Source organism: Hibiscus syriacus, unplaced genomic scaffold, assembly GCF_006381635.1.
Source record: "Hibiscus syriacus cultivar Baekdansim isolate YM2019G1 unplaced genomic scaffold, ASM638163v2 tig00005465_pilon, whole genome shotgun sequence".
Classification (NCBI taxonomy): Eukaryota; Viridiplantae; Streptophyta; class Magnoliopsida; order Malvales; family Malvaceae; genus Hibiscus; species Hibiscus syriacus.
This window is the reverse complement of record NW_024062059.1, coordinates 620,749-691,468: the sequence shown is the minus strand read 5'-3', so window position 1 is coordinate 691,468 and position 70,720 is coordinate 620,749. Positions and strand designations below refer to the sequence as shown.

General features: G+C 34.4%; 8 protein-coding genes across 12 annotated transcripts in view; 3 read left to right on the top strand and 5 right to left on the bottom strand.

The window, feature by feature from the left end:
* The window catches only part of LOC120199767 (importin subunit beta-1-like), a 3,712-nt gene extending 725 nt beyond the window's left edge, over positions 1 to 2,987 (top strand). The window contains exons 2-3 of the mRNA XM_039200783.1: positions 1 to 2,405; positions 2,501 to 2,987. The exon at positions 1 to 2,405 is cut by the window's left edge and continues 10 nt beyond it. Coding sequence (XP_039056714.1) covers positions 1 to 2,405; positions 2,501 to 2,699 — 2,604 coding nt within the window. The 3' untranslated portion in view covers positions 2,700 to 2,987. The remainder of the gene's footprint in view (positions 2,406 to 2,500) is intronic.
* A 3,542-nt stretch (positions 2,988 to 6,529) lies between these two features.
* On the bottom strand, positions 6,530 to 9,492 carry LOC120199681 (protein phosphatase 2C 57-like). The gene is made up of 9 exons (XM_039200699.1): positions 9,485 to 9,492; positions 8,612 to 8,740; positions 8,389 to 8,494; positions 8,094 to 8,204; positions 7,765 to 7,844; positions 7,534 to 7,657; positions 7,364 to 7,396; positions 7,211 to 7,257; positions 6,530 to 6,724 (listed from the first exon to the last, which is right to left on the bottom strand). The coding sequence occupies exons 1-9, from the start codon at positions 9,490 to 9,492 to the stop codon at positions 6,601 to 6,603; spliced, it is 762 nt and encodes a 253-aa protein (XP_039056630.1). The 3' UTR covers positions 6,530 to 6,600.
* LOC120199771 (protein PLASTID TRANSCRIPTIONALLY ACTIVE 7-like) lies at positions 9,398 to 11,315 on the bottom strand. The gene is made up of 4 exons (XM_039200787.1): positions 11,223 to 11,315; positions 11,061 to 11,111; positions 10,740 to 10,799; positions 9,398 to 9,883 (listed from the first exon to the last, which is right to left on the bottom strand). The coding sequence occupies exons 1-4, from the start codon at positions 11,286 to 11,288 to the stop codon at positions 9,551 to 9,553; spliced, it is 510 nt and encodes a 169-aa protein (XP_039056718.1). The 5' UTR covers positions 11,289 to 11,315; the 3' UTR covers positions 9,398 to 9,550.
* A 1,305-nt stretch (positions 11,316 to 12,620) lies between these two features.
* LOC120199768 (RNA-binding KH domain-containing protein RCF3-like) lies at positions 12,621 to 17,275 on the bottom strand. Its single transcript, XM_039200784.1, has 8 exons — positions 16,541 to 17,275; positions 14,531 to 15,001; positions 14,016 to 14,264; positions 13,589 to 13,816; positions 13,418 to 13,497; positions 13,180 to 13,288; positions 12,952 to 13,078; positions 12,621 to 12,863 (listed from the first exon to the last, which is right to left on the bottom strand). The coding sequence occupies exons 1-8, from the start codon at positions 17,273 to 17,275 to the stop codon at positions 12,844 to 12,846; spliced, it is 2,019 nt and encodes a 672-aa protein (XP_039056715.1). The 3' UTR covers positions 12,621 to 12,843.
* A 2,124-nt stretch (positions 17,276 to 19,399) lies between these two features.
* On the top strand, positions 19,400 to 26,936 carry LOC120199770 (putative aminoacrylate hydrolase RutD). Its single transcript, XM_039200786.1, has 11 exons — positions 19,400 to 19,554; positions 19,656 to 19,854; positions 20,115 to 20,197; positions 20,369 to 20,469; positions 21,108 to 21,203; positions 21,631 to 21,684; positions 22,239 to 22,387; positions 25,807 to 25,924; positions 26,239 to 26,326; positions 26,481 to 26,665; positions 26,882 to 26,936. The coding sequence occupies exons 2-10, from the start codon at positions 19,748 to 19,750 to the stop codon at positions 26,645 to 26,647; spliced, it is 963 nt and encodes a 320-aa protein (XP_039056717.1). The 5' UTR covers positions 19,400 to 19,554; positions 19,656 to 19,747; the 3' UTR covers positions 26,648 to 26,665; positions 26,882 to 26,936.
* Positions 26,937 to 36,796: 9,860 nt separating this feature from the next.
* On the bottom strand, positions 36,797 to 38,625 carry LOC120199769 (protein ABIL2-like). The gene is made up of 9 exons (XM_039200785.1): positions 38,518 to 38,625; positions 38,275 to 38,357; positions 38,010 to 38,160; positions 37,821 to 37,920; positions 37,654 to 37,746; positions 37,497 to 37,563; positions 37,317 to 37,420; positions 37,120 to 37,238; positions 36,797 to 36,962 (listed from the first exon to the last, which is right to left on the bottom strand). The coding sequence occupies exons 1-9, from the start codon at positions 38,608 to 38,610 to the stop codon at positions 36,804 to 36,806; spliced, it is 969 nt and encodes a 322-aa protein (XP_039056716.1). The 5' UTR covers positions 38,611 to 38,625; the 3' UTR covers positions 36,797 to 36,803.
* Positions 38,626 to 43,954: 5,329 nt separating this feature from the next.
* LOC120199766 (protein IQ-DOMAIN 1-like) lies at positions 43,955 to 47,529 on the bottom strand. 4 transcript variants are annotated; one of them, XM_039200779.1, is made up of 5 exons: positions 47,327 to 47,529; positions 46,972 to 47,070; positions 45,351 to 45,644; positions 44,790 to 45,155; positions 43,955 to 44,713 (listed from the first exon to the last, which is right to left on the bottom strand). In XM_039200779.1, exons 2-5 carry the CDS (start codon positions 47,050 to 47,052, stop codon positions 44,105 to 44,107), a joined length of 1,350 nt encoding a protein of 449 aa, XP_039056710.1. In that variant the 5' UTR covers positions 47,053 to 47,070; positions 47,327 to 47,529; the 3' UTR covers positions 43,955 to 44,104. The 4 variants fall into 4 exon arrangements, with proteins under 4 accessions (XP_039056710.1, XP_039056709.1, XP_039056711.1 ...); XM_039200778.1 differs by having other exon boundaries at positions 46,972 to 47,073; positions 47,327 to 47,523; XM_039200780.1 differs by having other exon boundaries at positions 43,955 to 44,710; positions 46,972 to 47,073; positions 47,327 to 47,523.
* Positions 47,530 to 69,963: 22,434 nt separating this feature from the next.
* LOC120199764 (protein DEFECTIVE IN MERISTEM SILENCING 3-like) overlaps positions 69,964 to 70,720 on the top strand; it is a 4,836-nt gene continuing 4,079 nt past the window's right edge. For both annotated transcript variants that reach the window (XM_039200777.1, XM_039200776.1), the window contains exons 1-2: positions 69,964 to 70,060; positions 70,698 to 70,720. The exon at positions 70,698 to 70,720 is cut by the window's right edge and continues 121 nt beyond it. In XM_039200777.1, coding sequence (XP_039056708.1) covers positions 70,040 to 70,060; positions 70,698 to 70,720 — 44 coding nt within the window. In that variant the 5' untranslated portion in view covers positions 69,964 to 70,039. The remainder of the gene's footprint in view (positions 70,061 to 70,697) is intronic.

Sequence of the window (70,720 nt, the reverse complement as noted above, 5' to 3'; positions counted from 1 at the left end):
GCTACGGGGATTACACAGGTGCTTTTGAGTGCACAGTCAATAGACGGAGCTGTACGGAATAGTGCAGAAGAAAGTTTGAAACAGTTTCAGGAACAGAATCTTACTGTTTTCTTGGTGTCGCTTTCTGGAGAGTTAGCAAATGAGGAGAAGCCTGTTGAAACACGTAAATTAGCTGGCTTGATACTTAAGAATGCATTGGATGCGAAGGAACAACATAGGAAGTTTGAGCTTGTTCAAAGATGGTTATCGTTGGACAGCAATGCAAAGAGCCAGATTAAGGCATGCTTACTGAAGACTCTAATATCTCCAGTATCTGATGCTCGTTCAACTGCATCTCAAGTCATTGCAAAGGTTGCAGGCATTGAGTTGCCACATAAACAGTGGCCTGAGTTGATTGGGTCACTTTTATCAAATATTCATCAGCTACCTGCTCATGCTAAGCAAGCCACTTTGGAGACTCTTGGGTATTTGTGTGAGGAGGTCTCCCCTGATGTCATTGATCAAGACCAAATGAATAAAACTCTTACAGCTGTAGTTCAAGGCATGAGTTCTTCAGAAGGAAGCATTGATGTGAGGCTTGCTGCTACAAGAGCACTTTACAATGCATTAGGATTTGCACAGGCAAATTTCAGCAATGACATGGAGCGTGATTATATCATGAGAGTTGTATGTGAGGCAACGCTGTCCCCAGAAGTAAAGTTAAGGCAAGCAGCTTTCGAGTGTTTGGTATCCATTTCATCAACTTACTATGAAAAACTAGCTCCATATATCCAGGATATTTTTAACATCACAGCAAAGGCTGTGAAAGAAGATGAGGAACCTGTTGCCCTTCAAGCCATCGAGTTTTGGAGTTCAATATGCGATGAGGAGATAGATATTTTGGAAGAATATGGTGGTGATTTTACTGGGGACTCTGATATTCCTTGTTTTTACTTCATCAAGCAGGCACTCCCCGCCCTTGTTCCTATGTTGTTGGAGACGCTGTTGAAGCAGGAGGAGGATCAGGATGAAGGGGCTTGGAATATTGCAATGGCCGGTGGAACATGTCTTGGTTTGGTTGCACGGACTGTGGGAGATGATATAGTTCCTCTTGTCGTGCCGTTTATTGAGGAAAATATTTCAAAACCAGATTGGAGGCCGAGGGAGGGGGCTACTTATGCCTTTGGTTCAGTCTTGGAGGGCCCTTCTCCTGAGAAGTTAATACCCCTTGTGAATGTTGCCCTTACCTTCATGCTCTGTGCATTGACAAAGGACCCCAGTAGCCACGTCAAAGACACAACAGCCTGGACTCTGGGACGTATCTTTGAATTTCTTCATGGTTCAGAGGTTGATTCTCCCATTATCAGTCAGGCAAATTGCCAACAGATAGTTACAGTTCTGCTACAGAGTATGAAGGACACTCCAAATGTAGCCGAGAAGGCCTGTGGTGCTCTCTATTTTCTTGCACAAGGTTATGATGAAATGGGTCCATCATCTCCTTTAACTCCTTTTTTCCAGGAAATTGTCCAGTCCCTTCTCACTGTCACTCACAGAGAAGAAGCTGGTCAATCCCGGTTGAGGACTGCTGCTTATGAGACATTGAATGAAGTGGTGAGATGTTCAACTGATGAGACAGCTCCATTGGTGTTGCAATTGGTTCCTGTCATCATGATGGAGCTTCATAACACCCTCGAGGGCCAGAAACTCTCATCTGATGAAAGGGAAAAGCAGAGTGACTTGCAAGGCCTTCTTTGTGGGTGTTTACAAGTTATTATTCAGAAGCTTGGTTCACAAGAACCAACCAAATATGTGTTCATGCAGCATGCAGATCAGATCATGGGACTTTTCCTTAGGGTTTTTGCTTGCAGGAGTGCTACTGTACATGAGGAAGCCATGCTTGCTATCGGTGCTCTTGCTTATGTGACAGGAGTAGATTTTGCAAAATACATGCCAGAGTTTTATAAGTACTTGGAAATGGGTCTCCAGAATTTTGAGGAGTACCAGGTCTGTGCTGTGACCGTTGGTGTTGTGGGTGACATTTCCAGGGCACTGGAGGAAAAAATTGTGCCTTACTGTGATGGCATTATGACTCAACTTCTCAAGAATTTATCAAGCAACCAGTTGCATCGCTCTGTGAAGCCTCCCATATTTTCATGTTTTGGTGACATTGCATTGGCAGTCGGAGAGTATTTTGAAAAGTACCTAATGTGGGCCATGTCTGCACTTCAAAGCGCTGCAGAGTTGTCTACCCATATAGCAGGTGATGATGAATTGGTAGAGTACACAAACTCCCTGAGAAATGGAATTCTGGAGGCATATTCTGGTATTTTCCAAGGGTTTAAAAACTCTCCCAAAACTCGGCTGTTGATTCCCTATGCACCTTACATCCTCCAGTTTTTGGATGGCATATACATGGAGAAAGACATGTGAGTTCTATTAGAAGTTACCTCATTTAAACTTTAACTAATGATTATGTCTTCCGACATGGGTTTATTAACTTATTTTGATGTTCCTTATATAGGGATGATGTGGTCATGAAAACTGCCATTGGGGTCCTTGGAGATCTAGCTGATACATTGGGAAGTCATGCTGGTTCTATGATACATCAATCCGTCTCAAGCAAAGACTTTTTGAATGAATGCTTGTCATCAGAGGACCTTATGATTAAAGAATCCGCTGAATGGGCCAAGTTGGCCATTACTCGTGCCATTTCTGTTTGATTACGTTGGCATTCAGCATGTTTATTTTCTTTTAGAAGTCCGTGCTTTCGGGTGTGTTGAGTTGAGGGTCTGGGGTTGCATGTGTCAAGTCGTTGCCATTGTCAGACAACTGAAGTTATCCGTCTTCATGTTGTCACTAACATCTGCATCAGCATCATCAATGAACTGGATGGAGAGAATATATCTTTCGGTCTTGAAGGAGTGGAGCAGGGGAGGGGATCATGGAGTGTGACTTGCTGGAATGACCGACTAGTCAGGTAGCTTGGTCACTTGTTTTTACACGGTTGTGTCAAGATGAGCATCGAGTTTTGCCTTATCATGATCTTCTCCCACTCCCAGTAAATTTAGTTTGATGGAACGGATGATTTGAGTATCCGGTTCCAAGTGGAGAAGCATTTAAAGAAATCTCCAGTGCTGCTAACCACCGTTGTCAAACTAGAAATCCTAATTTTTGAAGCCCAAGCCTGCATATCTGTGAAGCAAATGCATCAGTGGGTGGCATCTAATCTCTTCTGCTTCTTTTACATATCTTGGTTTTGGGTCGGGTCGGGGATTAACTACATTCAGCATTGCATTCATTAGAATCAACTCCAATTGTTGGTTTTAGTTGGGAGTCAAATTGTTGGATCTCATGCATTCATAGAATTTCATGGGTTTTTGCGTTTCATTTTGGGTATACTTTTTTGGTTTTCTGTTGTTATTTGAAAATGTATTTTTGGTTGTCACTGCCAAGAGAAAGTGATTACTATTTAGAATCACAGTTTTGGGAACGGAATGAACGAGGCAACTTATTTCTGTGTGCCTCAGTCATTACTGTTTTTTTTTATATAAAAGAGAGGCCTTTGGCCTTTTTGCTTTGGATATTACCACGTTTAACACTGTTACTATTCTTTTATGAGTTAAATTTGTTGGGTCAACCCGGAAAATGAGCTTTGACCCGCTGTTTAATTAAGTCTAAGGCTCAAGAGCAATGGAGCAAAGACAGGAGGCAGTGCAAGAGAGGTTTTGTGACAATCCTCTACAGGTTGAACAACATTCAATGCCTCATGGATGATTGTCCTCTGAATTTTTTTATATTTTCTGTTGAAAATTTATTTTTAGTCCGTTCATTTTTCTTTTAAAATTTTATAAATTTACTCTCTTTAACATAAAATTCTGCATCATCCTGACCAGAAGTGTCCGTAAAAGACCCTAGGAGTGTATCATTCTCTCCTAAATTATTCTTCCCTTCATAAAAGATCGTCCTGCCTAAGTTATATCACGTTTTGTTTAAAAAAACCAACTTCAACGATTGTGAAAAAAATTATTAAAAACACTAAAACAATGAATGAAATCAAAGCCATGTATATAATCCATCCATTTTCAGTAGATGAGTGCCTTTCATGGTTGTAGATTGCAATGAAAGAGGTTCAAATAAATCAGAGAGATGGAATCCAAAAAAAAAAAATGGAAAATTATACTGTAAGCATCCAAAATGAATAGTATATGCCACTTTGAGCGGTATTCTTGTACATCCTCCTCTAGTCCATACCTAAAAACATCCACCATTTTACTAGAATAATCATTTTATTTTATGTTGTGATTGCTTTGCTATTTTTTATTTATATTTAGATAATTATTAAATTTAAACATATTCGTTATCGGATGGATAGATTTATTATGGGACAACCCTTCTAATCTAATTTTTTTTTTTCATTAACAGCACTAAGATTCAAATATACTACCTTGTCTAATACCTCACCCCTCTAAACAAACTAGTTATTGATGAATTTCTATTTAAATAATTAAAAAAGTATAGATATCGAATTCATTGTGATTCCTATTCTTTTAAAATTATAGCACGAACTAATTTACTTCAGTGGTTAAAGGAATCGTTGTTGTTCTTAGGAGTCATGAGTTCGAGCACTAACGAGCATTGAATGATTGAAAGTATTTAGAATAAATATTAGTTTATAATCATCTTAACTTAATAAAAAAAAGTTATAAAGTTGTATATCGATAAAATTATATTTTAACCTTTTGATAATAAAATAAGACTTAAATTTAATCCCTTTTAAGATTATATGATTTACACAATGGTAACATTGTATTATTAATTTTTTTGTTACAGGTAACATTGTATTTTGAATCACTTAAAGTTTATAATTTAATTTCGATAACTCATGACTTCCACTGTTCGTTACACACGGCGTATACACATAAAGATAAAACATGGAAAGCATGCAGTGCTCCATGGTCGTGGTGCAAGTAGATGGAAGTCGCCAAATTCCAACTCTCTGCCAAAATGCATTCCATTTGATTTCCTCGGATCTTTAGCCCACTAACTTCCTTTCAATTGCCTTTGCATTGACACGATGATATAAACCACTACTCTCCTTGAAAGTGATTTTTTGATAGATATTTTACCCCTCCTAATATTTAAATATTTGATCTTAAATTCCGTTCGTGATGACTATTGATGAACATTTGAAATTTCTTTTAAAAAAAAAAAGTGATAAACACATATCCCAAGAAGATACATTAAACCTGAGGCTCTGAGCAATGCAGACCAAATGTACACATGCGTTTTTTCAATTTGGTGATGCAAACAATATGAAGAACAGTGTAGTTGACTTTGTGGGGTGGGGGTGGGGGTTGGGGGGATGCACCACGCTGTTGCTATTGGGTGGGACATGGAACTGGGCACCCAACCTGGGCTGGCCTTAACAACACCATAGTATTATCTCCGTATGCATGCTATGTTTTCATACCCTCAACTACCAATACAAAAGCACAGCTTCCCTTGCCCATGGTTTAACCACATATCAGCCATGGCAGCAGCTTCTTCTTCTTGGTTCAGGGCTTTTATTGTGGCGTTTTTGCTCCTCCTCATGCCTTTCTCCTTTGGTATGGTCCAAGGCTTTCAACAGGCGGGATACTCGGTTGAACAGGTATTCATCGACTTTGATTTGCACTGCAGATAATGTAGGTATGAATTCGATTATGTTGGTTTGTTTAGGAAATGGTGTTGATTTAGTATGTGTGTGTATATATATATGTGTGTGTTATGAAGGGTGGGAAGGAGATGATGGGATTCCAGATGAGTGCAGCGAGGAAGCTGTTGGTGGTAGGTGGAATGCTGGATTATGATGATCCTGGCGCTAACCCAAAGCACGACCCTAGGAAAAAACCTGGCAAGCCCTGATGATCTCTTCATATTTACTTAATAATAATCTAGTACTAGTATATAAGATCCAATTATGTTGATACTCCTACTGCTTTAGTGGTTAAGTAGTACTGGTAATTTCCTAGTTTGAGCCTCATTCCTCTTCTGATTATAAAAAATGGGTTGAATGATTTCTGAAGTCCTCTAGCTTTTGGGGAAAGAATTCAATTTAATCTACAAACCTTTTACGTTCAATTAAATTAGCTGACCCTATTCCCATATGCAATGGGGTGAGGGGAGGTAAGGTAGTAGGCTGCCCCCAACGGTTTGAGAGCAACTTCCGTGGAAGACCTCCGGCAGTCAGAAACAGTTCATAATAATGAGATGATAATCTATGGTGTTGGTGAATATCCACTTATGAAGAATGATGATTAAAGGCCACATGTGATGGTCTCGTCAAAGGAACATATTGATTGATTTCCTGAGTTTAAGATCTTAACCGAGTGCAAAAAGATTTAAAGATAGAAATGATTTTTTCCCCAAAAATTCGAAGCCCTCAAGACACATTAAGCCTAAAAAGTAAGATCCAAGTGTGTGTGTCTATATATATATATATATAGAGAGAGAGAGAGTAATAGTTACTTTCTTAATGAGTAATGGGTATATATTTAGTAATAATTAATGAAGCATATACAGTTCCCATTATACAGACCATTTCGAATTCTACGTTCATTTCTATGTACACAACTGATAAACTCAAAAAGAAACCTGAGACGACAACCATATTCCGAGTGACACGACACCAACTGTGGCTAAAGCTTGTCCGAATTCAAACAGGAAAATTTGTTGTTCAACTGGCAAATTCTGCCACTCGGTATGCCTGAGCAATGGTCAAAACCAAGGGGAAATAAAAGTTAACAGTGGCAGAGGAATGGTATGTAAATTCATAAAGCGAAGACTGATCAGATGCACTTTAAAGCTAAGACAAACTAGTAAGAGCAACAGCATTTTGTCACTCGGTATTCATTTCTGTGTAGTTCCTATTATGTTTCCCCATGCTACCTAGATTTTAATGTTGTAATAAAGGACTAAGAACAAGGGCCAAAGACTGTTCTTTCTAGTTTTTAAAATTATATACGGTTTTGATTTATAGTTGCTGCACATGTCATTCGGCTGGTGGCTCACTGGCTGCAATAAGCCATTAAAGGGCAAAGAGTTGGTAATGGTTAATTTAAAGACTAATATAATAGCTAAGCATAGGTTATGTGGTAGAGATTAATCCAAACGATGTCCAGTCAGCTCAATTTAAGCTTTAGTGCTTTACAAACATAACAGAAATCATATGCTGGTAGAAAAAGCTGCATACCCTAAATCAGCAATGATAATGCTGACATTGTCTTGTGAGCCATTATCCTGCATGGTATGACAAATTTCTATGGTTACTGGAACTTTTGCAGCAAATACATGTATACAAGTAAAATTAATTGAAAAATACAAATTACTCTCGCAATTAAATTACCAAAGCAGCTTGTGCAAGTGCATCACATGCTACCTGAATCAGGAATAAGGGGAAAGTTACAATTAAACCAAGGTAAGAATATCATCTGCAAGTTTAGTAGGCATATCTGATAAAAACTGGAAGAATGATACAGTTATTTGTGATGAAGATTGGTATAATGTATAAATCACCTGAACATCTCCATGTTCACGTAGTTGATTCCGAACAAAAGCAACTGCATCTGAACTGTAGAAGATATACCTGGAAATAAAATTTTCAGACCATTTCCTTTCTTCAACTCCCTTCTTCAGCATTCTGAGCAAATTGTCCAAACCAATATCATTATGATGTATGCATAAACGTATTCAACATAAACTATTATGAAAGAAGACTTTAAGTTGACAGCAAGGAAAGAACCGAACTCATTCTTCTTTGTCTTAAATCGAGTGTCACCAAGAGCACGGGATACAGCAATGTCACCACAAATCCTACCATTGCTAATCTACATATGGACATCACAGCAAAAAGATTTATGATCAGAGCAGTGTGAGTGAGTAAGACAAACTTGTTTGATGCACTGTAGTTCCTGACCATATTTTAATATAACTCACAATATAAGAAATCTTGTTCGTACGAAAAAGATCAGTGATACAATTACTACAAGAAAGATCAGTGATACAATTACTATTTAAAATAAAATAATCAAGAACAGAAAAAAGAAAAGAAAAATAATTAAAAAGAAAAAACACACCCATCCACCTGCTTCTCTGATTCTTTTAATTTCTTGCAAAGAGGCCTGGTTGCTCCCATAGGGTCGGTGAGAATCAGTCAAGACCTGTGCTTTTCCAGCACGAGACAGAACCTGCATCAATGTATCATCTGACAAAAGAATGAAAAAGGGATATAATCCACTCAAAGAATAAAGGTTTTTATGTCTAATTCTCGAAGTGTTACTCTCTGGAAACCCAGAAGTATTAGTGTTAAGGATCCTAATGTTAAAATAAGAACTGTAATACAAAAGCTGAAATAGGAACGGGAATGCATACCACACAAGAATCACCAACATGAGAAATGAACATCACTTCATTTCCATCTAAAATGACAGTGGCGGTTGAACCAGATTCATCGTTGCCATCTTCAATCTTTTCAAGCCTTCAACAAAATGAAACACCAGCTAATCCTTCAACCAATTATATTAAGACTACAAAATTAAACTGAAATCCATTTTCAATATTTGTAAGTTCCAAAGCATATCTCCATTTTGCTCACCAGTTTAGCAACTTTTTATCAGCAATTTCAAGAGCCTCCCCTAACGCCTTCTCAATAGAATTGAAATCTCCGTTCAACAATACTCCACCTTGCAAAGCTGTAACACACTCTTTATTCAGCTCATCTATGCTTTAACCCGATTTAAGCGTAACACTTTTTCATTTGTCATTCAATTTCGGCCATATATATATCATTTTTATTGGATAAAATTTTCATCGAAAAAATAAAGAGATATATACTATAACAATTATACTTAAATATATAAAGATCGATTATATTATTTATAAGTCAGGTTAGATATTTTTCATTATAAACACAAACTCGACTTGATTGAACCTTAATTTTCAAAAATTGTCAAGTTAAACCCACAGAGTTCGGGTCAATTTTTCGTTTCTACATTTGTACGCTTTGTTGTGTCAGGTCAACTTTAAAAAATTATCAGGTAGCGTTTTGAGGTGTTGATTTTCTCAATCAAATAATTTTTTTTTATTAATATGAAGTGATTACAAGGTAGAATATGTTCGAAAGACTCAACCATTTAAAAATGAATGCTCAAACACCTCTCCAGACAACGTGCTCGAGTCCGAAACCTTTGATAATAATAATCACTCCTTAATCAGCGAGATCATCTCATTCGCGTCACTCTTTTCGATGATAGCACTTCATGTGGTTTCATGAGCCGAACAGCTATTACTGAAACAAAAGCTAAAGTAAATAAAGGCCCATTTCGCCTCATTCAAATAACTTGCAAATACTAACCCTAAATCAAGAAGGAACAAGCATCCATTAAAACAAAAAAGAAAGAGAAATTATGAATCTGAAGCTTAGCCAGCTGATTAATACAATCATCAATAAGTCTTGAATTTAACGTACACTGTCATTCAGCCTTTAATAGTTTGTATATGCATATGTATGTAAAATGTTACCTTCTTAAAAACTTCAGGTGAATTCTTCCTTCAGATAACCTGCGGGCTTGAAAGTGTCAGATTCGGCATATGCCTCCGGGCGGTAGAACCCGGAATCATTGACACGGTTACTAAGCACATGAAGTATAGCTTTCTTTGAGCCCCCGTATTCATCCCGGTTACTCTCGACGTATTCTTTGGCCTCAGCCGCTACATCATTCACAAAATCGAAACGGTTGTCCTCGGATAGCAACAGCCTCTCGATGTCCATCGTCAACAGCTTTCCTCCATCCCTTATCTTCCTAACCTGCTCCTCCAGGAACGGAATCCGCTCCATCTTGTACTGCAACATTTCATCCTTCTTCGCCTGAACAGACACAAGGAAAACTGAACCTCCACTTCCACGTAAACATTGCAACTAAATGCCATTGAGCGCAATATTTTCACCATGACAGCACATCCATATGAAGCAAGGACCAAAGATAGGTATGGCTTGAAATTCGTTTCGACAAGTATAAACAACCTTGACTCGATCCTAAATGCCGGAAGATTTCCACAGTGTACGGGAACGTACAAATGAAACTAACATTTATTCGTAATTCATCTCCTAAATCATTACAATTTTGGTGAAATACAAGCAATGTTGAGTTAATTCACAATATATATAAAGCAACATCGAGCAGATATAACCCACAACATGCAACTCAATCAGTCTCTAAGTTGTAATGTTAGCATGAAATTCCAATATGATTATACATTTGCTACTGAGAAAAAAAGGATGAATGCTCAAACATCTTATCAATTTTTAACAGACACCAAAATTTTTCTTGCCAAAATAAATTAGGAAAAAGTACACAAGAGGTCATCGAACTACTGAACTTTCAAAATTACAAAATGGTCATCAAACTTATCGAATTGTTACATCATGTCACTGCGACGTTATAATAAATTGTAAAAGTTTGATAAATTTAATGACTATTTTCTAACATTTCGATAAAATTTAATAATCATTTTATAACACATTAAAAATTAGTTACCATTTTATAACATTTTGATGAATTTATTACACGTTATAGTAAATTGTAAAAGTTTGATAGTTATAAAATGGTAATAAATTCATCAAACTGTTATAAAATGGTAACTGAACTCGTGTGTTCTTTACCCAACAAATTATCCTATGCACAAGAAAACAAAACTTAGAGATAAAAATATATAGTATATACCAATTTTCTCCGACGCCAAACACGGCGACCACCGCCCTCACTTTGTGACCGGCAAACAACCTGGAAAGAGCTATTTATCAGGAAAATAATAATAAAAAAATATTTTCGGGTAATTAAAGAGTACAAATAAAAGAATGGCCCATCTAGCTCAGTTGGTAGAGCGCAATACTCTCATCCTTGTGGTTATGGGATCAAGTAATTCATAACGCACGTAAGTTGATCTCACATCCTACTATCTACCTACCCTTACCCCCATTATATGAAAATAGAATCAGTTAATTTTAAAGAGTACCAAATAAAATGGGTTTCGAAATATAGAACCTGTGAGCTTAAATGCGTGTCGAGTCGCCATGAATTAGTCCCTGTTCTGGCCTGGGCCAAACCAAGGGGAGAAAAATCCCAAAAAAGATGAATTAAAATTTGATATTACAAAGACGATGGAGAGAACTAAATTGGAAAACAAAATAGGGGTGAACCTTTTACCGACGTAAGTAGCAGTGAAACTGAAGAAGCAGTGAAGAAATTTGGGCTGGAAATTGCAAACGCCATGCCTTTGTTCGAGCTATGATAGTTCAGGATTAGGATGGCCCTGAGCTAAGAATATAAGGTAAGATTACGAGAGTCTGAAACGGCAAATATAGATGCCGTTTACTGCGTGTAAAATGTGTGCAAGAACCCAAAGATCCAAGGCGTTTGGGTAAAATACCACCTTAGTCACGAAACTATAGGGTTTATTATATTTTGGTCATTAGATTAAAAATCTTACAAATTAAGTTTCGGGGCTGTTATGGGGTGAAGTGTTTTGGGTTATCTGTTACGTAAAGAGTTCTTTTGGGATAAACTGCAAGTTTGGTAATTGAACTTTACTTTCTCTCTTATTTTACTCACCTTACTTTTAGTTTTTTCAATTTACTCACTGAACTTTATAGATTGATTTTTTTGGTCACTACGCCGTTAAATAATTAACAACATTATGACATGGTCATCAAAACGACATCGTTTTAGTCTAAAATTTAATTTTTTTTTCATGAATTCAAAGAAAAATCATTTTGATGTAAGTTGTCATGTCATAACGCCTTTTAATTATTTTGTGACAAAATGATAAAAAAAATTCAATTTATAAAGTTCAGTGAGTAAATTGAAAAAATTGAAAGTACAATGAGTGAAATAGGGGAGAGTAAAATTCAGTTACCAAACGTGTAATTTACACTTTCTTGGAACAAAATAATATAATTTATAACTATAAAAGATTAAATTTATTAAATTATTTAAAATTAAGATTAAATTATTATAATGTATAAATATTGAAGAATGATTATATTATTATATCAATTTATGAAAATCACATTAGCATTTTCATTATCAATTTAAATGCGGTAGCCCAAGTGATAGTAATTTGTAACATTAGGGTCTAAATGTACAATATTTTAATTCGGTGACTAAAATAAAACAGGCTCCATGGTTTGGTGACTAAAAGGTTAGTTTAGCCAAACAATTTTATAGTATAAATTAAGTTGTTTTATAAAATAATAATACAAGTGTTGAAACGTTGAGTACTGTAAACTCAAATAGTAAAAAGTTAAGGATTTTATGTAAACTTTTTCCATACACAAACTGTTGTAATGTCAAAAACATTAACATTATTAGCAGCCAAGTTCCATGTAAGACATATGACCTACGTGACCCGATATTTCCATAATATAAAAGATTCTGTTGTCAGTAAACAAATTCTAGTTTTTATTCTAAAATAATATTAGCAGTAACTTTTTTATATCACCAGATTCAATATATTAAATGATTAATCCGTGATTAATCCGAATCGAATAATACAGAAGCATTGCAATCTTTCTTAATTTCAAGGGGAAAAAATGAAGCACTGCAGGAAAAACAACAAGACAGAGTAACTCCTCATGTTACAATTTACAATGGAGCTCTCTTACACTCCCCACAGTTCTTAATTCAAGACAGACTTTAAGCAAAAGACATACCATTGTTTTATGGCTACATGACAGTGCACAACAACTCATTATAAGTTCAGAATTATACATCTGGAGAATCGGATTACATGGAAACATCGGTTTAAGATCCGAGTCATAGGAATAGTTTAAGGTCCATCTTCTTGTGCTGAATCAAAAACCAGTTGAGCCAAGTGAGACATCGGTTTACAATAACAGGGCTAAGAAACGAACAAATAAGATAATGAAAAACTTACTGCTTAGAATGAAGCCTTGAAGCAAGCTTTGGGCTCTCTCGGACTGCTCTGGAGTACCCGATATTTGAATGATCTTTTGCGCCTCATCTGGTCTATCTTCTACCAGAGTCACATTGGCACCAGACAACTATACCACAAATACATCCACCAAGAGATGAATTACTTGAGAACTAGATTGAAACAAAGTAAACATAAACGAAATAGGTAGTTGAAAGCAGTGATGGTTACCTCGCTGATCTGCGCCAGTTTGTTTTTCGATTTTGCTATCAGCTTGGGAACAGCATAATCCGGTATGACAACTTCAAGTGTACTCTTAGTAACAAGTGGTACAGCGATCCTAATAGAAAATTACAAGCAAGAGAGGCACTTTTTATTAGGATAGCCTTTAAAAATACTGGAAGGGAATTGAAAGAGCCTTCATTCTCTAAATGGAAATTTCTTAAAAAATAATGCAAAACTTAGCCACCTGCTAATTGCACTTGGTACATCTTCCCGCCGTTCAGATTCAGTCTGCTTCACTGTTTCCGCACCAGATTTCATAACTTCCTATAAAAAATAATTAACTTCTATAACCATGTTCTTAGAATGAAGCAGTGAAAGGAAAATCAAAATCAAAAGAAAGCAGCATAAGTACAACCTTTGATGTTGCTGGAGTTGGCACATTCTGATAGGCTCCAGCAGGATGGTCATTGGCAGTTTGTCCATCACGAGCTGGAGTTAGGTCTGGAGAAATATTCCCAATGGATGTTGTTGCAGTGATAGGTGGTGCTGGAGGGACCTGAGAGAATTCCCTATACAAGTAACTGCGTAACCGTGATGTGATCTCAACAAGAGCATCTCGAGCTGCCTTTATTTCCCCAACAATCTGCAGAGTAACTCAAAGTGCTATTCAGAATATACAAAGTAAATCCATCTCATCCATCATTTATTAAACTTAACAAACTCATGGCCAAGCGATAGAAAAAGTTAAGAATCGGGCGTTTGAATCTTCCGGCCTAGATTTAACTAACACTGAGAGGCTAAGATCTCTTTGGTTCACAGGAATAGGTATCTAAGTAGCAAACCTGCACAATGTCATTCAGTCCTGATACACAAGAAGGAAGTTCTTCTCCCGACAGTATCTGTATGTTTACACCGGTTAATCTTTTCATTTCAGATAATGATCCATCTCTTCCCTCTAAACATCCAATTTCACTTGATGGAACAAGCAACCTAGTAGTTACTATGTTATCTTTATCAGGAACAAGGTCAACAATCTGAGTTTGGATATGCAATAAAGCCTCTTGAGCTGGAAACAACTCATCATCAGGACCCTAAGGACAAACAAAACCAAAGATATGTTAGAAACCTTTACGAATATGTATAATTCAAAATTCAAGAGGAGATGAAGAATTCGATTTTTAAATGTCTTAGAATCTTTAAAACTTGTAAATGACAATATCTGATTCAAAAAGCTAAGAGGGACTGAATTTATCACCCAAATACAGCTGGAGAAAAGAAAAAGAGAGCAGGCTAAAGAAAAAACTATCCACCCAAATGACTACATGTTATTAAATGAAAATAGAGAGATGATAAGTACCTCCTCAGAAGAAATGGTAATTATCTGCTCATCTGACCCTACCACGGGATCAGCAACCTTGACATCCACACCAATTTCATTTTGAAGTAAATCTACTATGCCATCTGGCTCCCCAAAAACACTATCAACCTTGTCAATAGGGCAAAGTATCCGAAACACAAGATCCTCACCATACAGAGGTTGTCCACCGTTAGCCATAGGAGCAGTCCCAGCTTCAATGAAGCCAGATGGACGGGAGGAATAATTGTTGCCTCTGTAATTCATAGTAGACATCCGAGAACCAAAAGAACCATCCATAGATGATTTACGTGAAGTATTGTTTACCGGTGGAATATAATCATCATCAGGGGAAAACCACTCTGGTGAATGCATTCGTCCATGGAAATTACTGCGGTCACGATGCTGACTCTCCCTTAAGCGTGATGAAATAATTGCTATAGCATTTTTTACAGCATTTGCATCACCTACAACCTGCATAACAAACAACAATAGACAAATATCATAAAACCATTTTCAGTATCTTCCACCAGAGGGAAATTGGAAGGGAGAAAGAAGTTCAAACTGAATCTGCTTAGATAGATATTGTTAAACCAAAAAAAAACTTTCCAGAATAATCATGTTTGGTAGTCAAACCACCAATAAGAATAGCACCATCAGAAGCATTATTGTTTGCAATACATTATGGACAGTAGGAACAATTCAATATATAGGGATCTAAACTATCCAACTTTTATACCCATTTGCAGCCTCACCTGCATAGAATACCTAGATTTGAACAGCTTTATCAGCATTCAGCAATCATAGAAATATGGTTAAGTAGAAACATGGGATAAAGTGGAAGATGATAATATTATGCAGCATTCATATGAATGATTGATACTCAATAATATTTAAAAATTAATAGAACTAATGGGACAATCAAAAGAACTTGTATCCCATAAGAAATAGCACCATCAGAAGCATTATTCTTTGCAATACATTATGGACAGTGGGAACAATTCAATATATAGGGATCTAAAATATCCAACTTTTATACCCATTTGCAGCCTCACCTGCATAGAATACCTAGATTTGAACAGCTTTATCAGCATTCAGCAATCATAGAAATATGGTTAAGTAGAAACATGGGATAAAGTGGAAGATGATAATATTATGCAGCATTCATATGAATGATTGATACTCAATTATATTTAAAAATTAATAGAACTAATGGGACAATCAAAAGAACTTGTATCTGATAAGGAAGATACATTAAAAAAATAGATAAGCATTATGTATAGAACGTCATTATAAAGCCTGATAGCTTTCAAATACATGAAATATTCCATCAGTGAGCTATTATGAAAGGAAAAATTACATTGTGCATATTTTTAGTGCCCAAGAACCCAAGTATCTACAGAAACAAAAGCAGATGAAAATTAAACCATGAATGTGGCAACAACTTGAAAATTGATAACTCAGCAGATTGAAAAAAAACCCACAGGAATGCAATCAGACTACAAGGCAAAGAATTTGAAATTCCAAAATAGAAGAAGCCATTCTTATTTGAAACAACATGCCAGCTAAGAACTCCATAATGAACCTTCTGAAAACCTTAAGCATCTATAGTTTAATAACAGAGAATAGGTATTTGTTTCAGCAAAGGGCAACTTGTTTAACATGAAGATAAGATTACCAGAGCCGCAGTCTGGCAATGCCACTGCCGATGTCATATACTAGTATTAGATTCTTAATAAAAGTTTCTCTAAGGGAAAAGGCAATGAAAGGAAACCACATTAGTATCTCCCATAATCCGCGGGTAGCATTCATTCAGGTCAAGATCTTGGATTCAGCTCACCAAGACCTGAAATTCTTTAACTGGTGCATAAGCATTTAACTGCCCAATCATTCCATTAAGCCATTGCACTTAAACATATAATCAAATTTTGAAAACCCCAAAGATTAGTATTTTCAAATTACGCCTAATTTTTGTGTAATAAATGCAAGATCCAAATGCAGTTGGTCGCAGACCTGAACAATCTCCTCAGACATGGAAACGCAACGGGGCAAGTTATGGTCTCTAGGCAGAATCCTAATCTGAGTCTTTGTTTCCATTCTCATTTGCTCAATAATCTTTCCTCCTTTCCCCAATAAAGAACCCACATGCATCCTCGAAACAACCAACCTCGTCGCCACCCTGTTCCCTCCTCCTCTCACCACCGCTCCATATTCCTCCTCCTCCTCCTCTCCTCCGGCACCACCAAATCCAAACTCCGAATCACTCTCCAGAATCCTCTCATGTATAAGGAACAACGCCTCCTGAGCAGGAGAAAAAGCCGGCATTCTCCCTTCAGGGTCACGGCGACGCGTGTCAGATATTTCGATGATACGTTCCTCGTCGCCGGGAATCAGCTCGTGCACGTTGATCCACGCGCCGGTGTGCTGTCTTATGGACTTGATAATGCTACCCGACTTACCAATTACACCCCCAGCTTTCATATCGTGGCAGAGAATGCGGTAGCTAGTGGTGACCATAAGGGAAGAGTCTTGTCCTCCTCCACCCCCGCCGCCGCTACCGCCACTGCCTTTATTAGGAGGTCGACCGTTATTGCCTCCGTTGTTATTGTTGTTGGGATTGTTTCCACGGTGGCGGTGACTATTAGGGAGGTAGTGATGGTTGTTGTACCGAGGTTTCGTCCTACCCATGGTCTCCCCATCATAGTCTTGGTCATAGTAATAGTTCCTCTTGGATCTAGATCTGTCCATCTAAAAACACTACTAAACTTTCCCCCTTTTAAGGTTCTCAACTTTCAAATCAAAATGATTTCAATCTGTTCCTTTCGTCAATGTTTCCCGGACGATGGCTCAGCTCCTTGTCATGGATCGGGTCTAGGGTTTTCACTTTTCAGAGCAGTAAATCGTTGCTCTCGAGATTTGTTCGTCTCCGCGTATTGTACCTTCAGTTATCTTCTGTTTGTTTCTGGGGAAAATCTTCGAGAAAATGCAAGCGTTGATGGTACATCTAACTCGAGACGAAGAATCTGAAAACGAACACGGACCTTCTCATGTTAGCAGTCATACCGAATTTGAGCTGCAAAGTTTTTTATGCACCTTCTTCCAGTTGAGATACTTTAATTGAGGACAGGCCTCAACGGCGTCGTTTCTGATTTTATTTTTCCTTCTTTTATTTTTGTGGAAATAAACAAGGAAATGATTTACGGGACTAATTTAAACTAGTGATGATGGGAGTCAATAGCGAAACTCATTATTACGGTCACTAGGTTAGAAACTATCGCGACCCAATTATATTGAGGATAAATTACATTAATGACCACTCAAAATATGGGGTTTGTTTAATTTGATCATTTATATATTATTTGTTTCAATTAGATCAATTAATTATCTAAAATATATCAATTAAATCATTTATCTTAATCGTTTAACGGGTTGAAAAACTGGTATATGTACACATTTAGTTTTTGTTATTATAAATTCTATCAAATTGACTCTAATTTTAATCTAATTAAAATATTAATTTGATTAAAATTAAGATCAAATTAATATAATTTGTAAGTTTATTATTTTAAGATGAACAACCCTCTAAAACTCATTATTTTATATTATTATAAAATTAAATTAAAAATTTACTCCAGATTAAACTAAGCGTCCCTATTTTTTTATAAAATAATATTTTATAATAAGAATAGATGAAAAAGGGACGTGACTCGTGAGGAGATACTTGTTTTAATTAAATTTAATCTTAAATAAAATGAATTATGTTTTAAGTTCTTAAAATTTTAAATATGTATAAAATAATATTGATGCATATTAATGTGTAATGTTAACATTGTATATTAATATATAAAATTCATTTTTTTAATAAAATTAACTTTTTTATTATAAAAAAATATTTTTTTTCTTCGTAATATTTTCTTTAAATTATCATTTATTGGTAGAGTGTCCCACGTGTACGGTTTGATAACCTTTAGGACATGATTCCCGCGGTCGGTGCTTTCCAACTTTAATAGGAACGAGATGTAAGAGCTCTAATGCTGCGCTAAAGATGAGCGCCAGTTTAGCGTGGCAAGCAGTTTCACGCTAATGTAGCGTGTTACTGTAGCAACGCTACAAAATATTTTTTTTAATAATTAAATTAGATTAAAGTAGATTAAATTATATTGAAGTAGATTAAATTATAAAATAGATAAAAATATATTGAAATTAGATAAATAAATGTATTAATTTTTTGATACATAAAAATACAACAAACTTAAAAACATAATTTTTTTTAATGATTAAATTAAATTAAATTAAATTAGATTAAAGTAGATTAAAATATATTAAATTGTAAGATAAATAAAAATACATTAAAATACATATTAATTTATATTTATAAATATTTTATAAATATTTTTTATTTTGATATTTATTAGAAATGTATATGTTTTGTTTTATATATGAAAAATAATATTATAATAATTAAATATTATGAATAAATTAAAGTTGGTAGTTATATAAAGATAATGGCGGAGATGAATTATTGTTTTATTTTTAGAGTAGAGATAAAGATGTTCTAGAGTAGAGATGAGAATGGGAGAGGATCTAAATTACGACTTTGACTAATTTCGCGCCAACCAGCTCTCCAATGTGGCGACAACCAATTGCCGTCGAACACGTGCCGCCATCCGTCGCCCCAAACCCTATAAGTATCGTCGTCCTTGAGCAGCTTCTCTTTTATCTTTCTTTTATTTTTTTTGATAGAATCATTTATCTTCTTTTATATTCTGGAAAAGAATAAATCTGAATAATCTCAGTCTGAGATCGTATAAATAAAACTATAAATATAAAAAAGAATTAAATTCATATTATTTCAAAAGATTTGTATATTCTCCGCAGAGCATAAATTCTCAATTCAATTCGAAAGACGGTGCCGTATTGCGAGACAGGGAAGACGCAGAGCACCGAAGACGTAGATCTAAACAATGGGATCCGGATTTATTACCGGACTTACGGTCATGGACCTACTAAAGTTCTCTTAATCATAGGTGATTTTTTTTTCGAATTTTTTTTTTGGCTTTATTTTCGAATGTTTGTTGAATGGTTCGTTGTTCTTGGGTAGCTGATATTTTGGTGAATGAATGGCCAGGATTGGTGGGGACACACGACTCATGGGGCCCGCGAATCAAGGGATTGGCCGGAACCGATAGGCCCAACGACGATGAAGCCACGGCGATTGATATGGAATCCGACGGAGCTCACAATGAGGTCGGTGGCATCGAGGTTTGTTCCTTTGATAATCGTGGGATGGGCCGGAGCTCCGTTCCCACCAAAAAATCAGACTATACGTGAGTCATTTCCTTTGTTTTGTTTTTGTTGCATCCAATTTTTACTTTGGTCTCTGGATTTGACTTTCAGAGTCTTTTTCTCCTGTTTTATTATTTTATTCAATAAAAGAACTTCCCCTGTTTCCTCGGAAATCTGTAGTTCGTAATTTGTTAAAGTCAGTCAATTTCTTTTAGTTTAAGTATTAAGCATAGGATTTTGTAATGCGTTTGCTTACTTCCGGAAGTGAATTCTTAGAAAAAAATTCGGGATGTGAGTGCAGGACGAGAATTATGGCAAAAGATGCAATTGCCTTATTGGATCATCTGGGCTGGAAGAGATCCCATGTTTTTGGACATTCTATGGGTGTGTGAGTTCATTGGAATTTTCATTGCTCAAATTCAATAATTCAGAAAGGAAAGAAAACCTTCAACCTTTTAAGTTTGTATTAATGCCAGTTGTTCCTCTTTACTTTATCAAGAAATTGTAATCTTTCTTTTAATCTAAAGGTTGATTGAATTTGTTATACAAAAACAGGAGCTATGATTGCTTTTAAGATGGCGGCATTGGTGCCTGATAGAGTTCTTTCTTTGGCATTACTTAATGTAACGGGTGGAGGTTTTGAATGTCTCCCAAAGGCATCTTTTTTATCTTCTATAATTCTATTAGGCCGTGGATTGTCTTCAATTTCTTTTTCATTAGTCAGCATTGATGTTTACTAAATTTAGTCCTATCAAACAACGAGTAGGCAATTGAGTTATCCCTTTCTCTTCATTTAGTCATAAACTTGATGAGTTTTATGCATACCAATCCATTGTTAGCACATCTTAAGAAAATTAAAAGGAAACTGTAAAGATTAAGAGTGAATCATGTGCTAAACTGTAGAACACAGAGGATAGATTTTGACACTACATAGCAGATCAGTTTTCAATTTTGGAAAACGAAACTGTGAAAAGAAAAAGGAAAGCCATTATTTGTAGTAAAAAAAGGTTTATCATAATCTGCTAAGCAGTTCCTCTTTGAGTTTAGAAAGACTTCTTTGATCTATCAAGTTTCTCCAGATGTCACTTCTCACCGGTATATCATCGTTTCTGAGAAAGAAGCATAACAGCTAATTCCCAGTCATCATCCAATATGATGATGTTTATACTGTTTATAAGTTATAACTAGTAATGGAATTATCTTATTGATAGAAAGTTAATCTGTTCCCATTGGCTATACTTTTGGATCTTACATCTGCAAGACCTGGTGTTTAACTTGTTTTACTCTCTTGCAGCTTGACCGGAAATCTATATTCATTGCAATTCGATTTTTAAAGGCAAAAACTCCTGAGCAAAGAGCAGCAGTGGACTTAGACACGCACTACTCAGAAGTAATTTTGTTCTTTGTTAACAATATCATTTTTTGTGAATATCAACTATGTTGCTTCAACTCTTTATCTGTCCTAATTTACCAATGTCTTACTCATATTCGGACATGGATATAGGGATCTGACATTTCCAAAAAAAAAAATTTTAACATATTTGTTTCAGATGCGTACTCAAAAAGCAGTATCCAATAATCACACCCCTATCTGTATTACATAGAATGTGAAATTGCAGATAACTGTATTTGGTTGTGAGTCATGACAGTGAGGTTTAGTTTAGCTTATGCTTCGTAACTCTCGAAACTAGTGGTCTGCAATGTCAAATTAAGAGTCTTGTGAGTTGAACAAGGTCAAATTTGATATTCAGTATATGTGTGTGTGTTTTTCACTCAAAAAAACAACTCATAGAATTTCTTGTTACTTATGATTGCAGGAATTTCTTGAGGAGGTCATTGGTTCTAACACTAGAAGAGCAATTTTGTATCAAGTAAGAAATACTAAGGCTGAGAGTTGTTACTAGCCATTGAATGACAATCATATTGATCAATCTAGAGATGATAAATTTACTCTTTGTTCGCTTAAGTCCATAACCTAGTGATAAAAATATATTTGTTTGAGTGGATGTTCTGATTTTCTTGGTGATGGATACATGATATTGTGCTATAGCATTAGCTGGGCAACATATCGAAGAGTGATATTTTTTTTCTGCAAGGTTCAACTATGTCCCGGTTGCCTTTGATTGAATACTCTGACATATGCTTCATATTAAATTATAGTTGCAAGAAACCATCATGGTTTTTTCCTATTGAAAATGCCTCTAAATATGAAATATGCTCATCATCTTTTTTCTCTAGGATGATGCCATACTTACCTGATTATCTATCAAAGTCATTAAACTTGGTTCTTTTTATCATAGTTTGTCAGGAGCAATGATGCAAGGTTTCCAGCTCATTTGATGTTTGTCCAACAATATTACTGTTTGTATAAATTCTAGATCAACCCTAAGATGCTAACGGCAAGATGCTAGCTTGTTCTTGGCAGGATTATGTAAAAGGCATAACAGCAAGTGGCATGCAATCTAACTATGGGTTTGAAGGTCAACTCAATGCATGCTGGAGACATAAAATGACCCAAGCAGAAATTGATTTAATCCGTTCGGGTGGATTTCTTGTATCAGTCATACATGGCAGGTACTACATTTTTATGACCCTGAACAGTTTTCATAATACTTGATGCTTTCAAATTCTCATAGGATGTATCAATCTATGGTTTTGCCGAATATAAATAGTTATTGTTAATTGAGTTTTTAGATTTTAGTTGCACTTCACATATACTAGAATGATTCTATCTTTTTTCCAAGGTTTAGCATATGGTGAGAGAAAGAGAATAGAATCATCTTCTTTATACTCTTATCCTCAATGAATATGGCACATTATTTGTGGGTTATATTAGTCTATTGTTAATCCTCCTAGTTCATTCAGAAATCTATTGTTGCTTCAGCTAGTTGCAACTGATATTACAATTAGATAATGCGATTTCTAGGCCTAGTAATAATTCTCTGCATAAAATGGGGTATAAGCTTTAATCTGTAGGTGCTCCCTTTTTTGTTTTTTTCGTGTAAATGGACCTTATTTTGGTAAGTTAATTTGACTCAATTGTTACATTAGTTATTCGTTTAGTTAACGGTGATGATTGATTCTGATTAGAACTGTGGGTACAATTTTAAGCCATAAAAAAAACCTTCAATTATCGAACAAAGTTCAGTGTGGGAATTTCCTGTTAAATCTCAGTGTGATTTATGATGGTTTGTCTGCTGTGAAATGAAATACAACCTATTTGTGAAACCAACCTTCTGATCTTAACGGTTCCAATTTGCAAGTTGAACTTGTAAAACCAAGTTAGCTTTACATACCTCCGTAAGTTTTTATACGATTAATATTTTAATCATATAACCGTTGAATTTATCAATATCATTATTGAAGACACTAGTTTTTATTTCATTTGTTTTATTTATTATTATTATTTTGTTTTATTATTATATTATATTATTATTAAATAATTAATTAATTTTAATACATTGCAGGCCCAAAATCCGGAGCCCAATTACAAATCAATTCGGCCCAGTTTACATGCCCAAGCCCAATCAGATACAAGCCCAACCTGGATCTAGCTAAACCCTAAACCAAATTTAAGGTTTGTATCATCTCAGTCAGCCGCTAGCTCTTTTCAGCCGTTGGATCTGGCAAGATCCAACGGCCCAGATGGTTTCAGTTAGGGTTTCTCAACCCTATCCCAGTCGCCTCTACTATTTCCAGAAGTCCTCAGCCGCCTCCGTTGATTCCAGAAGGCCACACGTCTGTTGCCGACGCTTCAGTAATGCCACGCCGCCCCCATCGAAGCCTCCAGAAACGCCTCGTCATCGCCTCACGTTGAGCTCTATGGTGAGTCACCACCATAGCTATGGTGACTCACCGAGAAACCCTTCTGTGACCGGTTCGAAGAGCGTTTCGTCGAGGCTATAAAAGCCTCGACTCACCTGCAAAATAAAAACAACGAACAGAGAGGAAGAACCGGAGATAACAGAAACGGGAGCAAGAACCCGAACATACCACAACAGCAAGCCAAACAAAACCCACATCAACAAATCAAAAAGCAAAGAGAGAATAGAGTGAGAAAACTTACCACTGAGGAAGCTACGCCGTCGTCAGAACCTCCACACGCCGCAAAAGAAATTGAAATACCGAGAGTATTTCTGTAGATCTAGGTAATTACAAGGCTTTTTAGAGAAAAAGGACACCGGATTCGTCTTTAGGACGTTCTGATCTTTATTTTGGGAATTTTGAAATTTTCCGGCCATCGACAGGGGTGGTTGCCGACGCCGGAGCACGGCTGTCGGTCGGTGGTCTCTCTCTCAGTTTTAGAGAGAGGCGAGAGAGTTAAAAATTCTCTCTCAGTTAGAGAGAGAAGAGAGAAAGAAGAAAATGAGATAATGAGATAATGTCCCATTCCCAAATGACGCCGTTTTGGGAGGGGTATATCTGTAATTTCGCGCATGGCCAAAACCTTTCCGTAGCCATCCTAGTTTGTAATCCTTGCAATTTAGTCACTGAAAGCAATTTTTAATTATTTTAATTTAGTCTTCTAAATTTATTTAATATTATTTTAGTCCTTAACTGCATATATAATTAGGATAAATAATATATTTAGTCCTCAATAATTTTAATATTTTTGTTTTAGTCCCGTATTATGAATTATGGTTAAATTACACTTTTAATGCCCATCTTTTATATATTTCGAATTAGTACTCTAGTTTTATAATTTTACATTTTAATCATTAAATTTTCATTTTTGACTATGATTTTTTAATATTTTACATTTTAATACTATATTTTTAATTCCTTTTATTTTAATCATTATTTGTAATATTATTTTATTATTATTATTATTATTATTATTATTATTATTATTATTTATTGCTTTAATTATTATTTCATTATTATTATTATTATTTATTATTTATTATATATATATATATAATAAATAATATTTGTTTATTTGTTAAAATCCTATATTTCATAAATTACTTTTAATAATCATATTTTAATATATATTTATTTTTTCAATATTAAGAAAATGAATGTCTTAAAGCACCTAGAAGTCCGTTTTCTGATATTTTTACTAAATATCTATTTTATAAATTATATATTTTAATTATTTATTTATTTTTTAATATCGAAGAAAAGAGTTGTCTTAAGGCACCTAGAAGTCCTTTTCTGATATTTCTAAATAAGTTAATATTTTATTTATTAATATTTTTTCATAATTATAATTTTGAAATAATAGGATTATAAATTAAATATATTTTGAATTTTTAAATTTCTAATAATAGAGATAATTTATAATTAAAAAGTGCCAATTTTGGGCGTTGTAGGGGTGCTAATCCTTCCCTAAACGTAATCGACCACGAATCCCTTTTTATTATTAAAAATAATGAATTTTTGGTTAAAACGCAGATCAGTTTATCTTTTAATCAATGTTTTCTTAAAAACTCTTTTAAATGATGATTTTTAGGTATTCGGCCTACCTGATCCAAAAGGCCGATGGCGACTCCCAAATTATTTTAAAAATCATTTATTCACATCACTTTTTTCGCCAAGTAAAAAATTCGTGCCCAGACGAAAACCGGTTACGACAATTATACTTATTATGCCTATAAATTTTCGAATAATTCAACATCTTTGTCATGTCGATCCAAAATAAAGTATCCATTAATATATTTAACAGCTGAAAAGTTTTCATAAAATAAATTGTTAGATATTTTCAATTTAATTAAAACTAGACATGCATAATATATGGGAATAGAAAAATGAAATTCAACAGTTGGATGGTTAAAATATCAATTGTAGAAAAACTTACGAAGGTATGTAAAACTCTGTTTTACACGAGGGTAGGTAGATCTCTCCTCATATATACAAACAAGTCTGATAGGGATTGTGGTGTTCTATATCTGAAATAAACAGCAATATCCTAATTTCTTTTGTGCATCATGATGATGATCTCTTTAGAAACACATTACAATCTGCTAATGTAACATTTTCTCAATGTGCAGGCAAGATGTCATTGCCCAAATAAATCATGCAAGGAGGCTTGCCCAGAAGCTGCAACCTGTTGCTAGAATGTTAGAGTTTCATGGGGGACATCTGGTAGCTCATGAGAGAACAGAAGAGGTAATTTTTCGTCATCAAAGTGTCATTTGATGTAGGCATCAGGGGCATTCACCCTGAGAATCTTCATACGTGAAAATGTTAACAAAAGAACATGTAGAGCTTGTAGAATTGAGTGGAGAAAGTAATATTCTGGCATGTGAATGAATGATTAGTTGATGCATGAGAGTGGAATAATAACTTACAAAGTGGGTACCTTCCATTATTAGTAGATACATAAACTGTATCTCAGTACTGATAAAATTCATTGGTTCTAATTTATTGTATTTGCCTGAGGCAAGAACCTTTACTAGACTGAATTATTCACTAATTTTCAGGTTAATCAAGCTCTTCTCGACTTGGTAAAGGCATCGGAAATGAAGATGAGCCCGCATGACTGGAACAATTTCCCCAAGAAAAGTTCCGGTGTGTGTTCTTGTCTAAATTTGAAATTTCTTTTCTCCTGCACCAGATCATCAGATTGAGTTCAATGCAGTAAATTTTAGTATTCCTCTCTAATCTACTTGTGTTTGTAATGTCTAACTTGGGCTCTTACTTTATTTGGGTTGAGGTGTAACAGAAGCGTCAAGCACAACAAGCGTAGAACGGGAAACCAACAGAATCTTGGCAAAGATTCTCGTTTACATATTATATATATTCAGTCTATTTATGATGGCATTGAAGTATGCAAGAAGTGCTTTACAGAGGCTAAAACCAACTAGAGTTGAAGCTTCTACCCAAAAATAGTCCCATTTTGTGAACTGGTAAATTCTGTGCATCTTTACCTAGGGTCTAAAACTAGTTTTAGGTTTTACTTGGTACGAAGGATGGAAATGAGCAATGATAGAAAATTGTTAATCAAATAGTCGATATTCATAACCATTTGATTAACAAATTTTCCGCCCAAAGCCTTAGTGTGGAATAAACCCAGACTCGACTTGATTTGCTCGAATCTTCTTTGTTTTTTTTTTGTTTTTGCAGGTTTCATAAATTTGTCACCACTATGACACTACCCCCCATCTACGTGGTATGTTATCATGCAAACCATATTAATATATAAGCCAAACCAACAGGTGGAAGGTGGAAGAGAAGGCTAAGTTGGTGGATGTGTGCGATGAACATGTTCTTTCCTGCCTGCCTGCCCTTTGATTCTGTGTACCATATGAAGCTGAGGAGATGAATTTCATATTAACCAACACAGTATAAGATGAATAAATGTTTTCTTACATAAAACGGATTACATTTCTTTTAACTAAAATGTAAAGAGTTGCCTCCTGCTTGATGCTTCCTTGATTTCCACTCATCAATTTAATTTTTAAGTAATCAAATTTAAAATTAAAAAAATGGAGGGATTAGAATCAAATTTATTTTTAATTTTTGAAATTCAATTTACTCAAATAAAATAAAGTTTTCAATATTAACATATGTCAGCGGTAATATTAATTGAAGTTATTTTGTTGTTAGCAAGCATATAGTTCAATGTATTTGTTTTCAAATAATATTGATTTATTTTTAGAATAAAATAAATTCACATATGATTAAAATTTAGAAGTAAGGATCAAACATGCAGTATATATTTTAACCAAAAGACAAGTTATTATAATTCAAGATATAAGAATTGATTCTAAAGATAAAAGAGTTTCTTTTGTTAAAAAAAAACACTAAAAGAAATAAAAGTCCAAGTTACACATTGTATGTATATACATATATCATACACAATTTTTAAAAAAATAATAATTAAATTTTTAAAATTAAGTGAAATTTAAATTTATAAAGAAAGGTAGAAATAAAAAAAGAAAAGAGAACGTGACTCTGGCTGTTGATGCAACTGAAATTGTTTTCCACCAGGGATGAACATAGAATTTTATGCTAGGAGAGACGAAATTACAAAATTTTAAGGACTGAATAATTTATAAAATTTTAGAGAGTGAAATTAGATTTATAAGAATTTGAAATTTTTAGGGAGCGTCGCTCGCTTGCTAAGTCCATCCCTGCTTGCCATTGTTTCATACAAATCTTGGGTAGTTCTGCGGTGCGGCGCCTAAAAAACGGCTAATATACGGCGTGACCGGTTAAACAAGTGACCGGTTAAAATTTAGACCGGTTATGTTATATTATTTAACCGGAAATATTATAAAATACAATAACATACTAGGTAGCGCTTATATAATGTAATAGGTAGCGCTTATATTTACCTATTTTATAAGTAAACCGGTATATTTATACCGATAGCATTGCAAATTTACCTATTACATTATATTATATTGAAAGTATGGACACTTTTATAAAAAGGATAGACACTTTACAATATCTTAAAACTCACTCAAAAGATAACCTTAAATTAATGTTTTCCACAGTGAAAAAAGTATGGACACTTTTATAAAAAGGATAGACACTTTACAATATAACCACTACCTATTACATTATATAAACGATACCTATTACATTATATAAGCGCTACCTATTACATCATATGTTTACCTATTATATTGAAAGTGTCCATACTTTTTATAAAAAGGATCGATACTTTTTTTAAAAGTTATGTAATTTATGTTTCAATTTTTTTAACAGTGTTTCATGTTTTCCACCTACAATATTAATTTAATAATTTCATTTACACAAAAAATTATTTGATTGTTTTGATATTTTATAAAATATTATTTAGAATTTTTAATTTAATAATAATATATATCGTAACGTAAAAAATAAATCATTAGACGCCTATAATTACTAAATTAATATCTTAAAACTCACTCAAAGGATAACCTTAAGAACACTTGAAGAAGCAAGAGAACAACTATCAAAGCAATCAAAAACGAGAAAATCCCAACATGATAACAACTGAACATATCATATCAATGTTCAAACTCAAGTTGTAGATTTTGATTTCCTTTTGCTTGGCATCATATGAGATTTGGATTTTGATTTCCTTTTGCTTGGCACCATATGAGCTTTGGATTTTGATGAGCATCGGAAGTATTTCGGACTTATGATTTGGGTGGTACTCAACTTATGATTTTAGTTGCTATTTGTTACATTTCTTGTATAACACCCAGATCATACGCCCGAAACGTTTCTGACGCTTTAAAGTTGACCAAAAAATACAATGGTCGGGATTTCCCTCGCGTTTAAACGTTAGAAAAAAAACAATGGAAATTATGAATAATCAATGATAACATGCATATTGGCTTGGGCTAATATTTATAGTGGAGCCGAAATATATATTGAAATTCAAACTCAAATTGAAATTTAAATTCAAACTCCAATTACATATGAAATGAATTTGAAATGCAGTGTTAAATTGAACATGAAAATTGCATAATTAATTCATACTGTTCAAGTAACATGCTTTATGAACCATCAAGCTAAAAGACAATATTGATTGAGTTCAAAGCTGAGTTGTGAGTTGATGGAGTTGTCACACTTGTCACATGGTTGGAATAAAGTACTCACATGCGAGATAGATTGTTTTGTTATACATAACCCATCTCAACTGAATGAAAATATACATACAATATAATCAAACATATATGGATCGATTGAAAAATTACATATTACATTATACTTTTGGGTTCGATGTTTTTGGGATCGACACTTTTTATATATGGATCGACACTTTATGGGTGCACCCTGTTTTCCATTCATTCTGGAAAACAAATATCGACACAAACTAAAATAGTGTCGACACATTATTTAGACATATTCTCTCATAAAACCGGTATACTTGTACCGGTTAGATTGAAAAATTACATATTACATTATACTTTTGGGTTCGATGTTTTTGGGATCGACACTTTTTATATATGGATCGACACTTTATGGGTGCACCCTGTTTTCCATTCATTATGGAACAAAAATATCGACACAAACTAAAATAGTGTCGACACATTATTTAGACATATTCTCTCATAAAACCGGTATACTTGTACCGGTTAGATTGAAAAATTACATATTACATTATACTTTTGGGTTCGATGTTTTTGGGATCGACACTTTTTATATATGGATCGACACTTTATGGTTGCACCCTGTTTTCCATTCATTCTGGAACAAAAATATCGACACAAACTAAAATAGTGTCGACACATTATTTAGACATATTCTCTCATAAAACCGGTATACTTGTACCGGTTAGATTGAAAAATTACATATTACATTATACTTTTGGGTTCGATGTTTTTGGGATCGACACTTTTTATATACGGATCGACACTTTATGGGTGCACCCTGTTTTCCATTCATTCTGGAACAAAAATATCGACACAAACTAAAATAGTGTCGACACATTATTTAGACATATTCTCTCATAAAACCGGTATACTTGTACCGGTTAGATTGAAAAATTACATATTACATTATATTTTTGGGTTCGATGTTTTTGGGATCGACACTTTTTATATATGGATCGACACTTTATGGTTGCACCCTGTTTTCCATTCATTCTGGAACAAAAATATCGACACAAACTAAAATAGTGTCGACACATTATTTAGACATATTCTCTCATAAAACCGGTATACTTGTACCGGTTAGATTGAAAAATTACATATTACATTATACTTTTGGGTTCGATGTTTTTGGGATCGACACTTTTTATATACGGATCGACACTTTATGGGTGCACCCTGTTTTCCATTCATTCTGGAACAAAAATATCGACACAAACTAAAATAGTGTCGACACATTATTTAGACATATTCTCTCATAAAACCGGTATACTTGTACCGGTTAGATTGAAAAATTACATATTACATTATACTTTTGGTTTTCGATATTTTTGGGATCGACAGTTTTTATATATGGATCGACACTTTATGGTTGCACCCTGTTGGCCATATTGTAAATTTGCCTTATACTTCAAAGTATCAACATGACCCTTAATGTGTATAAGAAACATGTACAACAACATACTGCTAACTTTTCTCATCTCATTCATAATTATATTCACATACAAAAATATAAATCGTATACAAAATTATAAATCTTATACAAAATTAACCCTACATTTACATCATTGCATCATTTTGTTATTCTTATGTAATATGGCAGCTTTTGATATCTCCTGTCTTCGTTCATTTTGATTGTGGCTTACGAGATCGTTTAATATTCGCGATCGATCCCAGTCTCCAACAACCTATATTCAAATTGTCAGAACGTTAAATATTGTCAACTACAGCATTCAATCTACGACTTTTAACAATTTTACCACAAACGAATTTTTCTATCCACTTACAAAATCACCAGTTGCCCCTGTAGAACCGATCGATTCCATCCACATCATCACATACATGCCGCAATCATGTCTGTTACAAGATTTGAAAACCACACATGTCAATTATGATGAATACTGCATAAATTAAGCTTTCTATTTGTGATAACATCTCATACCCATTCAATTGCTTATTCTTCTTATGCTCCACAAATTTGAAATTTTTCAAGGGATACTTTCCTAGAGATCCACAGGATTCAACCCAAATGTGTTTCTTATTATAAGAATCTAATATTTTAATCTGCATTAAAATAGAAGAAGTTATGCACCAAAAAAATTATGCATTATAATTTACATAATGTCCTTTCATACATACATACATACCAATCTCTTAGCATCCTTCACTCTCTGTTTAGTTGCTTCAGTTGTAAACATACTATCATATATTGTTGCAACACGATCTACCATATCCAACACCAACAGATACCAATGTGAATTATGGTAGTTTATTGTGATCATGATCTGCAACAAATTTCACACCCAATTTGACAAAATTCAACATTCTATATCCGAAAACATCATTTGCAATTGGTATGGTGTCTTACCTTCTCACAGTCGGTGAATTTCACATAGTTATCCAATATGACACCCCAGAATGTAGAAATACTCTCAACACTTTCTTTGTTGTTGGCATCCAACGCCTGTTGCTGTAATTACGCAACAAACATTATTAATTTACCGTCTATAACACTACTTTTCAACATTTATTAATTTAACTCACCGCTAATAGGTATGAAAGGTAGCCAATCCTCCGGAGTGACTTTTGAGAATCGTAGCATATTGTCCAGGCGAGCAAATCGATAACCTAACAAAATTAATTACACAATCAGAACATATTCAATAAGTTTTAACATTTTCTACTTTCTACTTACCACACCACCAACCCATTCCGTAGGCTTCAACGTTGCAACGTCGTATACAGTAGCGAATTGATTTCCCATTGAGATTACAGAATATCTGTATGAATCATTAGGATTAATATGTTGTCATGAAATATTTAAATATCACTCACAAAACAATATATTTCACTTACTCCGATTCTAACTCGCTATTCCATAAATAATCACAAATTGCAGCTTCGATGTCATCAATTCCGCTTGGAATATCCGCTTTTTCAACCTACAATTTTGCATACAAATTTTTGTCACAACAACATAATAAAAATCAAATTAAGTTTTCTTTTATTCAACTTACCTTCTGCTTCTTCTTCTGGGGTGCAGGACATTCCGAATCCAAATCTGCTGCTATAACACTCTCCGGTGTATAAATGACATTGACTTCATTCCTCCTCACTTCTTCCATCTCTTCTTCTTCCTCCTCCCTCTTTTCTTCTTCATATTTTTTCAGTTCATCGTATTTTTTTCTACATAGCTCTTCATCTCTTTTATTTCACCCTTCAATTGATCTCCTTCATCCAAGTATTTATCAACCACCCCCTTCACCCCCGTAAGTTCACTCCTCAATTCCACAACCTCCTTCACCACTCCCTCAAATTTTTCACCTGTCACCATCTTAATATCACCCCTTAACACCCCAACTTCTTTCACCACTTCACCCCTCAACACCTCTACTTCTTTCACCACTCCATCTATTTTTCCTTCCACTACCCCCTTATGCCTCTCAAGTGTATCTTCGACTCTCTCAAGTTTCTCTTCGACTCTTGATTGTCTTTGCATGATTTCAAATTGGATTTTTTTGATATCAGCCAATTCAGACATCAAAATGTCGAAGTTACTACGTTTTCCCTCACCGTCGTCCCACTCACCGTCATCCCCCAATACAACCATCCCTCCTTTCTTCTCCTCTGCCTCCTCTACATCCTTGCCAATAACCTTCAAAATTAAATTACAATATTAAGACATTGATTATATTCTTAATATTATTTAATTACATTTATTACCCTTTCTTGGTTCTTCGCTCTATCCAACTTCAACTTCACCATCACTCTAACCACCTCTTCCTTCCCCCATGCACGGATGCGTGCCACTCCGGTTCTTTCATAAGCCGGTATTGCCTCACAGCCCGACCAAAAATCGAACAGTGCAACCTGCATTTATAATAAAACTTATATTTTTATATAAAAACACAAAAAAGTTCTTCAACTCATTTACCTCTAAGATTGCTATGCACCCTTTGAGGTATCTCTGGCTGCCCTTTTTAAAGGTGATTATTGATTCAATCAATCTCGAATGGATATATTCAGCCCAATTGAATTCACCCTTCAAGCCTTCATCACAAATGAGCTTCATATGTTCTTTGTTCGTTGACGTATTACCCATTGGACAAAGAAAGATACCGACAAGGTATAATAGAACTCTGGCCTTCAGCTCATCCCCAACGTAAGATCCACTTTTTATTTCCTCTTCAATTTCAGCATATGTCACCTTATGCTTCAAACCATATTTGGAGGCAAGTGCTTTCCAGTCCTTACTCTGACAGACTTCTACAACACTTTTGCCTTCATTTTCTACCCCCAATACGGTTGCAGCACATGGGATCCCGAGAGGAAATGAAAAATCACCATATTTAGCAATATATTGCCTGACATCAAATTGCGCCATCAAGGATCGACACAATTCCCTCCGAATAGGTCGATCCCTTACTCCTACCAACGATCCAAAACCTATTTCTCCCAGCACATTCAACTGACCCTTCTCCTTTAGGTGTTTAATTAATAAATTCACCCTTTTAATACTGCATCTTGTCGACACTTCCTACATTTTTAACAATATATAATGTTATAGTTCTTATATATTTTGTATCAACGTATTTACAAGTTTAATGAATACCTTATTTTCATGTGCTTTCCTCCGTTCTTTGTATTCTTTACTATCATTCCTTGACTGTGTGATGTAAGGTTTCTTTTCAGCATCACTCATTGAATTCCATTTGGACCTCACATCTTTTGTCACCTAATATAAAACATAAACATTTCTTAATCAATACATTAACACTAAATACTACTCAATGTCAATGTCAATTTCATTTTACATACCGAACCGCTCTGTGTGCCATCTTCCTTCATCCTTTTGCATTCGGTCATACTGTCAACATTTAAAATTTGTAATCAATTTAAAGTTTATCGATACTTTAATCCAATTACCATTTCAACAATAATAACAAAAAGACATTGATACTTACTAGAAGTACATATATCCACCCTTGGGTTGCTTTCGAGTCTCGGCCTCAATTTCAAAGTCATCTGCTCCACCAATAATTTTCCAACCCATTGACTCCATTTTTCCTTCATATATCAGTTTAAGCAAATCAAATTATTTTGTTACATACACTTTATTCAATATACAAATATAGATAACTACTTTTGTGGTAAAACAGTCTACTTCAAAAGAATTTGAATGGCCATACCAAAATGTGTCGACACATTTTATACAACCTATAATATCATTTTCTACCTATAATATTTAATAAAAGTATCGACATTTATATTTTTCCTTGAATATCACTTTCTACCTGCAATCGTTCCCAAATGCTTCTTTACTACAAAACCCCAAACAACACATAAAAACCCTATCGCGATTACTGTAATAATAAAAAATTAAGGTTTCGACAACATACTTTTCGATTCGACTGCAGCAACAAACAAACAAACTTCGCTTTAGAAACGCCTTCTGAAATGCAGCAACAATTACGCTTCGCTTTCAAAAACTCGTCCGTTCTATCTATTTTCAGAGGAGATTTAGCTTATATTTTGATCGGATATGTTATTTATATTTAATCGATACAAATACAAAAGTGTCGATACTTTTATGTCAGGTGTCGATACTTTCGAAAGGATAATTACCTATTTCTTTGAAAGTGTCGATAATTTATTACACGTACTTACGAAAGTATCGACACTTTCAATATATCCGGTATCATTTTACCGGTTTTATCATTTTGATACCTGTTTTATCATATTTTTACATGTTATATCGTTGTGGATCGATATATTTTTTTAAAATATCGACACATTATAAGCGCTAAAACTGCTTCTCTTTTAAATTCACAAAGTGTCGATCCTTATATAAAGTATCGACACTTTCAATATATCCGGTAACGTTTTACCGGTTTTATCATTTTGTTACCGGTTTTATCATATTTTTACCTGGTATATCGTTTTAATATTTCTTCATGACTTATTCCTACTTTTATATGTATGGACACTTTTATAAAAATGACATATACTTTTTTTAAAGTTATGTAATTTATGTTTCAATTTTTTTTAATAGTGTTTCATGTTTTCCACCAACAATATTAATTTAATAATTTCATTTACACAAAAAAATTATTTGATTATTTGATATTTTATAAAATATTATTTAGAATTTAAATTTAACAATATTAACCAAAGATAATAATAAATATGTTTTCCACAGTGAAATAAGTATGGACACTTTTTTAAAAATGATATATACTTTTTTTAAAGTTATGTAATTTATGTTTCAATTTTTTTAATAGTGTTTCATGTTTTCCACCTACAAATATTAATTTAATAATTTCATTTACACACAAAATTATTTGATTGTTTTGATATTTTATAAAATATTATTTAGAATTTAAATTTAACAATATTAACCAAAGATAATAATAAATATATTTTCACAGTGAAATAAGTATGGACACTTTTATAAAAAGGATAGATACTTTACAATATAACAGGTAAAAATATGACAAAACCAGATTCATTATGACAAAACCGGTAAAATTTACTTGATATGTTAAAAGTATGGACACTTTTATAAAAAGGATAGATACTTACCGAAAACCGAAGTTTACCGGTTACCAAAATTTTTAATAGTTTTTCATATTTTCTACCTAAAACATTATTAGTTGTCAACATAATAGGTACCGCTAAACCGAATTTATTAAATACATTTTAATGTATCCGATACTACCGTATATTAACCGTATATTAACCAGCCTTTCCTGAGACAATCCCACAAATCTTTCTTATGATGAACAACCGAGCAAACTTTCCAGTATGGGAGAAAGACAAGGAAAGAGGGATATGTAAAATAAAGGAAAGAGGACTCTAATATTATGCCTAAATAAGATACCCCTGATTTGGAATATCCTTATCACATATGCTATTCCCTTGGATCTCTCCATTATTTCATTTTATTTCAATGTCGTAGTTAAGATTTAGGATAAATTATGTATTTGATATCTTATTTATTTTTATATTTTTATTTTAGTCCCTTGACTATTTAAAATGGTGCATCAAACGATATAGATCGAAACCAGGGGCGGATGCATATGGTCACTTAAGGAGTCAAATGCACACCCATTATTTTAGCTTAGATATTCAATATAGTTCAATATATTAAAAGAAGAAGAAAAAAAAAGAAATTTTGCATACCCATTATATTGAAAATAAGAGTATTAAAAGTTTTGGTCCCGCATTTTTAAGTTTTTAGATCCGATACTGATCGAAACAACACTTAAATTACATCTATTTAAGACCAGAATAATTGGCTAACACTAGAATTTTTACAATATAGCTCGTAGGCCGAAATATGATGGTAAGCCTAATACACTGTGGAATCTCTCTATAGGAAAGTGAAAGTGAAAAGAACGAAACCTCTTGGCCATCTCTTTGGCCGCCTATCATCCATGTAGCTTGCTTGTTTTTTCTCAGTATTCATCTAAATAACTATACAGCATCTCATCCTTCTTCGATTTGCGACGACTAAGCAATGCTTTCAGTAGTCTTTTGCTTTTGCTCGGGACTTGCTCGGTGTCTTTCTCGGTTTGAAATCGCATCGAGGCTGATTTTCGGGGCTCCGATGGATACTGCCAGAAACAACAAAAGCATCATTAACGTTGTATCAATCCTTTTCAGCATTGGGACACTTTTAACCATGTGTTGCAGTGCTTCATTCACATGTTAGTTTGATGTTATTCGAGTTAACGGCCAATGTGCATATGGATTAAACTGTTCTATGCTCACCCGCCATCTTGCACCAGCTGAATTCGGAGTAGTAGGCCGGCTCTTATTTGGCGATGCAGGCCTGCTCATAGACCCCAAGCGTAAAAGCGGGAATCGATGCGGTGATACCGTTCGCTTCTCTGGTTATACGTTTAAACATCATCAGTGACGATATATACAAATACAGTTCAAATAATGAAGTCAAATACGCATCCAACCTAGTTCTTTCTTCGGTGTCGTGACAGTAAAGGAAAAGGTCGAAGATCGCTGTGGAGGCTGCGGGGACGGGGACGGTGAACGTCCTTTTCTGAAACTGTCATTACTTGAATAGGTACCAGTACTTTTAATTACACAACTGAGTACCTTAGGGTTATTTATGATGCAATTTTAATCCTTACCTGATTGAAGGTGTCAGGGTTTCCCGAACTGAAGATGTCGGTGTTTCTCGAATCGATGCTTGGACAGCTTAGAGGAGTCGTTACAAGTAGGATCAAGTTAGATATGTATCTTGTCCCCACGTAAAAAGGATGATAGAAGGATAGATAGAGCAACTACCATTCCTCAACTGATGCCAGTCATCTTCGTCGTCTAGGCTGCATCCGAGGTATTTCGACTTTGTTCGGTTCGCACCGTGCATGGTCTCTCCGACTGAAAAGCACTCTAGGACATTGGAAACAACTACATATCATTATTTGTCTCTGTATTAGAGCAGGGTATATTACCTGGCAAGATGTACCGTTTGTGGTACTTCGGAGTATTAATCACCAGTGACTGCCGGGAAATCCTTTCACGATCGATACACTCTCGGCATGTCCGTAGTCTCTACAATTACCATACAGCAAATTTCAGTATACTAAGCAAGGGTCAACATCAACCAACAAGAAAGAATTTGACTGATGAACCAAGCCAACCTGTTCGATACTAGATACTCGAATCTCGGTTCCCCAAACCTCTTCAACTTGTTCATCCAAAAGATTGTTAACCTTGTATGTCACGGAACCTAAATGATCTATTGTATTCACAAGTGCTTTGAAGGTATAATCTTTCAATGTTTCTACCACTCTGCATATACATGTATCTTATACTTTTCAAACGACAACAGGAGAAAAATGAAAGTAATTGCACGGCAATATCGACGATTTAAGGTATGAATCACGAAGAATTCGAGTTACTCACATCTGCTTCTGGTCATCATTGGTGTAGGACAGTTCAAAATACTCAGCTGCTGCGTAGAGCTGTGATCTTAGATTTCTCAAATCCTGAAGCAAAGAAACCGTGTCATAAAACGAAACCGTAGAAGAAAACCATGATCGCCGTGCTCGGGAACGACTTTCGGTGTCGGAAACAGGTACTTGAAAAATGCCAATGGGAACTAAGCTACTTTGAGAAACATAGAACAAGCATTGCAATTAGTAGGACCTTGAGACTATCAGAGAACAACAAGCTCTGCTGCATATAAATCTCATCATAATTGGATGGTTTTCGAGACACGGGTATCACTGCCGGAGCCATTAAATCTGTGACCAAGATCGGACCGAGGGAGCACGCCGTGATCTGCATCAACCAAAATAATCAAATACTATGTCTCTTGAGCATTTTAAGCTCAAGGCACCCCCCCCCCCCAAGAGAGTCAAAATGAACACCACATTGAACCTAGAGAATTGTAAAATAAGAACCACCAGGAATCAATCAGCAGCAAGCATGACACTTGGAAACTAAGTTTCAACTAACAAGATACAATAAAGCAACTATTCCAACCAAAGTTAAGGAAATAAATGAAAATAATAACAATCTATAAAACCAGACAGAACTTTACCAGTGAATGATACACTTCTGCTACAACCTAGAAAACAGGTTCTTTTCCTTCCCGGTAGCTGTGTAGCTATATCATATACTTTTGTTTTAATTTTAATGGCGGGATCGCACTCCTACTCTTATGATGATTTTATTTGCTTTACTAGTTGAACTTAGAATTTAAAGAGAGCGTGCTTGGTTTGGGGGACCCCATTCGTGCTTTTCTAGGTATGAGTGTGAGTCTTTCTTTTCACCGTCTGTTGCGGAGGAACTGATGGTTTGATTTGCATGCCCCTCGTTTAACACACTATCATTACATGAAAGACGTGGCCTTGGTGACCTACATGGTTTGGTTTAAGTAGGGATGCAAATGAAATCAAATAGGTAGCGAATTATTCGATTTTGGTTTAATTAGAGTTCAGTCGATATTCGAATTGAATAAACTCGACTCGAGCTTAAATTATACTTGAGTTCTTAATGATTTGAAGTGAGTTATTTGATACATGACTCAAAGCTTGAAAGCAACTAAAAAATGTTATATTAAATTTTTAATTTTTTAAAATTAAATTATTAATATTAACATTTCTACATTTTATGTAAAAAATATAATATCAAACTTTCATATGTTTAAGGTTTAGGTTCAAACTCGAGTTCGAGCTTGAATAGGTATGAGAATATTTCGAGTTCAAGTTTTTTCGAACTCGAGTTGAGCTTCAAATTTTGATTTCGAGTTGAAATTAAAATTTTTAAACTCGTGAGCTTTTGAATAGAGTCGAATTTCAAATTTTAATTTAAATTAAAGTCATATTAATAAAACTCGAACTCGACTTGGTTTATTTACAATCCTGGTGTAAGGTTGTTCAAATTTAGTGGGCTGCATCAGAGTATTTGACCCGATCTCTTATGGACTTTCTTCAGCCCCATGGGTGTATAAACCATGAAATATTTATATAAATTTTGATAAACTAGAAAGTTATATTATACAAATTTTGACAGAATTAGTATATATTTTAAGTGTAAGTTTATTTTTTTAAATATAGATTTTAGTCAAGTTTTATTAAAAGAAAGTCGGTATAAATTTAAATTTAAAGCGAAAATTTTCGAATTGACCTGATCTGAAATGATAATATAATTTTTCTCTATATAATTACGGATAATTTCTGTAATAGTCTTCCATAATATATTTTCCTTCAATATAGATCCCTATTTGATGAGTAAAAATATAAATATTTTTTATATTTAGATTGGGTCGGATAAAAACTTTTACCTAAAAATTTGAGTCAAATTTTAAATCCAATTTAACTTCTTTAAATAAAAAAATGAGTGAAAATTTAGATTAAAAATGAGAAATTTATTGAGTCAGATTTACCCATAAATATTCCTAATTGGGTTCATACAACTATTAGTTTTAGTATATTTTCGTACTTAAATCTTCATTTTTTTCAAAATATACCTAACGTTTAGTTTTTGTTTCATTTTAGTCCTCCGTCATTAAAAACTTAATGCATTTAGTGCATAAACTATCAATTTTGATCTGTTTTAGTTCCTAAACTTTCAATTTTTTCAAAACTTAACTTTAATTTTTAACGGGTACTAAAACGAAATAAAAAATAAACTTTAGGTATAATTTTAAAAAAAAAATTAAAATTTAAATACTAAACCGAATTAAAAATAATAGTTTAGATATTAAACGCGTAATTCAACCAAAATAATATGGATAAGCAAAATCATTGCGATAATTCGTACCAAGTTTTTCGTACTTGGGTAGAAAAAATATATTTTATTCCATTAGATGAAAAATTAATAATCACACGAACTAAATTATCTCAATAGTTAAAGGAATCGTTATTGTTTTTAAAGCTAATTGGTTCGAATATCAATGACTATAATAAGGTGATTGAAAATATTTAAAACAAATATTAATTTATAACCACCTTAATTTAATAAAATAATAATAATCGATATGATTGAATTTTAAATATGTACACCAAAATATCATATATTTGCCTTGACCAACTTAAATTACATATTCCAGTGGTTTAATATAATATAATATAATATAATTTCACACGGTCCTGTGTGAAAACTTAAGCCTCTAAACTACTCCTTATTACATGGAAGAGACCGATGAAACAGTACCTTGAACTTCATTGATATATCATATACAAAAGTTAAACTGATCTCATCTCAGTTCAACGGTTTGATGATACTTTTACGCATGTAGAACACGAACTAAAATATATTTATATTTATTTATTTAATTTTAATTTTAATTTTAATTGAAGAAGCGAGTAAGAATAAACAATTAAATGAATAAAATTTCTTATTTATTCGTTAAAAAATAAAACTTGTTTATGATTATTCGTTAAAATGATAAACAAACACAAACGAACATAAAATTAATTAAATCTATATTTGAGGAGTGTTTTTCTTTTCAAATAATTTTAGAATTTATATTCTTTTAATTGATTTTCAAATAATTTTAGAATTTATATTCTTTTAATTGATTTAAGTACTTTTTATTTGGTTTTAAAATTAATTAGATTTTAATATATTAATAGATTTAAGGTTAAAATTTATTAGATTTTAATATTTCAAATAGGTTTGGAGTTTGGGTTGAATATAAACGAACATAAAAGAACGAATGTAAACGAACATAAATGAACAAACATAAACGAACGTATTACCAAACGTTCACGAACATAAATGAACGAACGATCCCTTTCTTCATATTCGTTCATTTAATTAAACATACATAAAATATTGTTCACATTCATTCATTCGTTATTCGTGTTCGTTCATTTAATCAAAGAGACATAAAATCTTGTTCACGTTCATTCATTTAATAAATAAACGAATTTTCGGACGAACGATTGCTTTGTTTACATATCTACATGTATGTATCGAACCTAGTGCTACTCAATAAATCACTTCTATCAGCAAAATGCATCCAACGAGATAGGCCATGATCTGCTCTCCTTCCTGAAAGAAATTTCCATTTGGTTCCCAAAAGGGCAAACAACGGTTGCAACAGGCAGTAGCAGAAACTTGAGTTCATCACAAACACAAAACAGTTGTATGCAAATGATGAAAGATTGTAGTACATAAACCCATGGTACTCGGATATGGATGAAATATCAATGATCAAACAGAGTAACCAGATCCGTCTTTGCCCGGAGACCCAATGAACACCGAATCCAAAGCCATTAGCTCAGGAAAGATCGGATCGAAATGGGACCGGAGACAATTCGGGGCCAAATCATCACTACCCACGATCAGACCTCTTCGAAGAAGATCCTCGGGAGCACTTTTCAAGCGATTCAAGAACCGAAAGGAGTCGGATTTTGCAAGATCTTATTAAGCTAACTGTTTGTTAGTTGAAATTATAAAATTTTAAAGATACAAAATTATATTATAAATAAAAATATTTAAAATATATAAGAATTTAAATTTTGATAAAAGAATTGCATTTACGAGAGGTTATATCTTAAATTTTGTTAAATTTCATTTTTCCATTTTTAATCTTTTAAGTTGTATATAAATTATTATGATTAATATCTAAAATATGGTAATTTATGTTTACCTATCAAAAAGTTTCAAATTTTTATAATTTAACTTGTTTCTGCGTAGTGTTTGGACCAAAAAATTTAAAATTTTGAGAAACTTAATCATTTAAAAAATTTAACATTTGTTGTTATTTTAATTTAATTAAATAAATAATATTTAAATCCTATAATTATAAAAAAAAACTTTTCAAGGGAATACATTGATTACATTCCTAGGGCTGTAAATGAGACGAGACATATCGCAAGTTACTTGAGATCGACTTAATCAAGGCTCGATAAATACTCGATCAAATAGACTCGACTCGAACTCGAGCTCGACTCAAGTTGAGCTACTTGATATTCGACTCAATAAGCTCGTGAGCAGCTCGAAAATATAATAGATTAAAATTTTATTTTTTAAACAAATTATTAATAATATTAATATTTATGTATTGATTTTTTTTAAAATACAATAAGATTTTCATGTATTTAAGATTCATGTTCAAATTTGAGTTTGAAGATTCAATCGAGTTAAGTTTAAGAATTTTTTTTTCATTTCGAGCATTTTCGAGTTACTCACGAGTTTCAGTTCAGGATTTCGAGTTTGAGTCGAACTTAAAAATTTTAAGCTCGTGAGTTTTTGAGTCGAGTCAAGCTCTATTTCAAAATTTTCGAGTCAAATCGAGCTCAGCAATACTCAATCTCGACTCGGCTCGTTTACACCCCTCACCATTCATTTAAAGACTCGATAGAGTCTCGCCACGTCATGGATGGCATGGAAACTATTGACGTGGCAATTGCGGAACTGACAGTTGGAAGGTTGTCAACTATATAGAAAACAAAGCAGAGTTACGATTGCGATTGGGGGTTATTTAAGAGGTCAAAACGACAGCGTTTGATTCCAATCGTCTTTCATGATGTGGAGCATTTTCGAGTTACTCACGAGTTTCAGTTTAGGATTTCGAGTTTGAGTCGAACTTAAAAATTTTAAGCTCGTGAGTTTTTGAATCGAGTCAAGCTCTATTTCAAAATTTTCGAGTCAAATCGAGCTCAGCAATACTCAAACTCGACTCGGCTCGTTTACACCCCTCACCCTTCATTTAAAGACTCGATAGAGTCTCGCCACGTCATGGATGGCATGGAAACTATTGACGTGGCAATTGCGGAACTGACAGTTGGAAGGTTGTCAACTATATAGAAAACAAAGCAGAGTTACGATTGCGATTGGGGGTTATTTAAGAGGTCAAAACGACAGCGTTTGATTCCAATCGTCTTTCATGATGTGAAGCATGCTCACTCGGTCACGTGAACTCTGACATTGATGATTACCGCTACCGGTGAGTTCTCATACATATAATATATTAATATATACAAGGATAAAAGTACACGATAAATCACAAAATTATAGTTAACTGATTATTTAAGCTATTGAATCTTTTAAAAATTCCAAAATCATCATTAAATTATTGAGTTATTACGAAATAATAACAAATTTATAAATTTCTAATGATAAAAGCTTGAACACGCGAAGAGTTTATGGTTTTATTATCGTCATTACACCACTAACACGGACGAGAGACTCAAAGAGAGAATAAATAGCAAGCAAAAAGAGTTCATATCACACATTATAGTGGCATGCCCGAAACACAACATAAACCAAAATCATTTCACCACCCATGACTTCCGATAGACAACCTCCAATCCTCTCCACCGCCGCCTCCACTACCACCGGCATCCGGGCTACAGCCACCGATACGTCTAGACGGTACATGAGCACTGTTACTCTTTGTACCGGGGCTCCTTGGGGGCTGGTACACCGTTGCCCCTCCACCTGAACTTGATGAATCACAACCAGGGGATTTCTTAGTTGATGGGTTCCATTGGGGTACATATGGTCCACGTTGCTGCTTCACTGGTCCTTGACTTCGCACCTTGGCTTTGGCAGATTGGGTTGGGGCCATATAGCTTGGTACATTGCTAGACCCTGATTGCACCTGCTGCTGAGTTGAGTACGAGCCTGAATCCATTGCCGTCACCACGTCCATTTCAACGGTTTTCTCAGACATGTTATCGGTAACGGTTGTGGTCGCAGTGTTGGTCGGTAGTGTCGTGTAAGAACCCTCTTGAAGGCCTAATTGACGAGCGTGATAGGGTTGCGATGACATCCAGTGCTCGAGCCAGTTCCAACCCCATTGCGCCTTCTCTCGATCATTGAGATACTGTCCAACATCCTTGCCATTGGGGTGCGGTTGCAAGGGAAGCTGCTGCTGCTGCTGCAAGAAGTGAATTATATGACCATTTAATCACTAAACAAAGTGTTTCTCAAGTGCTTACGATTAGCCATTAACCGACCTGATAGGTATAAGCATAAGCAAGGGCCCTTTCTCGTCTCATTACAGCATCATGCTTCTTTGAAGCACTTTCCATAATTTTCTCAGAGCTTTGCTGTCCACCATCCCAATGGTCATATTTCTTCAATGGGGTCTTCGGCTTTCGCTCTACTTCCGTTCGTATTTTTTCTTCATCGTCTTCATCCAATCTCTTTTGCATATGTTCATCATCAGTTAGCTGCAGCCTACGAGCTCGAACTCTTGCCTGCACCCGTACTAATGCTTGCATGCACTTCATTGTCATTTGTGCTTGCTTGCGCACATTATAGCCCCTAACCAGTGCCTGCAGCCTGACTAGTCCCTTCAAAGCACGCAATGCTCTCCGAGCCTACAAATCATCATCGGCAACGTTTAGACAACCTAGGCATGATCACCTATATCGCTCAATAATCCTTTTTAAGGTTTTTATCCTAGGAGAAAAGCTTGTGCATTCAAGTGCCGCGCGTAACTGATCCTCAAGAATGCTTATCGACGGTTTCTAAAATGCTAGTGATAAAGATGAATAGAGATGGTTTTGTTTTACCAGGTAGCCTCTGTAATAGGACTGTATGAGTGTTGCAGCTCTTTCTTCCTTAGACTGGCGTCCATAACCCGCCAACCGGACAACTTTAGCAGCAGCTTGAGCTGCTGCAACAGCAGCTTCTGCAGCAGCAGCGGTTGCCATGGCGACGGCAATGGCATGGTTCCTATCATCGTTCAGAGGAGTCGGTGTTGCAGTATCATCATTAGTGGTGTCCGGCGAACTGTCCTCCGGAAAATGTTCAAACGACACTACTTCCGGGGCCTCCTTTGGCCACTTCTCCACATTATTCTCTGTCTGAAAAATCACATCAGATTGCTCAGAGGAAACATTTCATTGACATTTGCTTGAATAATATTAACCAGTGAACAAAGAAAATTTTACAGAACTGATTCTCATTGATACGGCATGATGGAGATTTAACATTTTCAAGCACATGAAGAACAAGTCCAATGATGTGACAACTTAGGTGGCATGATAATTATGTGTCAAGGTAGCCATGTTGAGGGGACCAGTTCCCCTTGCTTGGGGTTCATGGTCCTTCAGAACAGTGAAAAGGAAGGCCATCAATTACCATTTAACGCCATCTGAAAGAAAAAGCAACCCTCCCAGGCCATTTTCTTTTTTTGATAAGTTCTTTTCACCATATTAATATAGATAGTTAAATTGAAAAATTAAATACTGACAGCAGCAGAAATGATGATAGGTATACATTGCTTCGGAGTTAAAGAGGGAATTATTTGTTACTTCTAATTTGTATGGGAATTATTTGTTACTTCTAATTTGTATTTTTTGTTTCATAAGTATCAAAATTAAAATATAATTTCTTCTTGTTTGTATTACAAGTTCATAACCTATAAATATATGTTTCATACTCGCCTATTTTCTTTGCAAATAGGTTCTTAATTAAAGATTACTAGGCTCAATAAACATACAAAGTTGCTCACACACGTGGTTGACTATTTGATATGTTCACCTATTTTCTTTGCAAATAGGTTAATAATTAAAGATTACTAGACTGGATAAACTTACAAAGTTACTCACATGTGGTTGACTATTGATATGTTCACATATTTTCTTTGCAAATAGGTTAATAATTAAAGATTACTAGACTCAATAAACTTACAAAGTTACATGTGGTTGACTATTGATATGTTCAGTTTTTTGTTTTGTATATTAAAGAATTATACTTTACGTTCGAGTCTGTACATTATACAAGTGTCCTCAAGAGAAAAGAAGTGTATTTAAAAAAATGTAGGTTGAGAGTAACTGCCTCCCAGTAATATGACCACAAATGAGTAAGATCAAAGAGAATATGTCCTTGCAATCGTGGGCACTAAAGCTAACCAAGTTCTAACAAGAAAAGGATAAGAACCCAAATAAATGCAAGCAAAATCTAGATGTTTTTGAAGTTGAATTTGGCTTCTTTTCTTTTATTCTCTCTTTCCCTTGTTAAAGACTTAAATGCTGTAATAAACTAAAACGTTAAGTAGAAAAAAAAGAAAAATGAAAGGCGTCGACATGAATGACATTGATTAATTGCTTGCAAATATGGCAATCTAAATTCAATCCCCAAAACAAACCAAAAAAAAACTCTTTAAAAAATTATTAAAAAATACGTTACCTTCTTGTCATGCAAATCCTTTGAAGATGATTTGAACACTTTCTTCACCGTCGAGAACCATCCGCTCCCTTTCTTTCCCATCGCCGGTCAAAACAGGAGCTTCTAAAGTAAACACAGAAAAAACAAACAAACAAAGCTTTTTAACTACCGAACATCACACATTCCTTGAAAACGTTAGAGCGCAACAAGAACGATAAACAAATCGACGGATAATATAATGTCATTCGCAGATCAATGAAAATGAAAACAGAGAAATGCATATATAACAGAGGGTGGTCATCATGGGTTTTCGAAAATTTAAAAAAAAATAACAGCAGAAAAGGCCGAGAAATTTCGATCTAGAAGAAGATCAAACCTGAAAGCAGAAGAGGTAGCTGATGATATGCTATGAGTTGGGTTGAATTCCAGTCATGTTTTCTCTTTATCATTTTCCATGCATTCTCAGAAGGTGAATTGCTTAGAATTCTTTTTCCTTTTTGGGTTCTTGAAGCTGAGTAAAATGAAGCGATAAATATGTGATATTATGGAAAATCAAAGAGACTGCAGAGTTTTTTTGAGAGAGAAAAATCAGCAACCGAAGAATGAAGATACCCGCGCGAATCAATCGGCCGATTGCTTTTTATCAAGTTCACGGAGAACACATATTTACAGTTGGGGTGACCTCCAATGAGATTCGGCCACGTCATCTGCTCTCTTTTCCTCGTAATTACACTCCTACCCCATCCACAATTTCCATTTCTGCCCCTTTTATTATGATTTTGTTATAAGGGAGATATTAAATCAATAATATTTAACTTAAAAAAACTATTTGAATTGCTATTGCATTAATCAATACAGTAATTTCTATTGCTATTGTTATATTTCGGGGTATTTTCGACTTGTTTAACAAAAATTGACGGATATATTTTAAATCTATCTAACGAAAAGTAAATATGACAATTGATTTTCTAATCAAGTTCATGGACGATATCGATAGTGAATTCTTGATTATCGATAATGTTCCATTTGATCTTCATGAGATTTTAGATCGAGATATAGCAGAACCACCCTATATCGGTCTTTGTGACTTTGCCTAACGTTTGTGCTTAGGCTCATTTCAATTTGAAAAAAAAATGTATGATTTGATCCAAAATTTTGGTTTAAATTTTTTCTGTTTAAAGGTTGTGTGTGAATGCTAAATTAAAAGTATCAATAAATGTGTAGATCAAATATCAGTGAACCCAAACACAAAGGGATACGTCGGTCCATCCACTGCACGAATAAATAATCTTTATTGCTAGCTTAGCTGTGAATTGTTTCCAAAAGAAACTTCATACAAAACTGAATAAAAAAATATTTCTCAATCATTAATTTATATTAAGCATTATACAAAAATTTTATAAGAATGGTTTTTTTTTCAATTTAATAACTTTTTTCGTCTCAATAATAAAACCGCTTAATATAAAAATAATTATCTAAATTGTAATTAAAACTGGCTTTTGAAGTCTAAAGAATTTTTTTATTAAAAATAAATGCTTAATGTTTTTTCCGTAATAATTTTATGTTTCTACCGCTTAAATTTAAAAAAAAATATAAACGTGAGATATGTTACCTAATGATTTTTTTAATAGTAAGTACCAAAAAATAAAAAAAACGAGGATGGAATAAAAAAAAAGGACTAGTTTTGTACTTTTGCAGTTGGGAAGGAAGGTATCCAGTCATCCTTGTGTTGTACCATCCCCATTAAGGAAATTTGATTTGAAGTTGGCTGACAGGTCACAAGTTCCTTTCTATTTTTTTTTAATTTCTTTGTGAGAAAATTCGGATTTAAGATTGTTCAAGTGTCGAATTATCTGTTCGATTGAAAAAAATCTTAAATTTGTCTTTGAATGTATTAGTTAAAACTTTTATTTAGATTCATTCATAAAACTTTCATTTAGATTACGTGTTCACTCTAAAATTTGAATTTCATACTAATCCTTTTATATGTGTAGGATGTGATATGTCACTGAACGCCAAAATTTTAGAGGACCCATAATTAAAAAAATTGCTAATAAAAAATTATTTTCTCAAAAAATTTGTTATAGTTCCTTTATTAATTTTCACGATAAGATTTAAAAAAATCTTTTAATTTTCTCTTTTATTATCTCAATAAATAAATTGTAATTATTTATTTCTAAAAAACCCACAATAAATGAATTATAATTATTTATTCCTAAAAAACTCCAATAAAATTATGATTTCTAACGAGTAAAAAAATACTTTAGGAACTTCATTTTATAATTTCGTTTTATTATAAAATATTTTAGATATTTTATTTTAAAAAGTAACACAAGATCTCCACATCTTTTGGGACAGGCATGTCGAATCTTTACATTAGTTGTCTATTTTACTGAAGGTGTCAATCCTGAATTTCGTTTGTACTCGAGGCATACTAAATGTGTCCATTTTACTGAATGTGCTCACCCTAAAAAATATTTATGCATCCACCATTGCATTAACTGAATTTGACTTATATCGGTTTAAAATTTTTAGGTCGTGATTCGACCCGATTCATGTCGAAAACGTGGGGTGAAACGAAAATTTCATGGCACCTATTTGAGATATAGAAAAGAGATGGGGGGTAGATTTGGTTGAAAACAACTTGCGTGTATTGTTAATCTTAACCTATGAGAGATTGAGTTTTGAAGTAGAAGGGACTAATGACGAATTAATGCCTTTTAATGTCCCCGACCTAACATCAATCATGAGACCATTACATTTCTTCATACCCCCATCAACGTTTGGTGCAACATTTCCATTTTACTCTTCCATTTTCTTTTGCTTTTAAAGTTTTTTTTAAAAAGAAAATTGCCTTAATAAAAATTATTTTCTTGATTAATATTCATTTTGTAAATTAATACATGTATTTGTGTAAACATACGTCTTCGATCAGTGGCGGATCCAGAAATTTAAGAATGGGGTCTAAATTTTTAATTTTCTTTTTTTTAAAAATAATGAGTATGCAAAAAATGTAATTTTTTTCTTTTTCCTTAACAAAATTAGATGACCCTTATTCCCATATGTAATAGGGTAAGGGGAGGTAGGATAGTAGGTAGCCCCCAACGCCAGGTTGAGAGCAACTTTCGTAGGAGACCTCCGAATTATGAAATGCCTTCCGTGGGACTCGATCCCACGACCCCAAGGTTAAGAACCTTGTGTTCTACCAAGGTTATGAAATGCCTTTTTTCCTTAACACATTAAGCTAAATTTAAACATTTTTTCAAAATAATAGGGATGCACTTGGCCCCTATGGGGGCTTATTGCATCCGCCACTGTCTTCGATATGTATCATACGTTTATTATTTTTAGATAAAATTTATCTATTTTTAATATATTTTTATCTCTTTTTTGTTTTAATATAATATTTAAAAGTTATGATCGACTTTTATCACACCAACACAAGTTATTAGAAGTATTTATGATATAATAATTTGTCAAATTGAGAAATAATTTATAATGTGTATTAATTTAGAAAATATATTTTAACTGATATTTAGGTAAAAAAATCATTTTTAATTTTTTCCTTAGATCATTAATATCACATCTTTTCCATTTAAAATATACAAAATATATTTTGTTTTAGTTATTTTATTTTTACAAGTTGATTTTGTTTTAGGTAAAAAGGGACTCATTAAAAATTCTTTTTAGTACCTAAAGGAAAAAAGAGTACCCTAAATATTATCAATATCATGTAAATCTTTTGATATAACATTAGCTATTATCTAGAGACAAATCGAGTCAAATAATAAGGATTGATTATTATGTAGTGCGCATTTAACGAATTTATGGGTCATCTTATAATAATTACGAGGGATAAATTGAACAAAAAATCCTTGTTACGAGCTAGAATATCTCAAGCTTCTTTAGCATGGAATCCTAAGATAGAAATATCGTCTACCACTCGAGTCACTTTATTTATTACTTCTGTAGAGTCGGATACAATAATCACATTATGCCATTCCTTTTCTTGAGTAAGAATAAGGCCAGCACTTAAAGCTTCAAGCTCAACTAATCCAGCTTCACAGCAGTCTAAAATATCCAATACCCACAGCAGAGTTATTCAATGTTATTAAAGGGGAATAAATTTTGATTTGATTTAAAAATACTTTTATTTTAAGATGTTTAAATTGATTTATTATATTATTTAAATTAAATTATTTTTTTAGATTTTTGAATTTAAATTAAATTTTAATTTATAAAGTTTGAATAATAAAAAAATTAAAGTGTTAGTAGTCTAATTATGACTTAAGGGTTATTTTTATCCCCTGTAGTAGACTCAATTTATCATTTTTGTCCTTATCATATTTTCACATCAATTTAGCCCTTAAAATTATTTAATTGCATCATTTTATACCATTCCCTTAACTTAAACCCTTAAATTATAAATCTTAAGTTAATATTTAAGGTTTAACTTAAGTTAATATTTAAGGTTTAAGGGTTAGAGGTAACGTGATTATGATTTAAAGTTTATAATTTAAGATTTTAAATTAGGGTTAGAGGTAACAATGGGGAAGGCACATTGTAATCCATGTACCTGGTGATGCTGTAACAATTACTCTACTTCAATAAATAATTTGCGTTCAAGTTTTGCTTTTTTTTTTTAATTAAAAGAAGCTTAAGCAACTGAGCTAGCGAGTAAACGACATGGAGGAGTGGTGAGCTTCCATTTCCACCTGTGAAGCAACACTGGCTGGAGCTGAATCAAAGAAGGCTATATTAGACAAACCTGGAGGAGCCATGTTGGCGAGAGAGTCAGCAACCGAATTCGCTGTCCGAGAGATCCGGCAGACCAGAGTTTCCCATCGACGACTTCGCATGGAGGAGATAGCTCTAATCAGCGGCAAAGGGTGATTTACAGATCCGTCTGGATTATCAGTCGATCAACACCATGGTTCCAAGCAACAGTCTTTCGTAAAGGCCCCAGAGTTCCGCCTGGAATACAGAAGAGTAGCCAATATTTTTGCTAAAACCAGTGATCCAATGTCCATCAGAGTTTCATAGAACTCCACCAGCAGCCCCCAAACCGAAAGTGTTCTTGACGCTGCCATCACTATTTAAGCAATACCGACCTTGTGGCTTAGACCACTCACAAACATCCCGAGGAACAGAGGTGGGACCATGTCTCTTGGGAGGCCGAACTTCAAAATAACGGACCCAGTTGTATGCGCACTGGAAAGCAGCAGCAAGAGATTGGCTGATTCCGTTGAAGACTTCATTGATGCGACGCTTCCATAACTGCCAAATTATCGTCGCATAAAAGTGATGACCAAGAGACCTCAAAGCCTTGCATAGCGTTCTTGATAGAAAGATTATGAATCAACCAATCGACAAGATTAGAAGAGAAGAAACGAGTACTGTCGATAGAAGGGATGATGCCCTGCCAGAAGTCTTTAATACTTGGGCAGTCTCTCAAGACGTGCAAGATTGACTCGTCACTAAACTTGCAAAAAGGACAGGAGGAGTCGGAAGACATACCACGACGGACTCGTTCACTATTTGCCATGAGTTTTTGTTTGTTCGAAAGCCACAAGAATAGTCGGAGACGTTGCAGGATCGTAAGAGACCAAATTGACTTACAGAAGGAATTATGAGCATTCAAGGCGTGTTCAAGTTGAGAGCAATAAGCGGCACAGACAGTGAAGCCATTATCATCCATACGATGCCAAATGATTGAGTCATCCCTATCCAAGGAAAGAGGCGGCCGAACGTTGATGATGTGGGCCACGACCAAAGGGAACACAAAGAGACGAGAGGGAATGTAAGTTCCAATTGCCTTCAGCAGTAACAAAATCATTCACAAGGAGATCATTCGAGATAGAGGACATGTCAAGAGCGAAATCACTCAAAGAACTCAGCGAGTGAACCCAATTGTCATTCCAAAAATTGCATGAAGAGCCATTTCCTACCGACCACGCCAGACAATGGAGAAGAGATGCCCAAGCTTTCAAGAGACCACACCAAAGGAGGCTATAAATAGGTCGCTGACTGGATGAAGGGCAAGCATCGATAATCCTGTATTTCTGTCGAAGGATTCTAACCCAAAAGGATTCTTTACAAGTCAGGCTATAGCCTAATTTCATCATAAAGGCCATGTTTTTTTCATGCATGCGATGAACACCGAGGCCACCTCGATTTCTCGATATGCAAATCGTTTCCCAATTAACGAGAGCATGTTTCTGACTTGAAGGGGTAGAGCCCCATAATAAGAGACGGATGCAAGATTCAATTCCCTTACAAACCTGCTTGGGTAAAAACATAGTATACATGAAGTATATCGGAATCGTACTAAGAACCGAGTTGGCAAGAGTGAAACGGCCAGCAATGGATAAGGTTCGAGAAACCCATCCCAAAAGCTTATTGCGAATCATGCCAATAATGAAAGAGAAGTCTGAGGCAGTGGAGCGTTTATGAAACACATGCACTCCCTAATACTTGACAATGGAACCTACTTCTTGAAACCCAAGTTTGGACAAAATCAGGGCTCAGTCGGTAAAAGGTGTATTGGGCAAGAAGTAAATTTGGGTATTCTATTTGCTAACCTTATGGCCTGAAAAATAGCCGAAGTCTGAGAGGACAGAATCAATCTCATTGGCGTGGTGCAAATCAGCTCTTGCATAAAGAACGAGGTTATAAGCGAAAAAGAGATGGGAGACATGCAATCCGCGACGGCCAAAAGTGAACGTTGACCAAAAGCCACTTTGAACGGAAGCGGAGATACGATGGCCAAGATGCTCCATGGCAAGAACAAAGAGGTAAGGTGAGAGCGGGTCACCTTGCCGTATTCCCCTTCTAGAATAATAACACGCGAAAAAAGCCATTCCATTGGATCTGAAAAGTGAAAGTGGTGATACACTGCATGATGATATTAATAAGGCCATTTAGGAATCCAGCATCCAAGAGGGTATCACGAATGAAGTCCCACATAATCTGATCGAACGCCTTCTCGAGGTCAACCTTGATAGCCATCGAACCCTTTTTGCCTTTTCTTAGCCGCATAGAATGAACAATTTCCTGGTTGATGATTATATTTTCAATAATTGAACGTCCCAGAATGAAGCTAGTTTGGTTTGGAGAAACTAGTTGCGGCATAATGATTTGAAGACGACGAACAATAATTTTTTACACAATAGTGCAGAGACTGATTGGCCTGAAATCAGAAAAGGTCTTCGACGTATCTTTCTTCAGAATTAAGGCGATCACAGTTCTGTTCAAGGAAGCTTCAATAGTTCCTCTATTGAAAACGGATTGAATCATACTACAGAGCAAATCACCCACAACAGGCCATTGAGATTTGAAAAATTCTGTAGGGAGGCCGTCGTATCTGGGGACTTTGAGGGGCGCCATGTTAAATAAGGCTTCTTTGATTTCGGATTGAGAATGAATGCCATAAAGGCGACGCATCTCATCTTTAGGAACTGACAGGAAGCAACCTGAAGGGTAGAAGGTGCCATGAAATACCGTATCAATGAAAAAAAGTTTCTGGAAAAAGTCACTGCTTCATCCTTTAGTTCTTCTTCATCATGACACCAATCACCCGAAGAAGTTCAAGGATTCTATTTCGGTGCTTGCGAAGCATTGTTTTACGATGAAAATATTTAGTATTTATATCGCCTTTAGAAGCCCATTGGACTCGAGATTCGTTGTTTCCATAAACACTCATCGAGATCAAGGATGCGTTCAAGATCAAGCATTAATTCTGCCTCGAGATACCAGTAACCTGAATTTTCTCTTTAGAGCTCGATAAACCCTTCTTAGGCTCGATGAAGCTCGTTCGATCAATTGAAATATGTCAAGATGGAGATGAATTGGATTTTTGAAATTTAGGGAGTAAGGAGCATAAAGATAAAAAAATTTATACAATGATTTATAGTGGTTCAACTTACTTAATGAAATATACATTTACTACCTTAGCTCATCACTTATCCACTAATTTGTTATTTCTTTTTCAAAGATAAAAAGATAAAATTTACAAACTCCCTAGCTTTTCAAAAGCTTAACTAGAACCAAAACTCCTTTACAAAGTAAAAGGATTGTAAACAAGAAAATCTCTAAAAAGGTAGGTGTTTACAAATTAAAGCTCACAAAACACAAATATTTACAAGAGAAAAAGAAATAAAGAATGAAAAGCTTTTCTCTTGTGTTTGATTGCTTGGATAGGTGTTGTGTAACATTCTTCAAGTGTCTTGAACTTGTTTTTATATGTTGGAATGAGTTACTAGTTGTTTCTAGCCGTTTGAGAAGGTTTGGAGCCGTTGGAAGACTTTCTGCACACAAAGTTTTGAAATTCTAGAAAGTTTCGAAACTCTTTGAAAGATTCGTTGGAAAAATTTGAATGTTGGACACAAAGTATCGAAACTTTACCTAAAGTTTTGAAACTCTTAAGATAGTTTCGAAACTCTTGAGATAGTTTCGAAACTCTTGAAAAGTATTGAAACTTTTTGGAAAACTGTCCTGGAAAGTTTCGAAACTTCTAATCAAAATACTCATTTTAAGGTTTTGATTGGACTTTGAATTATTTTGATGAAAACTTTGAATAAATTCAATTTAGTCCAAAAATATTTTGCCCTTATTTGTTATATCAAAATATTAGTTTTACAATCTATTTCCTTTTTGATATAACAAAACCTTTGAAAAATAGTTTTTGGTGAAAACTCCCCCTTATCAAAACATTTAATAAAAAAGATAAATATTTTAGAAAATATTAAAGTTCTCCCTTTTTTTATTCTTAAATTGATTTTTTTCAAACATATAATTTTCCCCCTTTTTATATAAAAAATAATTCAAACTTTAGGTTCAAAAATAACAATGTAGAGTAAGTAGAAATTTTAACATTAAAACCATTTGAGAAATCAAAAGCTCCCCCTCAACAATTGCATTCAAAAAAAAATTTAGCTCAAAAACTTAGACACTTCAAAGAATATTGAATTTCAACAAAGATGAACAAACACGTTAGTAGCACATGAAATTCAATATATCCAAGTCTAATGTACTTTATGGAATACCAATTGTTGTATTTAAGTGCATGTGCATAAAGCTATCCAAAAATGTTATGCATTTGAAAATTGATATCAATTGTTAGAGAGATATCATTTGCAATAAATCACATGCATGGACATTTAAATTAATGTCAAAAATTAATTTTTTTTAAAAACAAAGCATCAAAACCAATTTTGACCAAAATTCATTATGATGAACAAACATTTATGGAAAATCATTAAAACTTTTGAAATGTTCAACGCAAAAATTTTTAATCATACATGAGATAGAAAACATAAAATCATTTAAAATCAAAACTCATGCATGTTTAAACCAAATGAGCAACCAATTATGCAAGATAATCAAAATAAGCTTTGAGGTTACCCATTCCATATCAAAACGTTTTCCTTTCTTTAAAGGACAAGCATGTTCCAAATGACCATGAAAATGACAATGTGAGTATTTTACCATTTTTAAACATAATGAGTTGTTTTTAGAAATCAATTCTTTTTCTTTTGTTAAGCTTTCAAGCTTAACTTTCAAACCAAGATTTTCTTTTTCTAAATCATTGATTTTGATTTTTGAAAGCTCTAAATCATTTTTTAAAGTTTCATTTTGTTTTTCTAAATCAACCTTTGCTTTCAAAATCAAATCATTTTCAACTTTAAATTTTGAAATTAATTTCTTATATTTGGAATTCATGGTCTCTCAAATTCCAAATACAATTCATCATAGGCATCTTGTAACTCCTTAAATGAATAAGAATTTGAATCAAAAGAATTAAAAGTTACCATTGAATATTCTTCAATGCCCATGAGACATAAGTTGGCTACTTCATCATTTGGGTCTTCTTCATCACTCCAAGCCGTCACAAATGTATTCTTTTTGCTTGATCTCTTCTTCTTTAGGAGAGAACATTCATACTTGACATGTCCCGTCCTTTGGCACTCAAAGCACACTAGGGGACTTATATTCTTACTCGATTTATACTTCTAATCTTCTTTGGTTGTCATGAATCGTTTGAATTTCTTGAAGAACTTGGTCGTTTCTTCTTCTTCATCTTCTTTTTCTCTTGAGGTGTTTTCATCTTGAGTTGAGGATTTCAAGGCAACACATTTTTCTTTCTTTTCTTGTTTATTCTCTTCTTCTTCTTCTTAATCATTTTCCATCATCTCATGAGTGAGAAAAGAGCCAATAAGTTCATAAGCGATGGAGTTTTTAAGTTCTTCACTTTAATGATCACCGTCTTCTTCAATTGCCAAGATTTTAGAAGAGAATATACCATCTTCCTAACAAGCTTCTTGTTAGAGATGGTCTCTCCATATCCCTTGAGACCATTAACAATCACGAAAAATCTATCCGTCATAGCTTTGATGTCTTCATCCGGTTTTATCTTGAAATTCTTGTAGCTATGATTGAGAAGACAAATTTTCGTTTCCTTCATGAGTAACTTAGAGCTTATCCTATATCTTCTTGGCATTTGAACAAGATGAGACTCTTTCATATTCATCCGGGCCTAATGCACAAAACAAAATGTGCATGGCCTTAGCATTGAGTTGGAACCGTTTCTTCTCTCTTTCACTCTATTCTACTATAGCTCTAGTTGAAGTAGAGTGACTCGTCAAGATAGAGATCCAAGCATCTAGATCGATAGCTTGAATGAATAACACCATCCTATTATTCCAATAAAATAATTTGCTCCATTAAAATAGGGCAACTTGTTAACTGATTGAGAATATTTGATGTAGTAAACATCGAAAGAATAAGCCATCTTCTCGATTGCTTTAGGAAATTGATAGAAGCCTTCAAGGATCTTCACAAGGTTATTAGACCTCGATTTATGACCCGTTCTAATACCAATTGTTAGGCTCGATGAAGCTCGTTCGATCAATCGAAATATGTTAAAAGGGGGTTAATTGGCTTTTTAAAATTTAGGGAGTAAGGAGTATGTTGAGTTAATCGATTGACGGAATCGGCCAAGAGGGGGTGAATTGGCAATTAAAAATTTTTGTGGAAGCTTTTGCAGAAAATTGAAAGTAATTGCACAGCGATTTACAGTGGTTCGACTTTCTCAAATAAAGTCTACGTCCACTACCTTAGCTATCCACACTAAGGATTTTCCAACAAATTCACTAATTTGTTCTTTCTTTTGAGGCCAAAGAGATAACCTTGCAATTCCCTCAAGAGTATACCCCAACTCTTGAGAACACTCTTTTTCCCAAAGAGAAGATTACAAATTTGCAAACTTACAAGAAAACCTCACAAGGTAAGATGTTTGCACAATTCTAGAACAAAGAAAAGAACACTCAAAGATGAATACAATTGAGCACAAAAAGTGTTCTTGAAAGCAAAATGAATATTGAATGAAAATAGGCTTGAAATGCTCAAACTTGAGGTTTGATGCTTTCTCTTTGATTCTCTCTTGATTCTAGTTGCTTAATGTTTCTTGTTGTTGATCAATGGCTTCTAAGCTTGCTTAAATACACCTTGGATCACTTCTGAACGTTGGGGATGATTAGAGAAGATATTATAGCCGTTTTAGTGTGAAAACATTTAATAAAACAGCTTAGAGCGTGGGGGGAATCGGTTTCCCCTTGAAGGGAATCGGTTCCTAAGTGTAAAATTCAAATATTTCGACCGTTGTACAAGGGGGGAATCGGTACCCCCTTGGGGGGGATCGGTTCCCTCCGAGCATACTGGAATTCTTGGAGCAAAACTGTTTAGGGGGGAATCGGTTCCTCCTATGGGGGGAATCGGTTCCCTCCGAGCATTCTGGAAATCTCGGGGCCAAAACCATTTAGGGGGAATCGGTTCCTCCTATGGGGGGGAATCGGTTCCCTCTGAGCAATCTGTAATTTTTGGCTTTGAATTGGTTCGAAATACTTTGTAAGATTATTTTGAAATTGTTTTATGATTAAAACTTAATTTTACACTTAAGTAAGGATTAAAAATGATTTTTGAAATATTTGGAGTAATGTTTTGATATTCGAATAGTTATATCGAATATACTTAGAAAATCATTTGGAAAATCTTAAAATCCATTTAACTTAATTTGTTATATCGAAATATCAAAATGTTTCAACAATCTCCCCCTTTTTGATATAACAAAACATTTTAGTAATTTTAAGATTTTTGAAATCAAGTTTTGAAATTACTCCCCCTTACTTTAACACTTCTTCAATTTATTATGTAAAACATTTAACACCTTCAATTTATTATGTAAAACATTTAATACTTATTCTTCTCCCCCTTTTTGTTAAATCAAAAAGACATTGTAAAACAAGGTTTTGAAATCATTTAGCCAATTGATTTATTAATTATAAGCTTAAGCTGCTAAGATCACAATCAAAAGAGAGGTTAGCCATTAGTTTCATAAATCAATATTCATAAATAATGTGATATGTCAAAATTGGTCATATTGCTAATGATGATGCAAAAATGAATAAAACATATAAGTTCACACTTTTCATAAATCCAAAATCCAACAATCCACAAAATCAAACAATTCAAAATGTTGAAACAATATTCATTTTGTTCAAAGTTGTAAAGCTAAACACAAAATCAAGCATCCGGATCGGTAGGAGGAAAACGGGCTCGCATAGCAGCCATTTCATGAGTTAGTTCATTAATACGAGCATTGGTTGCTTCATTGTTTGCACGCATCTCCTGAAGAATCTCTAATTGTTGAGCTCCCATTGTGGATAAATGAGACTCTATAGAGGAAAAGCGCGAATCCATTGTAGCATAACGGAAATCAAATGTCTCCATAAAGGATTGAAAATATGGAGGCATTTGAGTCGATTGTTGTGCGTGCTCCTCGGATTGTTCAGGTTCTTCTTCAGCTTCATCAATATCCCTCATTAATTGTTCAAACTCGGGATCTTCGTCAGCTTCGGGTGGAGCTTGTGAAGAACTAGCTCCCGGAGTAGAAGATCGAACCCATGCACCGGTTTCCTTATTTTTGACCCATCCCGCTCTTGTTAAAGAAAGAAGATTGATTTGTTTCTTAAGAGGAAATGAGGCATCTAGACCAACTCGGAGTTCAGCTTTAGAAAAGAGATTACTAAGGATACAACCGTAAACTAGTGAAGAACAGAGTTTCTTATTTGGCACTAGGTTAACGGTTTCAACAATTTCAGCAAAGATAATCTCGGAGAGGTTTATTTTTATATTATTTTCAAAACAGTGCAACCACCAAAGATCTAAAGCTCTAAGAGTTGAATATCGACCCCCGGATGGTCGAAACCACCAAGTGATCATGAGATGAAGGAAACGCTCATGGAGATCTAAAACACTTGCACTATCATTCTGTTTATATCGTGAGCCTAAAACTTGTTTTTCGTTTGATAAACCTTCATTGTCCAAGCCTAAGGCATTGGCTATGTAATCCGGATCAAGATGGAAATATTGACCTAGGAGGTAGGAACGCACTCCTATGGTTTTGGTTTTGTCACGATTTTTGATACAAACGGCATTACAGTAGAAGATACGAACAAGTTGATGATAGACAATGGGTTCAAGTTCGAAAAGTTTATCAAATTTCCATTCGTGCAAGATAGGGAGATATTTAAAGTTAATATCAACCATAGTTTGAAGAGATGGGGTACGTTCTTCCCTAATCTTATACGAGTCAAAATATTGGTAAAACCAATAACGATAATCTTTAGGACCCGGTTGATTGAAACAAGAATTTTGGATAGTCAAGTTAGGATCAAGATTTGGAATAGGATTTTGAGGAATAGGAGGAGGATTTGGTTGACGACTAGAACGACTAGATGAAGACCTAGGACGTTTAGGATTTGACATGGTGAAGGAAATCAGAATAGATAGAATAACCTGCAATTTTAAAACAAATGTATGCAATTAAATTAATCTCAAAACTCAAATGAGTCCTCAATATTTCAAGATTCTCTAAATCAATCCTAATGGGCAAAGTTTTTGAAAAACTTTTGAAAAATATGGTTTTGAGAAACAATATATGTATAGTTTTTCATAACAACAACATAATTTAATCAAAACACAATAATTTGAAAAATAACATTTTTTTTCGAAAATTTAAAATTTTTTTTTGAAAAATTCTTGTGTTTTTGATGAAATTAGTTGTAACATCTAGTTTCTAATCATTAAACAATCAATGCCCGATCACTATTTCAACCTAGAACTAATTAAAACTAATCCTATGTTCAAAAACAATGAAATAGAGAGTTTTTAGAAAAATTACCTTGAAAGATGAAGATTGAGGGGATTTAGATGTTGTTTGTACGATTTTAATGATGATTGCAAGTTTAGGAGATGATATTTGAAGTGATTTCCGATTGATATCGTTGATTTGAGGCAAGAAAGGAGATTTGAGTGTTTGAGGAGGGTGAGAAACGGTTTGAAGAAAATATAAGGGTTTTGGGAATTTTGGGGTGTTCTGCCCGATTTTAACAGAACCCCAGGGGGGTATCGATTCCCCTGTGGGGGGAATCGGTTCCCCTTCAAAGGGGGAATCGGTTCCCTCAGGGGGGGATCGATTCCCTCTACACCAAAATGCTAAAATCTGATTTTTTAAGCACAAAATGCTAAATTAATCTTTTCTAGTGGTATTGGCAACTCATATATCAAAAATTAATTATGTTCAAACAATTAAATTAATCTTTAATCGATTTTTGAACATAAAATTAATTTTCATTAAGAATCACAAACTCCCCCTAACTAATAGCAAGAATGCAATCAAAAATTATTATTATAAGCATTTTTCAAGATTTATTAAAAGTGCTAAAATTATTTTAAACACTAAGTGAAGATAGGTTGGTCAAACCTAATTCTCTCCTAAGTGTCCAAAATCTTTCATTGTCTAAGGGTTTTGTAAAGATATCCGCTAATTGGTGCAAAGTATCAACAAATTCTAGAACTACATCTTCCTTAGTAACATGGTCTCTAATGAAGTGATGTCTTATTTCAATGTGCTTAGTTCTAGAGTGTTGGATGGGATTTTTAGTGAGACAAATAGCACTAGTATTTTCACACTTGATAGGAATGATACCTACTTCAATTCCATAATCAAAAAGTTGTTGTTTCATCCATAAAACTTGTGCACAACAACTACCGGCTGAAATGTATTCTGCTTCAGTGGTAGATAATGCAACACAATTTTGTTTCTTTGAAAACCAAGAAATCAACATATTTCCAAGGAATTGACAAGTACCGGAGGTGCTTTTCCTATCTAATTTGCATCCTCCATAATCCGTATCAGAAAAGGCATGCAAGCTAAAGCTAGAGTCTCTAGGATACCAAAGTCCTAAACTAGGAGTGTCCTTAAGGTATCTAAAGATTCTCTTAACAGCTAGTAAATGTGATTCCTTAGGACATGATTGAAATCTAGCACATAAGCAAACACTAAACATAATGTCCGGTCTACTTGCAGTTAGATAAAGCAAAGAGCCAATCATTGACATATATAATTTAACATCTACACATTTACCTCCTTCATCTAAGTCAAGCTTTGTTGAAGAGCTCATTGGAGTGTTATGAGGTTTCCCATTTTCCAGTCCAAACTTCTTGAGCATATCTTTGACGTACTTAGCTTGATTAATGAAGATGCCATCTTTTCTTTGCTTGATTTGGAGTCCCAAGAAAAATGAGAGCTCCCCCATCATGCTCATCTCAAACTCACTTTGCATTAGCTTAGAAAATTCTTGGCAAAGAACATCATTAGTAGAACCAAATATTATATCATCAACATAAATTTGAACTACTAATAAATCTTTACCTTTTCTCTTTAAAAACAATGTAGTGTCAACCTTTCCTTTTAAAAAATCTTTTTCAATTAAAAAATTTGACAATCTTTCATACCAAGCTCTAGGAGCTTGTTTTAAACCATAAAGAGCTTTTGTCAATTTTAAAACATGATCCGGAAAATTTGAATCTTCAAAACCTGGAGGTTGTTCCACGTACACTTCTTTTATAAAACCATTTAAAAATGCACTTTTAACATCCATTTGATATAATTTAAATTCATTGAAACATGCAAATGCCAATAACATTCTAATTGCTTCCATCCTAGCTACGGGAGCGTATGTTTCATCATAGTCTATGCCTTCTTCTTGAGTATAGCCTTGAGCAACAAGTCTAGCCTTGTTCCTCACTATATTACCACTTTCATCAAGTTTATTTCTAAAAACCCATCTAGTACCTACAGTAGATTTATTACTAGGCCTTTCAACTAATGTCCATACTTTACTTCTCTCAAATTGATTTAATTCTTCTTGCATAGCCATAATCCAATGTTCATCTTTTAATGCTTCTTTGATGTTCTTAGGCTCTATGCATGAAATAAATGCAACATAATTACAGATATTTCTAAGAGAAGATCGAGTAGTTACCCCTTTTGATGGATCACCTATAATTTCACCATCCTTGACATAGTTGTACTCTCTTGGAAAAGATACTTCCCTTTCTTCAATGGTTGGATTCTCGAGGGGATCATGAGTTTCCTCATCTTTTGTTTCTTCCTTTGATGATGATTCTCCAACGTCATGTCTAACGTCATTTGCTTGTACAATACCTACATCATCATTAACAGAAGAATCCTTCCTTGGAAGGGGATTATCATCGAAAACAACATGTATAGACTCTTCTACAACTAAAGTTCTTTTATTAAATACACGATAAGCTTTAGAATTTAAGGAATAACCCAGAAAAATTCCTTCATCACTTTTAGCATCAAATTTGCCAAGATTTTCTTTACCGTTGTTTAAAACAAAACATTTACATCCAAAAGGATGAAAATAACTAATGTTAGGCTTTTTATTTTTGAGAATTTCATATGGAGTTTTCTTTAAAATTGGCCTAATCATTACTCGATTTACAATATAACAAGCGGTATTTGTGGCTTCCGCCCAAAAATATTTTGGCAAATTATTTTCACAAAGCATGGTTCTAGCCATTTGTTCTAAAGTTCGATTTTTCCTCTCAACAACTCCATTTTGTTGAGGGGTTCTAGGTGCTGAAAAATTATGGCTAATACCATTAGAATTACAAAACTCAATAAATCCAAGATTTTCAAATTTAGTTCCATGATCACTTCTAACACTAGTGATAGAGTAACCTTTTTCATTTTGGATTATTTTTGAAAATGTGATGAAATTTTCTAATGCTTCATCTTTAGTACTTAAGAATAGAACCCAAGTGTATCTAGAATAGTCATCTACCAAGACAAATGCATATTGTTTTCCTCCCAAGCTAGTAGTTCTAGTTGGCCCAAAAAGATCTAAATGGATCAATTGTAATACTCTACTAGTTGATACATCATTAATAGATTTAAAAGAAACTCGTTTTTGTTTTCCTTTAGCACAAGCATCACAGATTTTATCATTATCAAATTTAAGCTTAGGCAACCCTATTACTAAGTCTCCTTGAATTAACCGTTGCAAAACACTCATACTAGCATGACCTAGTCTCCTATGCCATAACCAACTATCATGCTCATCCTTAGCAACTAGGCATAAATTAGTCATATCAATAGAATCTAAATGCACCATGTAAATGTTTCCTATTCTATGACCAACAAGCATAATCCGATTAGATGCAATGTCAATGACTTTACAACCATTAATTTCAAATAAGACATTGAATCCTTTATCGCATAATTGACTAATACTCAATAGATTATGCTTTAATCCATTCACATATAAAACATTCTTAATTTGTATGGAAGAGGTATTACCTATTGTACCAATACCTTCAATGTGACCTTTTGAATTGTCTCCAAAAGTCACTTCTCCTCCATTTTTGGCGTTAAGCTCAATGAACCGGCTTTTATCTCCGGTCATATGTCTTGAGCATCCACTATCAAAGTACCATGAATTTGAATTTGTTTCCCGTGCCTTGTAGCAATGCTCCTTTCCCTACAAACATAGATTAATTTTTTATTTTTGGTACCCAAATTCTTTTGGGTCCATATTCATTAGTTTCCAAAATCCTAGTCCCCTTAGGTATCCATTTGTGTAGGATATTTTTATCTTTAGTAGTAATGAGTTCTTTAGGAACCCACATACTTCTAATGATTTTTCCATTAGAGGTTTTTTGGGGACCTCTATGATTGTAGTTTCTAAAACTTTTTCTAACAAAGTTGGATTTTGAATTTCCACCTTTTCAAAATGTTTTGTTCCAACTTTATCAAAAGAAGTTTTAAGATCATCAATTTTCTTTTGATGATCATCATTGATCTTTGAATGTAAATTTTGCAAATCTAAATTTTTCTTTTCAAACTCTTCTAGTTTGATTTGCAAATCTTTGATTTTACTTTCAAGATCGTTGTTGGTTTTGGATATGAGTTTGTTTTCATTTTTCAATTTTGAAACATCATTTTTATATTTTAAAAACAATTTCTCATAATCCGAAGCCAACCCATTGTATTCCTCAAATAACTCATCATAAGATAAATCATCAAAATCGGATGAGTTAGAGGTTACCTTAGAATCTTCCCCGAATGCCATCAAGCACAAGTTTGCTACTTCTTGTTCCTCTTCATCGGAAATTTCTTCATCGCTCCATGTAGCCACATGAGCCTTGTGCTTATTCTTTGATTGACCCTTTTTCTTCAATTGTGGGCAATCATATTTGACATGCCCCAGCTTTTTGCATTCATAGCAAATGATTGGGTCCTTCTCTTTTGGTTCATTTTTGAGGCCTTCGTTTCGTTTGAATTTTCTTCCTTGGTAAGGTCTCATCATTTTTCTGAACCGTTTGGCAAACAATGCCATTTCCTCGTCATCATCATCATTATTAGAATCACTCTCATCTTTTGTGGATTTGAGAGCAACTCCAATATTTTTCTTCTTCTCCTTTTCCTTTGGTGTCTCTTCAACTTTATCAAGGTCCACCTCATCTTCGAGCATCATCTCATGAGTGAGGAGTGAACCGATAAGTTCTTCAAGAGTTAAGGACGATAGGTCCTTAGACTCGATGATTGCCGTCTTCTTTGATTGCCATGATTTTGGGAGGGAGTAGACTAACTTCCTCACAAGCTTTTCATTTGAGATGATCTCTCCATATGATTTGAGACCATTGACAATCGTTGAAAATCTATCCGTCATAGCTTTGATGTCTTCATTTGGTTTCATCCTGAAATTTTCATAGCTATGCGTTAGAATACTAATTTTTGATTTCTTTACCTCATATGTACCTTCATGTGTGACTTGAAGCTTGTCCCATATTTCTTTGCCGGTTGTACACGATGAAACTCTTCCATATTCATCTGGTCCAAGAGCACAAAAAATAATATGGATGGCTTTGGAGTTGAGCTGGAACATTCTTGTCTCTCCTTCACTCCACAACCTTGGATGAGTGATAGGCTTGATGTATCCTTCTTCTACGGCATTCCATGCTCCCATGTCACTTGCTTGAATGAAGTACATCATTCTATTCTTCCAATAGGCGTAATTAGCTCCATTGAAGAAAGGAGGCTTGTTGACGGGCATCGAATCAAGACCGGAGTCGAAGTTTGAAGCGGAGGCCATTGGTGACTTTAATAATCGATATAACTCTTCCCGAATCGACTCAAGAGGCGATAAAACCTTCAAATGAGTTAGGCTCTGATACCAATTATTGAGTTAATCGATTGACGGAATCGACCAAGAGGGGGTGAATTGGCAATTAAAAATTTTTGTGGAAGCTTTTGCAGAAAATTGAAAGTAATTACACAGCGATTTACAGTGGTTCGACTTTCTCAAATAAAGTCTACGTCCACTACCTTAGCTATCCACACTAAGGATTTTCCAACAAATTCACTAATTTGTTCTTTCTTTTGAGGCCAAAGAGATAACCTTACAATTCCCTCAAGAGTATACCCCAACTCTTGAGAACACTCTTTTTCCCAAAGAGAAGATTACAAATTTGAAAACTTACAAGAAAACCTCACAAGGTAAGATGTTTGCACAATTCTAGAACAAAGAAAAGAACACTCAAAGATGAATACAATTGAGCACAAAAAGTGTTCTTGAAAGCAAAATGAATATTGAATGAAAATAGGCTTGAAATGCTCAAACTTGAGGTTTGATGCTTTCTCTTTGATTCTCTCTTGATTCTAGTTGCTTGATGTTTCTTGTTGTTGATCAATGGCTTCTAAGCTTGCTTAAATACACCTTGGATCACTTCTGAACGTTGGGGATGATTAGAGAAGATATTATAGCCGTTTTAGTGTGAAAACATTTAATAAAACAGCTTGGAGCGTGGGGGGAATCGGTTCCCCCTTGAAGGGAATCGGTTCCTAAGTGTAAAATTCAAATATTTCGACCGTTGTACAAGGGGGGAATCGGTACCCCCTTGGGGGGATCGGTTCCCTCCGAGCATACTGGAATTCTCGGAGCAAAACTGTTTAGGGGGGAATCGGTTCCTCCTATGGGGGGAATTTGTTCCCTCCGAGCATTCTGGAAATCTCGGGGCCAAAACCATTTAGGGGGAATCTGTTCCTCCTATGGGGGGGAATCGGTTCCCTCTGAGCAATCTGTAATTTTTGACTTTGAATTGGTTCGAAATACTTTGTAAGATTATTTTGAAATTGTTTTATGATTAAAACTTAATTTTACACTTAAGTAAGGATTAAAAATGATTTTTGAAATATTTGGAGTAATGTTTTGATATTCGAATAGTTATATCGAATATACTTAGAAAATCATTTGGAAAATCTTAAAATCCATTTAACTTAATTTGTTATATCGAAATATCAAAATGTTTCAACAGAGTATAAAGATAGAAAAAATTACACAATGATTTATAGTAGTTCAACTTCCTCAATAAAGTATACATCCACTACATAAGCTCATCACTTAGGATTTTTTAACAAATCCACTAATTTGTTCTTTCCTTTTTAAGGATAAAGATATAACTTTTACAAACTCCCTAGCTTTTCAAAGGCTTGCTTAGAACCAAAGCCCCTTTATAAAGGAAAAAAATTGTAAACAGAAAAACCTTTAAAAGAAAGTTTTTTACAAATTAAAGCTCACAAAAACACAAATATTTACAAAAGAAATAAAAATAAATAATGAAAAGTTTTTTTCTTGTGTTTGATTGCTTGGACAGGTGTTGTGTAACCTTTTTCATGTGTCTTGAACTTGTTTTTATATGTTGGAATGAGTTACTAGCTGTTTCTAGGTGTTTGAGAAGGTTTGGAGCCGTTGGAAGACTTTTTGCTCACAAAGTTTCGAAACTCGGGAAAATTTTGAAACTCTTCGAAAGAGCCGTTGAAAAAATTTGATCGTTGGAAATAAAGTATTGAAACTTTATACCTAAAGTTTCGAAACTCTTGAGATAGTTCAACAAGCGCAATGATATGTGGGTTGTGTTCTCGAATATACAGATGAACAACTATAGCAAACTTTGGGTGACCACACCCCTGAACATTCCAGCAAAATATTTTACAAATCATTAAAAAATGACAATAAGGTGGCAGCAATATTACTCAAGCATGGCTTCCGCATGACTGATATTCTGAGTCGTCAAAGTGGCTGGTTCTACAAACTATTATTGATCCTAGTTCAGTGATTGTGCGGGCACCTACTGGGGATCGGGGGCCAAAGGATATGATATAGGAAGCGGCCGGGTTGGGTGCAGGAATAGAGGCGCATCCATTAGGAATACTCATGGAATGAATATTAGGGTTGTTGTTTTCTAAAATGGTCACAATGGAGTGCTTGTTTTTATCGAGGATAATGGCTAGTAGGGAAGGGTCCAAGGAGCGGAGGTTATTACTAGATTGACCATTAAGCTGCAGCTTGGGTCGAGAGATTCGGATGCTCGAAGCAGCAACAACCAGGGGTTGTGGAGATCGGGTTTTTTTCCTTTCGAGGATTTTAGATATCTGGTATTCGGCTTGCTAGTCGGGTTGGACTTTTCATGCAGACGATGCAAGGTGGAACCAACATTTGGGATATTCGAAGGTTTCTCAGTGGGTTGGGCAGCCGCGCTTGAGGCGATAACATGGTTCTCCGAGTGAGTATCAGTGGACTGGGCGGCCTCAAAATTGGCATCGATAATCGGAGCAAATCTGGAACCAAAGGTGGAAGGAGTGCGCAGGGCGGGAATTTGCTTAGCACTTCGGCGAGGTCTATGTTCAACCACCATCTAGAGGCCGAAGCTCGAATCATCAACTGTAGGAGCATCCAAATCAAAAGGTTGGTTTTTAGTAGTGGTGATCGGGGACTTGGCATTTTGGGTAATGGGGCAATTCTCCTTAATGTGGTCGTAATGACCACAAGAGAAACATATTGGTGGTAGAGACTCATACTCCACTATTTGGATAACACCATTGACATCTATCTTGGAGATCAATGGACGATGAAGATCGATTGTGACAGTCATACGAACAAATCTTCCACGCCGACTATTTTCCGTATGATAGTCGATCTTAAGCATAAGGCCGATACATTTCCCAATTTCTATGATAATATTGCACTGGTAAAGAGTTACGGGCAGACCTGGAAGGCGGATCCAAGCCACAATCTTGGTCGGATAGAGTTGTGACGTGGAGAAGCCAGACGACCAAGGCTCTACCATTAGGTAGTTGCCAAAGATGGTCCAAGTTTTGCCATTTTTTAATATTTAAATTAGTGTGATTTTAACGAAAATAATAATTTAATTGATATTTTTTATAAAATTAATATGATAGCATGAGTGCCGATCTACACATATATTTAATTATAGATTTGACATAATATTCTAATAATAAACCATTTTAAATTATATAAAAATTTAGTGATTTAATAATATTTTTTTCTTAAGTTATATTAATTTGAATAAAAATTTAAAGTCAAATTTAGTTAAAAATAAATAAAACTACAAATTAATTGACAAAAAGTATAAATATCGAGACTAAATTACGTACTTTCCCCCTGATTTTGGAGTTAAATTAAAATTTTATATTCTTTTTGGGGAACTATAATATTTCATATAATTTGGAGGGGGTTTGGTTATATTTTCTGAAACATTAGAGCCCGATTCCAAAGTACAGATTCCAAATTAAACTTTAACTGCTCTCAATTTCCGAAAGAAAAAAAATCAAGGAGGCGAGTCGAAGCTCAACTCAGCAATGTTTCCGTCCAATCACCAGGTGAGTTCACTCACTCTCGGTTCTCTCTCAATTACTCAACACTCTGTTTGGGCACTCAGAAAATCTCTCCAGAAGGGGAAGCAAGAAAAATTTAAAACCTTTTTTCTCTATGTTTGAAATTCCATGCACCGGTTCTCGGTTTCTCGAATTTATGTTACTGCATAAAAAATGCAACTGCTTTAATTTCAGAGGTAGGCACTGCAGAAAAGAAAAAGTAGTAGCATTTCTTTTCCCGAGGACAATTTAGAAGAAAAAAAGATTTTTTTTTGCGTTTTCTGGTAGCAGACTTTCCTTTACGGGGAAGATTTGCTTATTTCGTGAGTATGACTTGGGATTATAGTATTTATTGTTGAAAATTTAAGTTGGAAACTGGAATACCCATTTGCTTTTACTCTGATTCTGCTTAAACACTCTTAATAGCTTTATTTGTGGTTGTTTCTTTCACTGAGGAAACTTTTGGGATCGTGATAACTCATAACAGATGGTGCATTGCAATAACTTTCCATGTTGAAGACAATGAATTCTGATTTTATTATTTTTTTCCTTTAAAATGTTAAACCTTAGTTTCTACTTTCTAGTGTTTATGACATGAACTATATGACTTCAGAAGCAAGCTAATTACTCTCACTCTTTGCAGTTTTCTAGTCAACCGAGGGCGTT

Coding starts and splice junctions, on each gene's coding strand:
- LOC120199768 (XM_039200784.1), bottom strand. CDS start 17,275: ATGGACAGATCTAGATCCAAGAGGAACTATTACTATGACCAAGACTAT. Junction 13,498..13,588: donor CAACTCCAGCAACATCAAAG/GTTGTACTTATG, acceptor TATTTTTTATAG/GAAGTTATGAAATCTGGTGC. Junction 13,079..13,179: donor AACTGGCGCAGATCAGCGAG/GTAACCATCACT, acceptor TTTGTGGTATAG/TTGTCTGGTGCCAATGTGAC.
- LOC120199771 (XM_039200787.1), bottom strand. CDS start 11,288: ATGGCGTTTGCAATTTCCAGCCCAAATTTCTTCACTGCTTCTTCAGTT. Junction 10,800..11,060: donor ACACGCATTTAAGCTCACAG/GTTCTATATTTC, acceptor AGCTCTTTCCAG/GTTGTTTGCCGGTCACAAAG. Junction 9,884..10,739: donor TTTGGCGTCGGAGAAAATTG/GTATATACTATA, acceptor GTGTCTGTTCAG/GCGAAGAAGGATGAAATGTT.
- LOC120199681 (XM_039200699.1), bottom strand. Junction 7,845..8,093: donor TCAGAGAAGCAGGTGGATGG/GTGTGTTTTTTC, acceptor GTCCATATGTAG/ATTAGCAATGGTAGGATTTG. Junction 7,658..7,764: donor TTTAAGACAAAGAAGAATGA/GTTCGGTTCTTT, acceptor CAATTTGCTCAG/AATGCTGAAGAAGGGAGTTG.
- LOC120199766 (XM_039200779.1), bottom strand. CDS start 47,052: ATGGGAAAGAAAGGGAGCGGATGGTTCTCGACGGTGAAGAAAGTGTTC. Junction 45,645..46,971: donor AGGATTTGCATGACAAGAAG/GTAACGTATTTT, acceptor GTGATTTTTCAG/ACAGAGAATAATGTGGAGAA. Junction 45,156..45,350: donor CCTATTACAGAGGCTACCTG/GTAAAACAAAAC, acceptor GATGATTTGTAG/GCTCGGAGAGCATTGCGTGC.
- LOC120199769 (XM_039200785.1), bottom strand. CDS start 38,610: ATGGCTCCGGCAGTGATACCCGTGTCTCGAAAACCATCCAATTATGAT. Junction 37,921..38,009: donor GAGTATCTAGTATCGAACAG/GTTGGCTTGGTT, acceptor TGGTAATTGTAG/AGACTACGGACATGCCGAGA. Junction 37,421..37,496: donor ACCCTGACACCTTCAATCAG/GTAAGGATTAAA, acceptor TACCTATTCAAG/TAATGACAGTTTCAGAAAAG.
- LOC120199770 (XM_039200786.1), top strand. CDS start 19,748: ATGGAATCCGACGGAGCTCACAATGAGGTCGGTGGCATCGAGGTTTGT. Junction 20,198..20,368: donor TGTTTTTGGACATTCTATGG/GTGTGTGAGTTC, acceptor ATACAAAAACAG/GAGCTATGATTGCTTTTAAG. Junction 21,204..21,630: donor TAGACACGCACTACTCAGAA/GTAATTTTGTTC, acceptor TTATGATTGCAG/GAATTTCTTGAGGAGGTCAT.